The sequence below is a fragment of the Bufo bufo genome, chromosome 8 (genome assembly GCF_905171765.1).
Source record: "Bufo bufo chromosome 8, aBufBuf1.1, whole genome shotgun sequence".
In the NCBI taxonomy this organism is placed as follows: domain Eukaryota; kingdom Metazoa; phylum Chordata; class Amphibia; order Anura; family Bufonidae; genus Bufo; species Bufo bufo.
The window spans coordinates 210,618,831-210,690,919 of record NC_053396.1 but is presented as its reverse complement, the minus strand read 5'-3'; the positions used below and the strand labels follow the sequence as shown (position 1 = coordinate 210,690,919).

The window sequence follows — 72,089 nt, the reverse complement described above, 5'->3', positions numbered from 1 at the left end:
CATACGGTGCTAGGGTGTCTAGCTGGTATATCCAGTATACTTCTCTCTTTTGTAGAGTGTTGAATCTGTTAAAGGGATTTTCTGCTATGAAATCCCTTTAACAGATTCAACACTCTACAAAAGAGAGAAGTATACTGGATATACCAGCTAGACACCCTAGCACCGTATGGGCTCAACGCAATCTCAGAAACCATCCTATAACCAGACACCCTCAAACTCACCCCCCCAAAAAAGGAAAAATATCATCCAAAATAATAATAAAAATAAAAACACATGATGCCTATCTCCATGTCCGCCATCCGACCCCTCAAAAAAATACATCCATCCCAGTTTCCAATCAATAAATATAGAAACATTTTGAAGAAAATGGTGTCATATGGAAACATATGAACAAACATACACCCCGGCCCCCCCCCTTTCCCTTTTTCTTTTCTTTTACAAAACTCTGCGCTAAATAACAAACGACAAACAAAGTGATACTACCTGCGGACGGTGTGACAGCCTCCAGCCTGGAATCCCATCAAACAGCGCATTCTACAAAAATGAAAACTAAAATATTAACAAACAAACAGAATCCATGTACAAACAGTACACACAAACATAACAATTGTAGCGACAGCAATCTCACTCCACATGACAGTACTAGACACCTGGGCCTCTATATATATACAGCCATACCGAAAAGAAAAGAAAATACAATAAAAATAAAAATACAATACAATACAACCCCCAACTAAGAGGTATCACCGTACTCCTTTTTGTTCTACATGATCGAAATGCCAGATAACAACTCCAAATGACATACCTTCCCACCATTAGAGACCAAATACAGGGACCCTGCCGCACGCATATACACAAGATCGCGGCCCTCTACAATGCGCTTCCCTCTGGCAGCCTTCCAGCGAAACATCCCCGTATCCATGGGAACTCTCAACATGAATACAAAAACCATAGCGCCAACATAGTCCGCCACCCTGCAGCACCTTGAAAAGCCATTCGAGACGGAACACTACCGGAACTCTCCCCTTCTCTCATGCTGTCATCACAGCAAACCGTAAGTGCTACCAAAGCCTGACACTTACAGGCACCTGGAACCCTACCAAAGCACTTATCCCCCTTCCTTTACAGTGCCGGTAACAGCCGAAAACACACAAGAACCATCAGATCAGGGTACCGAAATCTGCGGCATACCATTGCAATATAAAAATGAGCAAACCGTAAGTGCTACCAAAGCATGACACTTACAGGCACCTGAAACCCTACCGAGGCACCTATCCCTCTTACTTTACAGTGCCGGTAGCAGCGGAAAACATATAAGAACCATCAGATCAGGGTACCGAAACCTGCGGCATACCATTGCAATATACAAAAACGAGTGGCTAGCAAACAATAAGACTCACAGAGCAATATTAGAGAGAAAAAAAGACACGAAGACCCCCCCCAAAAAACGGCAATCAGGCACACTACATACAAATACATATACACAGAAGACCACCGTACCTTCAGCATCAGCCAGATAGTATAGGACGTCCCCCCAATGACGCCACGAACTACGTCATACACACTAGCTCCCTGCCCAACGAACCACCGGCCTGCGCGCCAAAAATAACCCTTTAAAAGACGATGTTTTAACATGATACAACATATGCTTTTATTGTCCTGACGAAGAGGGCTGTGTGCCCTCGAAACGCGTTGACAAAAGAATAAATAAGCTATCCAATTTTTAAAATATATTTTACGAGAATCTGCCTCCTGTTTTCAGCGCCGAAAATAGGGTTCAAAAACCACTATCTTTTATCTTCTGATGAGACGTCTGGTACAGTTGTCGCTCCTACACAATTTCTTGTTCTGTGGCTCCCTCATACATGATGCGCAGGAAATAGCAGTTAACGCACTAGCTAAGCAGAATTACTCTTTGTTTTCTCAGGTTTGCCCCGAAGCCGATACGTCGAGAACCCCGTCTCCTCATCCGTCCGTGCTCATTCTCAGTTGAACAAATACTTAGCTACGGCCCGTGGGTTGTTTGCCAGGTCGCTCTCGGCTAATACCGCCAGGGCGTATAACACTGGCTGGCGGTTGTACTGCAAATTCCAGCAGGAACACCCTCCAGGCGGCCTTGACCATATTGATTTCATTTTATCATTTATCGGGTACTGTCATGAGCATATGCACCTGTCTCATAGCACCGTCAAAACTTACCTGTCAGGGGTCCAACATCATTTGTCCCGCTCCCATCCAGGAAGAACATCGTTGTTTTCCAGTCACGTGGTCAAGGCCACGCTGAAAGGTCTACAGAACTGTACCCCAGGTGTCAGCCCCCGTAGACAGCCCATTTCCGGCCAAGTATTCAGAGGCATGTCCGATTTGTTAGATCTAAGGCCTTTCGGAGTTCTACAAAGCCTAGTACTCAAAGCTGCCATCTACCTTGCCTTTTACGGATTCATGAGGCCGGGAGAATTCACATCACTGTCACTTAGTGGCCCCTTCCTAGCCCGTCGTCAGCTGGTCCCTAGCCCGGAGGGTTTCATCTTGTCCTTGCCTGTGACCAAGACCTCCCAGTCAGGTCCCCCCATCCAAATCTAATTCTTCCCCACTTCTCACAAATGGTGTCCGGTCCACGTTTTGCAGGAGTTGTCAGGGGCGCTGGCAGATCGTGGCACTGACACCCCCTTGTTACCCTTCGGGACAGCAGCTTTGTCCACCTCCCAATTTATAGTGCACACGCGTATACTCGCGGCCAACCTAGGTTTGGACCCTCTCACGGTGTCAGGGCATTCCTTCAGGATAGGGGCAGCCTCGGCCGCTTCCAGGAATCAGGTGCCAACGCACATCATACGTAAGTTGGGTCGGTGGCGCTCCTCTTGTTACAGCCGATATGTTCCGAACCCCGTTAGCGAGATTTCTTGTGCCTTTCAGAATTTGGTGTTGTGATATGTCAATAAACACGCTTTGTATTCTCATGCTGGGTTTTTGGCCTCTTTCAGGTGTACTCTCGACGGAAGCGGTTATGGCACAACTCAAGCCGCTGGTTCTGTTGGGACGTACCTCAGAGGGATAGGTTCTTTTCACGTATAGCCCCGGCCACAAGTATTAAGGCCGATTCATTGGCCTGCATTTGTGGGAGGGGCGCCCTGCCCTATATCTGGCACGCACCTCTCTCCAGGGGACGGACGGTAGCAGTGTTCCCCTCCCAGCCCGCCCTTTTCCTTTCACTCTCCCATAGGGTATGCCCTCTTTCAGGTGTACTCTCGACGGAAGCGGTTATGGCACAACTCAAGCCGCTGGTTCTGTTGGGACGTACCTCAGAGGGATAGGTTCTTTTCACGTATAGCCCCGGCCACAAATGAAGAATAAACGTTATCAACAACAAATGTAAATGTAAGTCCTGGCAGTAATGTGCAGACACCATTGCATGAGAGTGTATCGAGTCTAGATACAGGCTGTAGCATAAGTGTAACAGAGGAACAGATAGAAAGTCAGCCTTATAGAGCGTGGTCTAGCAGAGGAGCATGTAACAGACAGAGGCCATTACCCTATTACCATTCAAGATGGAAATCTAAAAAGATTTATTATAAGAAATGGTCTATATAGACCTAAAGGGCCATTTCCTCGAGATGAAAAAGACCAAAGGTGTTTCTCAGCAAGTTTCTATGAGAGAGTCACTAAAACAGGCCTTAAAATACCTGTTACTTTGCTATGTTGTTCACCAAAAATTAATGCAGCCTATTGTGAGCCTTGCTGGTTGTTTGGAGATCGCAAGAAACAGGGATTTGAACCAGCATGGGCAAAAGATATTCAAAAGTGGCAAAAAGATACATGAAACCAGTCAATCCCACATAGAAGCCTGTATTATTTATGACCAATGGAAACGTCATAAAACCATAGGTGAGGAAAATGAAAGACAAATAAGAAGAGAGACTACATTTTGGAGACAAGCTTTACACAGAATTGTTAATGTTACATTAACAATGGCTATGGCCAACCTTGCTTTTCGTGGTCACAGGGAAAAACTAGGGGAGGTAAACAATGGCAATTTTCTTAGCATAATTGAATTGCTTGCAGATAGGGATGAGCGAACCCGAACTGTATAGTTCGGGTTCGTACCGAATTTTGGGGTGTTCGTGACACGGACTCGAACCCGAACATTTACGTAAAAGTCTGGGTTCGGGTTCGGTGTTCGGCGCTTTCTTGGCGCTTTTTGAAAGGCTGCAAAGCAGCCAATCAACATGCGTCATACTACTTGCCCCAAGAGGCCATCACAGCCATGCCTACTATTGGCATGGCTGTGATTGGCCAGTGCAGCATGTGACCCAGCCTCTATTTAAGCTGGAGTCACGTAGCGCCGCCCGTCACTCTGCTCTGATCAGTGTAGAGATAGGATGCAGCTGCTGCTGTTAGGGCCAGATTAGGCAGTGATTTACTTACTGAAGTGATCGATCTACAGCTGTGTATCATTCAACTTCTGCTAGTTAATTGCTCACTGTTTTTAGGCTGCCAAGAGTGTTTTTCTGTCACTTTGTTCTGGGGTGATCGGCGGCCATTTTGTGTCTTGTGGTGCGCCAGCACAAGCTGCCACCAAGTCCATTTAACCATCAATAGTGTGTTTTGTTTTTTTGCTATATCCTACATCAGGGGCTTGGTTGTGCTTGCTATTTTATTGAGGGGTGAAATACAATTGCCAAAATAGCAGTACCCTAAATCTGGTGTTTCAGCTGTGGCTAGCCAATTGTAATACTGTCTGCTGTCTGGCAAAGGATTTTTTCTGGATTGAATACAATTCCCAATTTAGCAATTCCCTAAATCAGTGGTTTCTGCTGTATCAGGCCAAGTTTAAATCTATCCATAAATGGGTATATTACATTGAAGTTGCTGATAGGGTCATCCTCAATAACTTCACACGCTACCATGCATCTCCAAGTCTAATTCTGTCCGTAAACGTATACCTGTCATCCAGGGCCTAAATACTAGGCCTACAATTTATATTCAGCTAAATCTGTGGTTACTGGTGTGCCTGTATTAGTGTAATACGGTACCTAAATAGATAGCCAGATAGTGTTAGGTGCCTGTAAAAAAAGGCCTGAATTTGAATTCAATACATTAGGCAAAATAATTTTTTTCTTATTGTGGTGAACGGTAACAATGAGGAAAACATCTAGTGAGGGACGCGGACGTGGACATGGTCGTGGTGCTGTTAGTGGACCCTCTGGTGCTGGGAGAGGACGTGGCCGTTCTGCCACAGCCACACGTCCTAGTATACCAACTACCTCAGGTCCCAGTAGACGCCAGAATTTACAGCGATATTTGGTGGGGCCTAATGCCGTTCTAAGGATGGTAAGGCCTGAGCAGGTACAGGCATTAGTCAATTGGGTGGCCGACAGTGGATCCAGCACGTTCACATTATCTCCCACCCAGTCTTCTGCAGAAAGCGCACAGATGGTGCCTGAAAACCAAGCCCATCAGTCTGTCACATCACCCCCATGCATATCAGGGAAACTGTCTGAACCTCAACTTATGCAGCAGTCTCTTATGCTGTTTGAAGACTCTGCTGGCAGGGTTTCCCAAGGGCATCCACCTAGCCCTTCCCCAGCGGTGGAAGACATAGAATGCACTGACGCACAACCACTTATGTTTCCTGATGATGAGGACATGGGAATACCACATCAGCACGTCTCTGATGATGATGATGAAACACAGGTGCCAACTGCTGCGTCTTTCTGCAGTGTGCAGACTGAACAGGGGGTCAGGGAGGAAGACTGGGTGGAAGACGATGCAGGGGACGATGAGGTCCTAGACCCCCACATGGAATGAAGGTCGTGCCACTGACTTTCAGAGTTCGGAGGAAGAGGCAGTGGTGAGACCGAGCCAACAGCGTAGCAAAAGAGGGAGCAGTGGGCAAAAGCAGAACACCCGCCGCCAAGAGAGTTCGCCTGCTACTGGCCACTGCCACCTGGGACCGAGCACACCAAAGGCAGCTTCAAGGAGTTCCCTGGCGTGGCAGTTCTTCAAACAATGTGCTGACGACAAGACCCGAGTGGTTTGCACGCTGTGCCATCAGAGCCTGAAGCGAGGCATTAACGTTCTGAACCTTAGCACAACCTGCATGACCAGGCATCTGCATGCAAAGCATGAACTGCAGTGGAGTAAACACCTTAAAAACAAGGAAGTCACTCAGGCTCCCCCTGCTACATCTTCTGCTGCTGCCTCGGCCTCTTCCTCCGCCTCTGGAGGAACGTTGGCACCTGCCGCCCAGCAAACAGAGGATGTGCCACCAACACCACCACCTCTGTCACCAAGCATCTCCACCATGTCACACGGCAGTGTTCAGCTCTCCATCTCACAAACATTTGTGAGAAAGCGTAAATTCCCACCTAGCATTTCTAAACTACTGGCCTATGAAATGCTGTCATTCAGGCTGGTGGACACAGACAGCTTCAAACAGCTCATGTCGCTTGCTGTCCCAGAGTATGTTGTTCCCAGCCGGCACTACTTCTCCAAGAGAGCCGTGCCTTCCCTGCACAACCAAGTATCCGATAAAATCAAGTGTGCACTGCGCAACGCCATCTGTGGCAAGGTCCACCTAACCACAGATACGTGGACCAGTAAGCACGGCCAGGGACGCTATATCTCCCTAACTGCACACTGGGTAAATGTAGTGGCAGCTGGACCCCAGGCGGAGAGCTGTTTGGCGCACGTCCTTCCGCCGCCAAGGATCGCAGGGCAACATTCTTTGCCTCCTGTAGCCTCCTCCTCCTACTCAGCTTCCTCCTCCTCTTCTTCCACCTGCTCATCCAGTCAGCCACACACCTTCACCACCAACTTCAGCACAGCACGGGGTAAACGTCAGCAGGCCATTCTGAAACTCATATGTTTGGGGGACAGGCCCCACACTGCGCAGGAGTTGTGGCGGGGTATAGAACAACAGACTGACGAGTGGTTGCTGCCGGTGAGCCTCAAGCCCGGCCTGGTGGTGTGCGATAATGGGCGAAATCTCGTAACAGCTCTGGGACTAGCCGGTTTGACGAGTGATAAAATATTGAGGCACTCAGTCTGAAAGTTTTGCAATTCAAATGTATTTTTTTTATTTTTTCATTTTTTCATTTTTCTGCATCATCCATTTGCCCGTGGTATATAAAGAAATAACAGACTATTTCTGACCAGACGTTTCGGTCACGGTGGACCTTCATCAGTGGTCATGTTATCTGGAACAGTATTAAATGCATATTTAGAGTGTTTTTTATATATAGATGGCAGAACATGAAGTCGCATAAATAATAATATAACATAACAAGACAATAAATAAATTACAACCAAAATTTGATAAAGTTATAGCAGCAGAGTGGATAGGCGTCCAGGGGTTGGTAGAGACATATACGTATAAGTATAAATTCATGGAAAAATGCATATATTCATAATAGTCGAATGTGGTTTTGTCAAACATGATTATTTGGGTATAAACTAGAAGAATTACTATGGAGGGCCAATGATGAAAAAAGGGGGGGGGGGAGAACATGATTCTATGGGAATTTGACAAGAAACATGATTGTACAGATCGTGGTCGTATCGTCTATGCCAATTGCACAAAATGCATCTCATCTGTGTCAAATGTGGCAAAGTTCATGGAGATTTGCTTGCTCAATCTGCGTATATTTAGCTCCAAGCCCATGGATGCTTGTGCAATTTGCATAGACGGTTGATCACATGAACACAGTATTTATATCCAATATGGAGAAGCATGTTGAGACGACGTCCCAAAAAAAAAAAAACATAATGAGAAAACATACTGAAAAAGCAGGCTATAAATCCCATGGGGGATGTCATATAAACATGTGGACATTCACAGGTATAACGTACTGGAAAAACAGGCTGAACGTCCCATGGGGGATGTCATATAAACATGTAGACATTCACAGGTATAACGTACTGGAAAAACAGGTCAATGTAGTTTGAAGATGGAACTTCATAGATGCTACCTGTGGAAAAAGGTTAGAAGCAGTTAGCTACCTGTGTATTGGAAAGAGGTTTGCCTGGGCGCTGGATGCAGGAGTGTTAGTAGTCTAAAACGCTGTTTAAATAGCGTGCTTTCTGGTGATTGCGGTCATCTGACCGGAAGTCATGCGCTGCGTGGAACGCACGTGTGCGTTCCATAGGGTGGAAGTCTAGGCTAATGCTGTGGGGCACGATGATTCTGGTCACATGACCGGATGTAGCATAATGTGGAGCTATTCATGCGTTCCATGCGGTGTCATATGGGCGGAGTTAGTATAGTTATGCGTTCCACTGCGAATAGAGCTAGATCTACATTCATGTAAACGTTATACCCCACTGTATGTGATTTGATCTATATCATGTAGTCTAGTATGGGGTATTTGGTCTTTGGTGAAGTAGTGGAATATAATGGAAGGGGGATGGGATTAGATCTGGAAGGGGAATGACGTTAGTCTGGAATAAAGATTGTTGGGGGAAAAAATAGAGTTTAATCTGAGGGCATTGATATAGAATGAGGATGGATTAATTGGGAGGTCATTAGGGAGGGTGACACTTAGGGAGGGGAGGTAGGGTGGTGGGTGGCCCTGTGGGTGTAGGATTAGGTTACATGTATGGCATATTAATGTCAGAGTATTCTGTTGGTGAGAAAGAACGTACGACTACCTAGACATATAATATGATACGGGGATAAATGTAGGTGAAATCGGCCCTATTGAGATCTATATGACAGTCGGTGGTGTCCTAATGGGCTATGTTATGGCATCCTCTATACGTATGTGTATATATGTGATTATTAGGTCCCAGGGGTATATAGGAGACAACATCTTCGTTAGTCAAAAAGGCATTATATAGTCTAGGTAGGGGAAGGTGAAGAGGGGGGGGAGGAAAGGGGGGAAGGAAAGGAGGGAGGGGTGTCACGGCTGAGGATGGGGGAAATCCTCAGCCGTGTGGAGCCCGGTGATGTTTCGGCTGCTTGGCCATGAAGACAGGATTAGGGAGCAGGTCACCTCCTAAGGCATCCCTAACCTGACCCTAGCTCCTAGCTGCATGGGCCAACCTTGATGGTAGGAGGGCCCATGCTCCGGAACCTAAAAGTCCCTGCTAGCCCTCAAGATGACCCTCACCTAGGAGCTAAGTAAGACAAGCCCACTCCTCCTAGACACGGAGGAGCAGGAGTCTCAACGGCCAAGCTGCAGGAAAAGGGGAGACATAAACAGCTCTATGGATATGGCAGGTGAACAAGGAGTTCCACCTACCTGCCACAGCCTTGCTGACTGGATCCCTGTGTTAGCAGGGTGCAGATCACAAGCGCATCCCTACACAGGGACCCAGATCCATAGCTGCACAAAATCACATATAAAACATCACACGGACATCACACATAACTGGAAATAACTAAAGCACAATATGGTTATGACATAAAGGTTTATGACCACAGGGGTGGCTCTTACTGGCAGGTAACAAATACATGAGGCTGCTCTCAGCTAAGCATGGCTGAAGCAACCTCAAGGCCTGCAAAAGCAGTGAGGCTTTATAGGCCAAGAAGCCACACCCCACAGTCGGACACACCCAGTGATCACACACACTAGGAAGGAGATTAACCCTTCCAACACCAGGGAAGGGAAAACACCACTTAAAGGGAACGTGCACACAATAACATAAAACACAGTGCACACATCCACACATCACACACAAAACCGCATGCGCAGCGTAGCGAGCTGCATGGCACAGCTCAGCCTGCTACGCTGCCACATACAAACTGTTGCCAGCGGCAACCACAGGTGAGGCCAATACCACAGCCCTCACCTGTGATTGAACACCAATGAAAACCGCTGACAACCGCATGCGGTTCAGGAGTCACGGTCATAGCCATGGCCGTGACACTCCCACCCCTCAAAGCCCCCCCACCAAAAAAAGACACGTGAGGGACTCAGACAAGGGGATAGGAGAAGGGGACGTCCACTCTCAGTGCCGGTTCTAAAAAGGGGTCGCTGTCAGCTGCATCCTCTCCCGGCTCACACTAGCCAGTCCGACGAGGACTGCAGCCCGCACCAGCAACAAAGGGGAAAGAACCACTGAGAGATGGACGAAGGGACTCTCCACACACGTCCCCACTCCAGTCGCTGCCAGCAGACACCCCTAACCAGCACGCAGCTGGACTACTTACGGAGTGCTGCCAGCAAACGACCAGAGATGGGAACATGGAGAGGGACGAGGGATCCCCAACACGGACACGGAAGGTAAGGTGGCGGGGAATAAGCCACCAACCGTGCCGTTAACGGAGAACCCCCAGAAACGCTCTCCCTCCGGAGAACGCGCATGCAGGCCACATTGATATGGCACTGCATGCTGCACCCTCTTTCGCAGGTATGCATACCGCATACCAGACACACACCACGTGTAATAAAATCAGGGGGACGCCAAACGAGGCAACGGTGAAGGGATGGCAGGGAAACGCCACTCACCGCGCCGTCAGAGGCGAAACCCCCAGAACGCTCTCCCTCCGAAGAGCGCGCATGAACCCCTTCCACAGACGGCGGTACATGCTTCACCCTCTTTCGAGGGAATGCATACTCCCACCCCTCAAAGCCCCTCCCAACCACAAAAAGGGGAAAGTTGGTGAGGCATAAAAAACAGTGGGAGGGGGGGAGGGGAAAGACAAACAAAAGGGGACACCAACACGGACAACGGTGAGCGAGGAATGGCGGGGAATGCCACTCACCGCGCCGTAGATGGTGAGCCCCATAACGCTCTCCCTCCGGAGAACGCGCATGCACCCCATCCGCAGATAGCGGTGCATGCTTTACCCTCTTTCGAGGGAACGCCACGTAAGAGCGACTGTGGTCATACTGTCACGGCTGAGGATGGGGGAAATCCTCAGCCGTGTGGAGCCCGATGATGTTTCGGCTGCTTGGCCATGAAGACAGGATTAGGGAGCAGGTCACCTCCTAAGGCATCCCTAACCTGACCCTAGCTCCTAGCTGCATGGGCCAACCTTGATGGTAGGAGGGCCCATGCTCCGGAACCTAAAAGTCCCTGCTAGCCCTCAAGATGACCCTCACCTAGGAGCTAAGTAAGACAAGCCCACTCCTCCTAGACACGGAGGAGCAGGAGTCTCAACGGCCAAGCTGCAGGAAAAGGGGAGACATAAACAGCTCTATGGATATGGCAGGTGAACAAGGAGTTCCACCTACCTGCCACAGCCTTGCTGACTGGATCCCTGTGTTAGCAGGGTGCAGATCACAAGCGCATCCCTACACAGGGACCCAGATCCATAGCTGCACAAAATCACATATAAAACATCACACGGACATCACACATAACTGGAAATAACTAAAGCACAATATGGTTATGACATAAAGGTTTATGACCACAGGGGTGGCTCTTACTGGCAGGTAACAAATACATGAGGCTGCTCTCAGCTAAGCATGGCTGAAGCAACCTCAAGGCCTGCAAAAGCAGTGAGGCTTTATAGGCCAAGAAGCCACACCCCACAGTCGGACACACCCAGTGCACACACACACTAGGAAGGAGATTAACCCTTCCAACACCAGGGAAGGGAAAACACCACTTAAAGGGAACGTGCACACAATAACATAAAACACAGTGCACACATCCACACATCACACACAAAACCGCATGCGCAGCGTAGCGAGCTGCATGGCACAGCTCAGCCTGCTACGCTGCCACATACAAACTGTTGCCAGCGGCAACCACAGGTGAGGCCAATACCACAGCCCTCACCTGTGATTGAACACCAATGAAAACCGCTGACAACCGCATGCGGTTCAGGAGTCACGGTCATAGCCATGGCCGTGACAAGGGGGGAAGGGAACATGGGGAACAGAGGCCAATACATCACCCTCACCCGCTGTGGACAATTCAGTGCGTCTGTAGAAAAAATGAGAGACACATATGTTAATATATATCAATACTGTCACAAGTTTATAAAGAAATCACATTCGCGATTTAAGCCGTGTGGTGTTAATGTCCCCAGTTTATGGATCCAGAAAGCCTCTCTTTATCTTAGGAGGAGCGTCCGGTTTCCTCCTCTCCTTGGTTGGTCGATTTGCTACAAGATTTGAAAGCGCAATTGAGAAATCTGATGTTTTTTTTCAATAAAGTGTTGAGATATAGGTAGGAAGGTATGGCCTAGTCTGATTGTGGATTTATGTTTGCTTATCCGGTCCCTGATATGTTGTGTTGTCTCGCCGACGTATCCGAGGCCACATGGACATTTTATTAAGTAAACCACGAAGCTTGATTCGCAAGTGTAGAATCCTTTAATTGCCATAGCCTTTCCGGTGCGTGGATGTGTAGCGTATTCGCCTTTAATGACGCTGGAGCAATGGGCACAGTGTAAGCACGGATATGTCCCTTGTCTTTTACTGCGTAGGAAAGTTTGTTTTGGAGGTCTTGTAACGCTACCTACGTCCCCTTTAATCAGTTTGTCCTTAATGTTGGGTGGTCTTTTATAGCAAGTCAGTGGGTATTGTTGAAACTCTTTGATGTCCGGATAAGCTTTAGAAAGTAGTGACCAATTCTTTTTAAGGGCCTGCTGTATTTTAGGCATAAGGGGATGATATGTGGTTACACATGCTATCCTACTAGAATTGTCCTTTTTGATTCCAGAGGGGAAGCAAACCAGGCTGGTGCAGTGAGCTGCATTTATATTTATATAAGGAGATATATAACGCGAGTTTGACCGCGGCGCGTGGTTGATTAAGTGTGGTTGTGTAAGTGTGTGATTTAAGATTAAGTGACTTTAGATTCAGGGACTTCAGTGGGGGACTGCAATTAGCCTGTATCTTATTACTACATTGTATTGTATTTTTTGCTTTTGTGGTGTAATCCCCATTTAGTATGTGTTGCACAATTGACAGCGCAGTCCAGTGCACATCTTGCATGATGTATGCAGTCCTGGAACAGCCGTTCGAGGGTGTATATCTTTGTTCAAGATGTGAGCAAATTACCCGTTTGGAATCGCTAATCGAGTCTCTAAATGGGCAAGTTGCAACACTGAGAGGCATTGACAATTTGCAAAAAAGTTTGCTTCTCACCGAGCAAGCACTCTTTGGGGTAGATGAGGGGGAGGGTGACAGAGAGGAGGCTGAGGAAAGTGAGGTAGCTAGCTGGGTAACAGTTAGAAAGCGGGGTAGAGGGAAGAGTGCCAGGGAGGCTAGCCCTGATCTGACACACCCCAACAAGTTTGCACGGTTGGCAGATGAGGGGGATGTCAGTCCAGGGATGGTACTGCCGCAGCCGGACACTTCCTCTGCCAGTCAGGGGAATGTCAGCTCCGGTAAGCAGGGGACCAGGAGAGCAGGGCAGGCCAGACAGGTGCTGGTAGTGGGAGACTCAATTATTAGGGGAACAGATAGGGAAATCTGTCACAAAGACCGTGATCGCCGAACAGTGTGCTGTCTTCCTGGCGCTAGAGTTCGACATATCGCGGATCGGGTTGACAGATTACTGGGAGGGGCTGGAGAAGATCCAGCGGTCATGGTCCATATCGGAACCAATGACAAAGTTAGGGGTAGGTGGAGAGTCCTTAAAAATGATTTCAGGGATTTAGGTCAAAAGCTTAGGGCAAGGACCTCAAAGGTAGTATTTTCCGAAATACTACCTGTACCACGGGCCACACAAGAAAGGCAGCGGGAGATTAGGGAAATTAACAAGTGGCTCAAGAACTGGTGTAGGATGGAGGGGTTTGGGTTCCTGGAGAACTGGGCCGACTTCTCTGTCGGCTACAGGCTCTATCGTAGGGACGGGCTGCACCTCAATGGGGAAGGGGCAGCTGTGTTGGGGAAGAAGATGGCTAGAAGGTTGGAGGAGTGTTTAAACTAGGGACTGGGGGGGAGGGTAATTACACTATAGAAGGGGAAGATAGTGCAGATAGAGACCGGGGGCAAGGTAGTGGGACTGATGGAGGAATGGAAGGAGGGACTAGAACAGTTCAGAAGGAAAGGTGTAGGGTAAAAAATATACATAAACCTCTCAAATGTATGTATTCTAATGCCAGAAGCCTGACTAATAAAACTGGTGAACTGGAATTAGTGATGTGTGAGGAGGACTATGACATAGTGGGAATAACTGAGACATGGCTGGATGATAGCTATGACTGGGCGGTTAATGTACAAGGTTACAGGCTGTTTAGAAAGGATCGTCAAAACCGGAGAGGTGGAGGGGTCTGCCTTTATGTAAAGTATTGTCTAAAGCCCACACTCCGTGAAGATATAAGTGAGGGACATGAACATGTGGAGTCACTGTGGGTAGAGATACATGGAGCTAAAAACAACAATAAATTACTAATAGGAGTCTACTATAAACCACCTAATATACCAGAGTCCACAGAAAATCTACTACTAAACGAGATAGACAAGGCGGCAAATCATAATGAGGTGGTTATTATGGGGGACTTCAACTACCCAGATATAAACTGGGAAACTGAAACTTGTATATCTCATAAAGGAAACAGATTCTTGGCAATAACCAAAGACAATTATCTCTCCCAACTGGTTCAGGACCCGACTAGAGGGACGGCCATACTGGACTTAGTATTAACCAATAGACCTGACAGAACAACAGACGTGCAGGTTGGGGGACACCTGGGAAATAGTGACCATAAAGTAATAACCTTCCAATTATCATTCAAAAGAGCGTTTCTACAGGGAGGAACAAAAATACCAAACTTCAAAAAAGCTAAATTTAGCCAACTAAGAGAGGCCATAGGCCTAACTAACTGGGACAAAGTCCTCAAAAATAAAAATACAGCCAAAAAATGGGATATCTTTAAAAACATCCTAAAATCTCATTGTGAGAGGTACATACCGTATGGGAATAAAAGGTTAAGGAACAAAAAGAAACCAATGTGGATAAACATAACTGTAAAGAAAGCAATAAATGACAAAAAGAAAGCATATAAAACACTAAAACAGGAGGGTAGCGCGGAAGCACTGAAAAACTATAAGGAAAAAAACAGAACATGTAAAAAACAAATAAAAGCGGCCAAACTAGAGACCGAGAGATTAATTGCCAAAGAGAGTAAAACTAACCCTAAAATGTTCTTCAATTATATAAATGTTAAAAAGTATAAATCTGAAGGTGGCGGCCCTTTAAAGAGTAATGAGGGGGGGAGTCGCAGAGAGCGACGAGGAGAAAGCAAAGCTGTTAAATATTTTTTTCTCCAATGTATTCACTGAGGAAAATAAACTGTCAGATGAAATGCTGAATGTTGAAATAAATTCGCCATTAAAAGTGTCCTGTCTGACCCAGGAAGAAGTACAACAGCGACTTAAAAAGATCAAAATAGACAAATCGCCAGGACGGATGGCATACACCCCCGTATCCTAAGGGAATTAAGTAATGTCATAGCCAGACCCTTATTTCTGATATTTGCGGACTCTGTACTGACAGGGAATGTCCCACAGGATTGGCGCATGGCAAATGTGGTGCCAATATTCAAAAAGGGTCCAAAAACAGAGCCTGGAAACTATAGGCCGGTAAGTTTAACATCTGTTGTGGGTAAACTGTTTGAAGGTTTTCTGAGAGATGCTATGTTAGAGCATCTTAACGGAAATAAGCAAATAACGCCATATCAGCATGGCTTCGTGAGGGATCGGTCATGTCAAACTAATTTAATCAGTTTCTATGAGGAGGTAAGTTCTAGACTTCACCGCGGCGAATCAATGGATGTCGTATATCTGGACTTCTCCAAAGCATTTGACACTGCACCACATAAAAGGTTAGTATATAAAATGAGAATGCTCGGACTGGAGAAAACGTCTGTAAGTGGGTAAGTAACTGGCTCAATGATAGAAAACAGAGGGTGGTTATTAACGGTACATACTCAGATTGGGTCACTGTCACTAGTGGAGTACCTCAGGGGTCAGTATTGGGCCCTATTCTCTTCAATATATTTATTAATGATCTTGTAGAAGGCTTGCATAGTAAAATATCAATTTTCGCAGATGACACTAAACTGTGTAAAGTAATTAACACTGAAGAGGACAGTATACTGTATATATACTACAGAGGACAGTATACTATATATATACACTACAGAGGACAGTATACTACTACAGAGGGATCTGGATAGATTGGAGGCTTGGGCAGATAAGTGGCAGATGAGGTTTAACACTGACAAATGTAAAGTTATGCACATGGGAAGAAATAATGCAAGTCACCAGTACATACTAAATGGTAAAACACTCGGTAAGGCTACTTTCACACCTGCGTTAGGTGCGGATCCGTCTGGTATCTGCACAGACGGATCCGCACCTATAATGCAAACGTTTAGATCCGTTCAGAACGGATCCGTTTGCATTAGCATGAACAAAAAAAAAAAAATTATTTTTTAATTTTTTATTTTTTTGTTCATGATAATGCAAACGGATCCGTTTTGACTTTACATTGAAAGTCAATGGGGGACGGATCCGTTTGAAAATTGAGCCATATAGTGTCAACTTCAAACGGATCCGTCCCCATTGACTTACATTGTAAGTCTGGACGGATCCGTTTGCCTCCGCACGGCCAGGCGGACACCCGAACGCTGCAAGCTGCGTTCAGGTGTCCGCCTGCTGAGCGGAACGGAGGACAAACGGTGCCAGACTGATGCATTCTGAGCGGATCCGCATCCACTCAGAATGCATTAGGGCTGGACGGATCCGTTCGGGGCCGCTTGTGAGAGCCTTCAAACGGAACTCACAAGCGGACACCCGAACGCTAGTGTGAAAGTAGCCTAACACTGACATGGAAAAGGATCTAGGAATTTTAATAAACAGCAAACTAAGCTGCAAAAACCAGTGTCAGGCAGCTGCTGCCAAGGCCAATAAGATAATGGGTTGCATCAAAAGGGGCATAGATGCCCGTGATGAGAACATATTCCTACTACTTTACAAATCACTGGTCAGACCACACATGGAGTACTGTGTACAGTTCTGGGCTCCTGTGAACAAGGTAGACATAGCAGAGCTGGAGAGGGTCCAGAGGAGGGCAACTAAAGTAATAACTGGAATGGGGCAACTACAGTACCCTGAAAGATTATCAAAATTAGGGTTATTCACGTTAGAAAAAAGATGACTGAGGGGAGATCTAATTACTATGTATAAATATATCAGGGGGCAGTACAGAGATCTATCCCATCATCTATTTATCCCCAGGACTGTGACTGTGACGAGGGGACATCCTCTGCGTTTGGAGGAAAGAAGGTTTGTACACAAACATAGAAAAGGGTTCTTTACGGTAAGAGCAGTGAGACTATGGAGCTCTCTGCCTGAGGAGGTGGTGATGGGGAGTACAATAAAGGAATTCAAGAGGGGCCTGGATGTATTTCTGGAGTGTAATAATATTACAGGCTATAGCTACTAGAGAGGGGTCGTTGATCCAGGGAGTTATTCTGATTGCCTGATTGGAGTCGGGAAGGAATTTTTTATTCCCCTAAAGTGAGGAAAATTGGCTTCTACCTCACAGGGTTTTTTTGCCTTCCTCTGGATCAACTTGCAGGATAACAGGTCGAACTGGATGGACAAATGTCTTTTTTCGGCCTTATGTACTATGTTACTATGTTACTATGTTACTATGTCCTGTTTAGTTTGCGGTAACGTGGGTGGGTTTTTGAGATCCAGGAGAGTTTTATCTAGGATGGCCTTCGGGTAACCTCTTTGTATAAACCTGTCGGTCATTTTATCAAATCTGGTGTTTTTAGTGGCGGTATCTGTGACGATCCGATTGACCCGTGTATATTGGGACCGCGGTAATGATTTTTTAGTGGCTCTAGGGTGACAACTGTTATAGAGGAGAAGACTATTGCGGTCCGTTGGTTTATGGTATAGATCTATGTTGAGCGATTCTGGTTGGTCAATTTTGATCAGGTTATCAAGGAAACTGATTTCCTTTTGGCTGATGTGTGAGGTAAATCCCAGCTCGCTATAGATATGGTTGAGGTCCTTGATAAAACTATCTATGGTCGAAGTTGGGCCCTTCCAGATGCAGAAGATATCGTCTATAAAACAAAGCCATATGTGGGCGTGTTGTTGGAACAGGGGATGTGTGTAGACGTGGTCTTCCTCAAAGCTAATCATAAATGCATTTGCATAGGGCGGGGCCACATTAGACCCCATGGCGGTACCCCTCTTTTGGCCATAGTAAGTGTCCCCAAATAGAAAAAAATAAATTGTCAGTAGAATTTCAAGTAATTTCAGGCAACATTCCTGTTGTAGGTTGCTCAAGGTGGAGTGTTTGTTGAGGAGTTTCGCTGTAGCCTGTATGCCTTTCTCATGTGTGACGGATGCGTAAAGGCTGTTGACATCCAGTGTCAGCAAGTTACAATCTGTTGGGACGTCCGCATTTTGTATTTTTTGCAAGAAATCGGAGGTGTCTAGTATGAATGATTTTGATGTTTTGATTAAAGGGGTCAGAATTTTTTCTAGGTAAATCGCTAAGGAAGAGAAGATGGATTCGGTAGAGGCAACGATAGGGCGCCCTGGTGGTTTGGTAAGGTCTTTATGAATTTTTGGTAGTGTGTAAAATACCGGAGTGATGGGGTCCTGCTTGGTTAAAAAACTGGCAGTTTTAGGGTCTAAGATGCCTAGTACCGAATATGAACTAATAATATGGGAAATTAATTCTCGTATCCGTGGCGTGGGGTCTCTTGGCAATGTTTCGTATGTTTCGGTGTCCGATAGTTGTCTGTTGATTTCTGTAAGGTAATCCCTCTTGTCCATGATAACAAGAGCCCCACCTTTGTCCGCGGGTTTGATGATTATGTCTTTATTTAATTGTAATGAGTTTAGTGCCATTTTCTCTTCCTGGGACAAATTATTGGAGTGTTTAAAGTGGCCCTTAGTGTTTGCCATGAGGATGTCGCCTACTAATTTCTGGGAGAGAGAAATGTATGTCTCAATGGGATGCTTGTTTTTAGGGGGCTTAAAGGAACTTTTGTTCCTGAGTCCCAGGTTTCTGATGGAAAGGGGTCCTGGTGTAGTAGTAAGGCTCGGTTGTTCCGGTGTTAGTTCCTGGAAATGGCCTTTTAGCCTTACAGTTCGATAAAACTTTTGTAGTTCCTGTTCTAATGAGAACGTGTTGAATGTTGGTGTGGGACAAAAGGATAGACCTTTCTGTAAAACTGTGATTTGTGTCGGTGATAGGTTAGAGGATGAAATGTTGATGACTAAGTTGTCCTCCTTACCTGGGAACGTGTCTGGATGCGTCCTTCTTGATTTCCTCCCGCCCCTCCTGGTCCTCCTCTTCTTGATCTGCCCCTTCTTGGGGCGTTGCCTAAAAAACGTGGTTCGTAGTGTCCGGATCTGTCGCTGTCCGAGGAACCGGAGTAGTGTTGATGTCTGTATCCTCGATAGAACTGTTGCTGCTGGTTTCCCTTCCAACGGTAGACCCTGTCTAGTCTGTAGTCTTCGGCGGCCTGTATACATTTCTGTCGTTTTTTCTACAGACGCACTGAATTGTCCACAGCGGGTGAGGGTGATGTATTGGCCTCTGTTCCCCATGTTCCCTTCCCCCCTCCCTCCTTTCCTTCCCCCCTTTCCTCCCCCCCCCTCTTCACCTTCCCCTACCTAGACTATATAATGCCTTTTTGACTAACGAAGATGTTGTCTCCTATATACCCCTGGGACCTAATAATCACATATATACACATACGTATAGAGGATGCCATAACATAGCCCATTAGGACACCACCGACTGTCATATAGATCTCAATAGGGCCGATTTCACCTACATTTATCCCCGTATCATATTATATGTCTAGGTAGTCGTACGTTCTCTCTCACCAACAGAATACTCTGACATTAATATGCCATACATGTAACCTAATCCTACACCCACAGGGCCACCCACCACCCTACCTCCCCTCCCTAAGTGTCAACCTCCCTAATGACCTCCCAATTAATCCATCCTCATTCTATATCAATGCCCTCAGATTAAACTCTATTTTTTCCCCCAACAATCTTTATTCCAGACTAACGTCATTCCCCTTCCAGATCTAATCCCATCCCCCTTCCATTATATTCCACTACTTCACCAAAGACCAAATACCCCATACTAGACTACATGATATAGATCAAATCACATACAGTGGGGTATAACGTTTACATGGATGTAGATCTAGCTCTATTCGCAGTGGAACGCATAACTATACTAACTCCGCCCATATGACACCGCATGGAACGCATGAATAGCTCCACATTATGCTACATCCGGTCATGTGACCAGAATCATCGTGCCCCACAGCATTAGCCTAGACTTCCGCCCTATGGAACGCACACGTGCGTTCCACGCAGCGCATGACTTCCGGTCAGATGACCGCAATCACCAGAAAGCACGCTATTTAAACAGCGTTTTAGACTACTAACACTCCTGCATCCAGCGCCCAGGCAAACCTCTTTCCAATACACAGGTAGCTAACTGCTTCTAACCTTTTTCCACAGGTAGCATCTATGAAGTTCCATCTTCAAACTACATTGACCTGTTTTTCCAGTACGTTATACCTGTGAATGTCCACATGTTTATATGACATCCCCCATGGGACGTTCAGCCTGTTTTTCCAGTACGTTATACCTGTGAATGTCCACATGTCTATGACATCCCCCATGGGATTTATAGCCTGCTTTTTCAGTATGTTTTCTCATTATGTTTTGGGGTTTTTTGGGACGTCGTCTCAACATGCTTCTCCATATTGGATATAAATACTGTGTTCATGTGATCAACAGTCTATGCAAATTGCACAAGCATCCATGGGCTTGGAGCTAAATATACGCAGATTGAGCAAGCAAATCTCCATGAACTTTGCCACATTTGACACAGATGAGATGCATTTTGTGCAATTGGCATAGACGATACGACCACGATCTGTACAATCATGTTTCTTGTCAAATTCCCATAGAATCATGTTCTCCCCCCCCCCCTTTTTTCATCATTTGCCCTCCATAGTAATTCTTCTAGTTTATACCCAAATAATCATGTTTGACAAAACCACATTCGACTATTATGAATATATGAATTTTTCCATGAATTTATACTTATACGTATATGTCTCTACCAACCCCTGGACGCCTATCCAATTTTGCTTGTAATTTATTTATTGTCTTGTTATGTTATATTATTATTTATGTGACTTCATGTTCTGCCATCTATCTATAAAAAACACTCTAAATATGCATTTAATACTGTTCCAGATAACATGACCACTGATGAAGGTCCACCGTGACCGAAACGTCTGGTCAGAAATAGTCTGTTATTTCTTTATATACCACAGGCAAATGGATGATGCAGAAAAATGAAAAAATGAAAAAATAAAAAAATACATTTGAATTGCAAAACTTTCCGACTGAGTGCCTCAATATTTTATCACTTGGATACGGCCTAATAAGCCCTTGATCGGCACCGGTGATACTAGCCGGTTTGACGCACACCCCTTGCCTGGCGCATGTGCTGAATTTGGTGGTGCAGAAGTTCATTTACAACAACCCCGACATGTCAGAGCTGCTGCATAAAGTGCGGGCCGTCTGTTCGCGCTTCCGGCGTTCACATCCTGCCGCTGCTCGCCTGTCTGCGCTACAGCGTAACTTCGGCCTTCCCACTCACCGCCTCATATGCGACGTGCCCACCAGGTGGAACTCCACCTTGCACATGCTGGACAGACTGTGCGAGCAGCAGCAGGCCATAGTGGAGTTTCAGCTGCAGCACGCACGGGTCAGTCGCACTGCGGAACAGCACCACTTCACCACCAATGACTGGGCCTCCATGCGAGACCTGTGTGCCCTGTTGCGCTGTTTCGAGTACTCCACCAACAAGGCCAGTGGCGATGACGCCATTATCAGCGTTACAATACCACTTCTATGTCTCCTTGAGAAAACACTTAGGGCGATGATGGAAGAGGAGGTGGCCCAGGAGGAAGAGGAGGAAGAGGGGTCATTTTTAGCACTTTCAGGCCAGTCTCTTCGAAGTGACTCAGAGGGAGGTTTTTTGCAACAACAGAGGCCAGGTACAAATGTGGCCAGACAGGGCCCACTACTGGAGGACGAGGAGGATGAGGATGAGGAGGAGGTGGAGGAGGATGAGGATGAAGCATGTTCACAGCGGGGTGGCACCCAACGCAGCTCGGGCCCATCGCTGGTGCGTGGCTGGGGGGAAACGGAGGACGATGACGATACGCCTCCCACAGAGGACAGCTTGTCCTTACCTCTGGGCAGTGTGGCACACATGAGCGACTACATGCTGCAGTGCCTGCGCAACGACAGCAGAGTTGCCCACATTTTAACGTGTGCGGACTACTGGGTGGCCACCCTGCTGGATCCCCGGTACAAAGACAATGTGCCCACCTTACTTCCTGCACTGGAGCGTGATAGGAAGATGTGCGAGTACAAGCGCACGTTGGTAGACGTGCTACTGAGAGCATTCCCAAATGTCACAGGGGAACCAGTGGAAGCCCAAGGCGAAGGCAGAGGAGGAGCAAGAGGTCGCCAACGCAGCTGTGTCACGGCCAGCTCCTCTGAGGGCAGGGTTAGCATGGCAGAGATGTGGAAAAGTTTTGTCACCACGCCACGCCACAGCTAACTGCACCACCACCTGATGCGGAACGTATTAGCAGGAGGCAACATTTCACTAACATGGTGGAACAGTACCTGTGCACACCCCTCCACATACTGACTGATGGTTCGGCCCCATTCAACTTCTGGGTCTCCAAATTGTCCACGTGGCCAGAGCTAGCCTTTTATGCCTTGGAGGTGCTGGCCTGCCCGGTGGCCAGCGTTTTGTCTGAACGTGTATTCAGCACGGCAAGGGGCGTCATTACAGACAAACGCAGCCGCCTGTCTACAGCCAATGTGGACAAGCTGACGTTCATAAAAATGAACCAGGCATGGATCCCACAGGACCTGTCCATCCCTTGTGCAGATTAGACATTAACTACCTCCCCTTAACAATATATTATTGTACTCCAGGGCACTTCCTCATTCAATCCTCTTTTTTTAATTTTACCATTATATTGCGGGGCAACCCAAAGTTGAATGAACCTCTCCTCTGTCTGGGTGCCGGGGCCTAAAAATATCTGACAGTGCCATGTTCCAGGGCGTGGGTGACATGAAGCCTGATTCTCTGCTATGGGACCTCTCTCCTCTGTCTGGGTGCCGGGGCCTAAAAATATCTGACAGTGGCCTGTTCCAGTGGTGGGTGACATGAAGCCTGATTCTCTGCTATGGGACCTCTCTCCTCTGTCTGGGTGCCGGGGCCTAAAAATATCTGACAGTGGCCTGTTCCAGTGGTGGGTGACATGAAGCCTGATTCTCTGCTATGGGACCTCTCTCCTCTGTCTGGGTTCCGGGGCCTAAAAATATCTGAACAGTGGCCTGTTCCAGTGGTGGGGGACATGAAATCTGATTCTCTGCTATGGGACCTCTCTCCTCTGTCTGGGTGCCGGGGCCTAAATATCTCACAGAGGCCTGTTCCAGTGGTGGGTGACATGAAGCCTGATTCTCTGCTATGACATGAAGCCTGATTCTCTGCTATGGGACCTCTCTCCAATTGATATTGGTTAAAATTTATATATTTTTTTAAATTAATTTCCCTATCCACATTTGTTTGCAGGGGGTTTACCTACATTTTGCTGCCTTTTGCAGCCCTCTAGCCCTTTCCTGGGCTATTTTACAGCCTTTTTAGTGCCAAAAAGTTCGGGTCCCCATTGACTTCAATGGGGTTCGGGTTCGGGGCGAAGTTCGGGTCGAGTTCGAATACCGAACCCGAACATTTTCGGGAAGTTCGGTCGAACTTCTCGAACCCGAACATCCAGGTGTTCGCTCAACTCTAGTTATGAATCATTCTTTTGTGAAATACCTGCCACTTTCCACAGCCCTGACAGCTATTGTTATGATCTCATTTACTAATGTGTCAAATACATTCCATACCAGCAAGTTCACATCCATTGTGAAAAAACAGGAACAGTTCTGTTTGATGTTTATTATGGTTTATGCAAATGTAACATTATTTCATTCTGTTAAAAGTGTAGTTTCACAAAGACACTCCTTTTACATACTTCATAGTACTGCACATGGACATAAAGATGATAAATATGTAGCAAAACTCCCACAAGCTGGATTCTGTTGTGAATTTTGACTTCCGCATTGAACACAGTATAAAAATCTGCAACAAATTAGCGACTTGCCCACAACATAAACTGATGTTCTGTGGATTTAAAGATCCCTCTGCAGTTGAATTTCTGCGTGGAAAATTTCCACAATGTGTGGTTTCGATTTGTTCAAAACATTGTTAGGTTACTAAATTTACAGGAAAAAATGTAATAAAATATGAAACGAGACTTTACAGTTTGCACCTCTGACATGGTAATAATCTTATATGTTACATACATAAATATTATATTTTGTAGTCTTTTTGTATAATATTATTTAGGTTCTTCCGCTAAATTTTTATCTTATCTTTACTGGTGTCCTTGCTGGGTTAACCCTCAGTCTGAGACCAGTTTGTCATTAGTACCTCTACAGACTTATCTAGCTGAGCCTTCCTGGATCTTACCGGAAAATAACCGAACTCTCTCATAGCTCCCTTGCACATAAGTTGAATTTGGTGAACAAAATTGAAATCGGCAGCGGTTCTCCATTTCTCGATAACCTTTGAGGACACTCTTGAGAAGGTCAAGAAATCACTCCCCTCCCGAACCTCTACATGGGTGATTTTATAAATCCATTTTTTCATGTGTTCTGTTAGTTCAAGCTCAGCAAAATCAAACATTTTTCTTGCACTTTCAACTGGGTTTTTTGCCAGATCTTCATGACGGATGACCATATAGCGACCATTCAAGGATTTAGATGTTCTGGCCAGTCTAGTAATGTCAACCTGAGCTTTACAAGTCTTGGCCATGACATTGCTTATTGTATAATTTTTGTCCTTGGAAATACCTTCGTTCTTAAGTAAAATATGGTCGTCGGTGATAAGTGGAAATCCCTTCCTTGATAAGGCAACTGCTCGGGGGTCCCTCACCAAATGGATAATTCGTAAATTGAGATAAGGGTCCTCTAAAAGAGGAAAAATGGTGGAAAGATCCAGGATTCTTACTGTTTTCATCACCACATGAGAATACATCTGACAGGCTTCTTCTGCTCTATCCATAGAATTGTTTACACAGCGGTGAAGACATGTTTTCCTATCATAGCCCTCAGATGGTATAAAAGATGAGCAAGCTGGGGGGATACAAAGAGCTTGACTTTCCGCAAAAAACCTCATATCATTAATGTACTTTCCTTCCTTTGGAAGGTAATGGCGGAAGGGTGTCACATCACAGTTAAAGAGAGAATGCAGGACATCCCTCAGTGGATAGTGTAGAAGTTCAGAACTCTCTCCCTGCAACTTCATCCATACGGCATGACCAGGCTCATAAATGTAGAAGACATCCTTGTGGTGATTGAAGATCTGTCCAAGGAATGAAGAGCCAGATCTCCAAGAAGACAGAAGGAGGACATGGACACGTCTTGCTTTAAAAGTGGAGGTGTAACAAGAAGGGGATTTGCTGGACAGAAAATGAAAAACATACAACAGGGAAAAAGACATAAAGAATAAGAAGAAGATGAACGGCAATCGTAAAGACATTGTCTAGAAGCTTCTAGGGGTTGCGGAAAGCAAAGAAAAGACGATGAGATAAACAAGGCACGAGAATAAGTTAAATCAAGAACATGTTGAGAAAACCATGAACACAAGAAAACATTAAAGAAGAAAAAAATCACTAAAGAAATAGATAAGAGGGCAAAGGAGGTGAAAATTCAGGGTGGGGAAAAAAAACACAAAAACAAAGATTTATTAAACTGAAGAGACCAGAATATCAACCAAAATTTGCACACACAAAAAACAGCAATAAGTAACTTTCTATGAAATGCTTGGCCGTCTCCACCACAACAGCTGCAGCTCTGTGTATTATAGAGACCATAAATGTGGACTCCAGTTTTTCATTAACATTTGAAGGCAATAAATAAAACCGGGTCAGATATTGCTCTGTTATGTAACAGAATGAACTTGCTAATCCTGTGTTCTATGGGCAACGTTCTTTATATTTATAGTTGTTGGTGAGAGGAAATGGATTTCTAGATGGGTTATGTTTATCACAGGATAAAGTTACACATGCGACTGCGACGTGCCTACCATCCGCAGCTGCAGTAGACATTTGATTATAGGTGGATTGGCCTGATTATCGAGGATGAACATTCATATGAACGCTCGTTCCCGATAATCTACCCCTGGAAAGATGCTGCAGATCACCTGATGAATAGTGTTGAGTGCGAATATTCGAATTACAAACATTTATCGCGAATATCGCAACTTCAAGAATTTGCGAATATTTTGACTATAGTGCAATATTATCGTTATATCGAATATTCGTAATTTTTTTCCATCTAAAAACCTGATTCCTCCCTGCTTCTTGCTTGTGGGCCAATGAGTCATTGGCCCACAAGCAACTTAAGCAGGGAGAAATCACAACTTCAGATGGAAAAAAAAATGCAGAATATTCTAAAAACGAATATATAGCACTATATTCTATAATGCTATATATTCGTTTTTGACCCACTTTGCATTATGCAATTTTTACATTGCAGATTTTTTGTAATCACGAAAATAATTTTACGCAATTTTTATATTGCAGATTTAATTTCGAATACGAATATTCGTGAACATATGACGAATATTCTACCACATATTCGCGAAAAATCGCAAATTCGAATATTGCCCCTCCCGCTCATCACTACTGATGAATGAGCGAAACAAATCTTTCTTGCGGGCACCTAAGTCGTCATTTCTGGGCAGCGGATTGTAACCAGAAACAATGAATCTGTATGGGAATGAGCGATGATAGTAGTCATCACATACAGTAGAGGGGGTCGCTGCATGTGCATTTGGTGCTTCATCTTCACAGACGAGTAGGCAGTTGTGAGGATGAAATGCTTCCTTCCCGATAATCGCCTGCTCTATCAGGCCGTGTAAACCCACCTTTAGTCCTGCAATGTGTTCTAAGGATGTAGGCAAATGAACACATAAATCCTAGGATGGCAGCATGAGGCAGGTTAGTCCTACTTCCCAACCCTCCCAGATCCAGCATGACAGTCCTGGATTTCAGTTGCTGTCCCGCAGTCCCGATACGGGGGGGGGGATGTCCTTCTCTCTGGCAGCTGTCCCTGCTTCCTGTAATGATGAAGCAAGAGCCGTCCATTGGCTTCCTGCTCCATCATTCCTTCCCCCTGTCTGGGCTCTACACTGCAGGTCTGGGCAGGGGGAGGGGCCGGCCAGGAGCTCTGTGTATCCTGCTGCTGTTGCTGCTGCGGAGTGAGGTGAGTATGTGGAGTTTGTTCATTTTTTTACTACCTGTGAAGGGGTCACAGCCCTGGCCATAGTACTGTGAGGGGTGAAAAACTGGGCATATTACTGTCAGGGGCACAGCTGGGCATATTACTGTGAGGGGGATAAATTGGGGATATTACTGTAAGGGTGAACTTTACTGGGCATATATCTGTCAGGGGCACAGCTGGGCACATTACTGTATTCCTCTTCCTTCTTTTCTAAAGTGGGGAGGTATGGGTTAGGTCCACCAGGTAAGGAGAGCGGTAACACCCCCCTTTATTGTCGGCACACTGGCTGTTTTATCTAAGCATACAAAATGGCACTTTACAGAATAGTCACCATTTTCAAACTGTTCAATCTATTGCTTAAAGGCTATGTATACCATTGGGGGCAATTTTTTTAAAATATTGCATTGTACTTATTTTGAGCTAAAAATATTTTTTTCTATTGGTCTTTATTAACAATATGGAATCCTTTCTATGTACAGAGCTTACATGCTCTACTAGCTGCCTGTGGATTTTTTGTCTTTTCCATCACCTGAGGAGCAGACGGACTCCTTATCTCTTATAAAAGTATATTTTGCGTATTGGATTACGTGCTGGTATCAGCTGCAGTCCCTTTGTGGAAGTAGGTCCCAACTTCCCTTCAGTCCAAAAACTTATAAAAAAGGGGGTTAGGGTCTACGCTACAATAAAAGGAAAACTTAGGGATAACACAGAAATCACTAGTTCTTTTTATGCTGCTTCCTCCAATCTCCTCCTTATTCTTCCTCCTTCGCAGCTTCTTAGTCTCTGAACCAACGAGCAGTAGTGGATATGTTTTCTCAAACCTTCATAAACAGTATCGACACAGCAGAGACCCGCATGTAAAATGGTTCATACTACTTTGTTATACTTACAAGATCGTAATCTTGAACATCACATAAAACATATGATAAAGCCCGGGTTTCGCTGCTGCTTCGTCTGGGGCGTTTCAGTTTCCCTTTCGGGTATGGGCGGTATTTATCACCACGTCATATCCTCTCATTTTTTATATACCTCATTACTAAAAATTTAGTTACAACATGTAGATCGCACTGAGAACACGTGTAGTCTCTCTGTGTAGAGAATAGAACGGAGTACGCAATCTCGCCACATTGATAGGAATGACGACCCTAAACCCGCTTTTTATACGTTTTGGACTCCTTATCTCTGCTCTCTGACATTATAAACACTCATTATTGCTCACTTCTCACCTTACGGTTAAGAATGCGTCTTAAATAAATGTTTATGACATCTTAGTAGTTTAGAGATAAGGTTTATTAGATGACGGCACAAAGTGAAAGTACCGGTCACACAGTTAGAAAAACAGTTAACCCTTTGTAACTGAACAACTCAATATTTTTTAATATAGTTCAATTGAAAATATGATTTTTAGACAATAAGTTAAATGCAATCATAAAAAAAAATGACTCCAAAGGTCTACATAGCCTTTAAATAGATATAATAGATAGACAGAAAGATAGACATAGTGCCTTGCAAAAGTATTCCCCCCCCCCCCCCCCCCCCCGACTTTTTTCATGTTTTGATGCCTCATGTTTTTTTTATTGTCAAGCAAACAACAAATAGGATAAAATAAAAGTCAATGTGCATAACTCTTCACCCCCCTAAAGTCAATACTTTGTAGAGCCACCTTTTGCGGCAATCACAGCTCCAAGTGGCTTTGGATAAGTTTCTATGACAGGGATCAGCAGCCTTCCACACTCCAGCTGTTCAGAAACTACTACTCCCAGAATGCTTCATTCACTTCCATGGGAGTTAGAAGAGCAGCCGAGCATGTTTGCATGCTGGGAGTTGTAGTTTCACAGCAGCTGGAGTGCCGAAGGTCGCTGATCCCTGCTCTATGAGCTTGCCACATCTCACATTTTTGCCCATTCCTCCTTGCAAAACTGCTCCAGCTCCTTCAGGTTGGATGTTTGTGCTTGTGAACAGCAATCTTTAGGTCTGACCACAGATCTTCTATTGGATTGAGATCTGGGCTGTGACTCGGCCATTCCAACACATTTACATGTTTCCCCTTAAACCCCTCAAGTGTTGCTTTAGCCGTGTGTTTGGGGTCATTGTCGTGCTGGAAGGTGAACCTCCGTCCGAGCCTCAAATCACGCACAGAGTGGGACAGGTTCTGCTGAAGAATATCCCTGTATTTAGCACCATCCATCTTTCCCACAACTCTGACCAGTTTCCCAGTCCCATCCCCCCAGCATGATGCTGCCACCACCATGTCTCACTGTGGGGATGGTGTACTTTGGGTGATGTGATGTGTTGGGTTTGCGCCAGACATAGCGTTTTCTTTGATGGCTGAAAAGTCCAACTTTAGTCTCCTCAGACCAGAGCACCTTCCTCCATACATTTTGGGAGTCTCCCACAGGCCTTTTCACAAACTCACAACGTGCCTTTGTGTTTTTAGCTGAAAGTAATGGCTTTCTTCTGGCCACTCTGCCATAAAGCCCAACTCTATGGAGCGTACGGCTTATTGTTGTCCTATGTACAGATACTCCAGTCTCTTAGGTCTCTGTGCTCCATCTCGGATTAATGCCCTCCTTGCCCGGTCCGTGAGTTTTGGTGGGCGGCCGTCTCTTGGCAGGTTTGCTGTTGTGCCATGTTCTTTCCATTTGGTTATGATAGATGTGATGGTGCTCCTGGGGATCATCAAAGATTGGGATATTTTTTTATAACCTAACCCTGACTTGTACTTCTCAACAACATTGTCCCTTACTTGTTTGGAGAGTTCCTTGGTCTTCATGGCAGTGTTTGGTTAGTGATGCCTCTTGCTTAGGTGTTGCAGCCTCAGGTGTGTATATGTAATGACAGATCATGTGACACTTAGATTGCACACAGGTGACATCACTTCACTAATTATGTGACTTCTGAAGGTAATTGGTTGCACCAGAGCTTTTTATGGGCTTCCTAACAAAGGGGGTGAATACATACGCACAGGCCAATTTTCTGTTTTCTATTTTTAAAGAGTAGTTTTATTTATATATTTTTCTCATTTCACTTCACCGACTTAGACTATTGTGTTCTGATCCATCACATAAAATTCTGATTAACAAAACATTAAACCTAAGGCTGTAATGTAACAAAACACGAAAAAAGTCAAGGGGGTGAATACTTTTTCAAGGCACTGTAGATAGATAGATATAGTGAGATAGTTATATAAAGGACAAATACTCTAGATAGATATTCTACCGAGGAAGGAGACTATGGGGTTCCCAAAACACATCTGGAGAATTACAGTGGTTAAAGGGGTTATCTCACGTCAGCAAATACAAGGCACTTACTAATGTATTGTGATCCTCCATTTTTCCTACTTTGCTGGTTTCATTCTTTTTCCCATCCCATTATACACTGTTCTTTTTCACGGTTGTGATTGCACATTTTTGGAAAAAGTTCTGATCTCTTGAGTGGCCGGGATCGTGGGAGCGTGCATAGTCACGCATGCGCTGCAGAGGTGGCTGTAATCCCTGCAATCCATCAGTGGTGGCCTATGTACACTTCCATGGTCCCGGCCACCATTGAGGCTGGCACTTTTCCAATAGTGTGCAAGCATGGCCACTGCTGCTGGATTGCAGGGTGGTCGTAATCATGGAAACGAGCAGTGTATAATGGGATGGAAAAATGAATCCAGCCAGCAAAGGAGGCAATATGGACAATCACAATAAATTAGTAAGTGCCTTGTATTAACTTCCTCTACATTATAAATGCTATTTACTGAAGTGAGACGACCCCTTTAAGTTTATTTTACTCTGTGCTACAAGACATATTATATGATTCAGTAAACTGGAATATGAGTGTGGATATTAGTAAATACAGTTACGTATCATCACAAGTTCTGCAAGTTTTCATCAGATACAGGGTGTCTATTGATAACATTGCTGTTATTTGGAAGCATACATAGGAAGTGTTACCAATATATAGGCTGTTCTAGCTACTGCTGAGGCCCAGAGCTCAGCTAAATATCGGTGTTCCTGATCGTCCTTGTCCCTAAAGGGTTAAGTCCCCTAGGTACAACCAAGATAGAGACACATTAGAAAGCAATAAACATTAATTAACACCAATCAGAAGGCTATATAGGGTAACACATGACACCAGAGCCTTGTATTTTTTATTTCTCTAGGTATCAGATGGACATATTGGTCTCGGCAATATCGGGCAGGTGCGTGCGCAGAGGGCTGTGGGGAGCTTGTAGTGCGTACGCGCCGCCTGAGGGAACGCAGACCGGAAGTTAAACTACTTAACTTCAGTGCCGACGGGACCCCGGCGCGCTCAGCCAGACCGCTTCACCCGCTGATTACTGAGGTAAGTATAGTGGTTCCTGGGGATCCGGGGTCAAACTGTTTGGACTTCCATGTTCAGTCTTTTACTGACTGATATGTATGATATATATATATATATATATATATATATATATATATATATATATTCAAAGAATGAAGAGGCAGCACTTCCAGTTGTTAGGTGATAGGGTGACGACCCCAAACTTTATTCCAGCTACGTTTCTGCCTTCTCAATGAGGCCTTTGTCAAGCTTGACAAAGGCCTCATTGAGAAGGCAGAAACGTAGCTGGAATAAAGTTTGGGGTCGTCACCCTATCACCTAACAACTGGAAGTGCTGCCTCTTCATTCTTTGAATATATATCTTGGAGGACAAGCCAGCCTCTGTGAGGACTTCTTGCACCCAGAGCTCCACATCTGACTGTGCTGCTGCATTATTTGTGGTATTATATATATATATATATATATATATATATTTATATTTATATATATTTGGTGCATGTAATTTTATGCTAAGCGGTCTATTTCCAAAACACCTGACTTTGCAGTTTTTTTTTTTTTCCTTCCCTAGTCAGCAGCATTGTGTCTGATATGCTTGCGCATTGGGGGTCAGCTGTTTTGTGTCTCAATGCACTCTTTCTGGTGATATTAGATTGTACTTCTGAGAGGAAGTGGTCTTTCCCTCTTATATTTCACAACCTAGGGGATGCTGGGACTGTCATACACATAGCGGTGTACGAGGACAGTTAATATATATACATCTTCAGCTCTGACATCTCTGTTTGTGTTTAGCTAGGAGATGTCTGCCTCTCAAGAGGAATCCAATAAGAGGAAAAGAAAATCAATGTCAAAAATGTCAGCAACCCCTGCCTGAGGAATTATCTACCATTGTCTACACTGATTGCTTGTCTCCTACTACGTCTACTCAGTCTGGAAATATGAACTTTTTATTATGGTTTAGAGAACAACTCACTTCTGTGTTTGAGGAATTCAAATCAGCAAACAAAGGGCCAAGGCTTTCAGACAAACTCCTCCACCACAGCGGATCTCCTCCTCTCTGATCTCCTCCTCTTCTGAGGGTGAAGTGTGTTCTGACTCCTCCTAGGAGTGTGATCCAAATAGACATTTTATTTTTCCTAAAGATAAATTTCCTGATCTGCTTAAAGCAGTAAAACGTATATTAGAGACTGGGATGAGGAGTTGCAGAGGTGGCGCTCAGTGGGTGCTATATGTAAGGAGCAGCGGTATCGCGGCGGAACCACACAAATCCGCCGCAGAGGGAAGACAAGGTAATATATTAAGATACTGCGCTGAAGGACAATTTTATGCTGATGAATATTGCTATACAGGTATTGCAACTGAACACAGACTGGCATGCGAAGATATATCACTATACAGGTGTTGAGCCGGTTCAGAAACCGCTTACCTGTAGTGAGGGCTTCAGTTTGCGTGCTTCTGTCTGTGTCCCTGTAGTTTTGGTAAGGCGATTTTTTTCTTCTTTTTTCTTCTTTTTTCTTCCTTTCTTTCTTTTTTACTTTGGTTGTCAGTTCGTTTTTTCTTTCTTCTTTATGCTTTGAATCAGATGAGATAATCCAGCTGCAGGATAGGTCGGCGTGCTGCCTCGTGCCCCGGCCGGTTGCGCGCTGCTGCCGCAAGTGGAGGTGTGTGAGGGGGAGTGGTTGGTTGGAGTTAGTTCGTGACGTCACTACAGCGGTCATACAATGACCAACAGGTACCAGGTATCTCTCCAACGCGTTTCGAACAGACGCTGTTCTTCCTCAGGGAGTGTAGCCTGACTGTTCATGCACCTTTTTATAGGCGCTTCTCCAGAGCTTTAACCTCTTCCCTGCCAATCGAGCATGAAATCATTACCATTCATCTAATCAAAGGTGAATAATTCTAGCTCCGCATTTAGTCCATTTGGTATTAGGCTGTCCATATTAAATATCCATTTTGTTTCCTTTTTGGACATCTCTTTAATGTAGTCCCCCCCCCCTTTTGTTTGGTGGTATGACTTCAACCCCGCAAAATTGAGACCCAGCAAAGTTTCCCCCATGCTTTATACTGTAGTGACGTGATAACGGATGTCCTTCATATTTTCTGGTTATGTTGTATACATGTTCTCCTATTCTTTTCTTTAGGGTTCTTTTAGTGCGGCCTACATAAATTTTATTGCAGGGGCATGTTAAAGTATATATGACCCCCTTGCTGTTGCAGGTGATAAAGTGTTTTATGATGTGTTTATAGGATCCCTCCGTATTGGTGATTTCTGTTATGGTTTTTTTTATTTTTTGATAATTTGCATCCTCTGCAGGTTCTGCACGGATGGAAACCTCCTAGTCCCCCTTCCTTTTGTTTCTGATTTTTTTCCTTTATGTCGGTTCCTGTACATCTGCCGGTTGATGCAATTATGTTGCCTATATTTTGTGCCTTTCTAAACACAAATTTTAGGTCTTTGGGAATAAGTTCTCCTATTATTTTGTCCTCCTTGAGAATGTCCCAGTGTTTTTTTACTATTCTTTTGAATGTTGATACCTGGTCACTATATGGTGTGATGATGGGTGGTATTTTTGTATTGGTTTCAATCTCAGGGGTACTTATATTTTTATTTTTCTTGTTTGCTGTTAGTAACGTCTGTCTGTTTAGTTGATTTATTTCAATTTTTTGCTCTGACAGTTTTGTTACATTATATCCCTTATGTTCCAGTTTTTTCTGTAGAATATCTGCCTCCCTTTTATATTCCTCTATTTCTGTGCAGTTTCGTCTTAGCCTCATGAACTGACTCCGCGGGATGTTTTCCAGCCATTTGGGAAGGTGGCAACTATTCATTGATATAAAGCTGTTTCCATCCGTTGGTTTGCTGTAGGTTTTGGTAAGTAGTTTGTCTCCCTCTATGTAGATAGTTAAGTCCAAAAAATTAATTTCTTTCCTGCTGTATGCTGCACTGAATTCCAAGTAAAAATCATTTTTATTGATATCATTTAAAAATTCCAGCAGTTTTGTTTCTCCCCCATCCCATATAAAAACAATGTCGTCTATAAAACGTCGCCAGAGGACGAGACCCGCACGGGGGACGCCACCAGGGTGGATGGTCAGCTCCTCCCACCACCCGACATATAGGTTAGCGAACCCCGGTGCGAATCTCGTCCCCATCGCGGTACCCCACGTCTGTAGGTAAAAATTTTCATTGTATAAAAAATAATTTTTAGTTAAAATAAACATGATGCATTCTCCCAGGAAATTAATTTGCGCTTCAGGCATGTGCCCTTTTTTTGTTAAAAAATGTTGAAAGGCGTCTGTTCCTTTTTTGTTTTCTATCACGGTGTATAATGATTTTACGTCCAGTGTGCCAATTATGTAGTTATTTTTCCATTCTATGTTATTAAGAATTTGTAGAGTGTGTTGAGTGTCTTTGAGGTAGGTTGGAAGTACTTGTACATAAGGTTGTAATTGCTGATCAATATATCTGGACAGTGAGCTAGTGAGGCAGTCTATACCTGACACAATGGGTCTCCCTGGTGGGTTTTCCATATTTGTATGTATTTTGGGGTTGTGGTATAGTACAGCAATTTTTGGATGAATGTTATTTATGAAAATTGCTTCTTTTTTGTTTAAAATGCCTGCGTCTCTCCCCTTTTGGACTAGCTCTTTTAGTTGTTTTTTAAAAAGTTCAGTGGGGTCACTTTTTAATTTTTTGTATGTCCTTGCATCACTTAAAATATTTTCAGTTTCCCTTTTATAGTCCTCGGTATTCAGTAGGACTATGCCCCCCCCCTTGTCAGCTGGGCGTATTATAATATTATGGTCTTTTTGCATGCTGGAGATGGCTTTCTTTTCTTCCTCCGAGATGTTGCGCATATATTGAGGGTTTTTTGGATATTTGATTTTTCTTATGTCCCTTGTTACTTGGTTCATGAAGCTGTTTAGGGCTGAGGAATATTCCTGTATGGGGTTATATTTTGATTTGGGCTTTAAGTTAGTGTGTTTGAAAATGTCTGTTGGCTCCTCCTCAGTTTTTTTTGCATATTTCCTTGTGTTGGTTTTTTTGGAGCATTGGGTTATTTATAGATTTTTTTATAGAAGAAAAAAGAAAGAAAAAAGAAGAAAAAAATCGCCTTACCAAAACTACAGGGACACAGACAGAAGCACGCAAACTGAAGCCCTCACTACAGGTAAGCGGTTTCTGAACCGGCTCAACACCTGTATAGTGATATATCTTCGCATGCCAGTCTGTGTTCAGTTGCAATACCTGTATAGCAATATTCATCAGCATAAAATTGTGCTTCAACGCAGTATCTTAATATATTACCGTATATTAGAGACTGATAAAGATACCTCTAGAAAAACTAAATCAGACAAGCTCTTTTATTTTCCAAAAACTAAAGGGAATTTTTTTTCCTGGGCATCCAGTCCTAAATGAATGGATTAAACAGGACTGGGATAGGCCTGATAAAAAAAATCTGGTCCAGGATCCAGGTTGAAATCTCGCTTATATAAAAAAAGCTATTCCCTTCGGATGAAGCATCCCTTATTAAAGATCCCATGGATAGGAAAATTTAAACTTTGTTGAAAAAAGACTATGCCTCTACATCAGCCGTTTGTGTCGCCGCCATGTCTTCGGCACCTATATCCAGGCCTTTAAGAATCTAGAAGAAGGAGTTGCCAGAGATGAAATTTTCACCCCTTAAGGACTCGGCCCAATTTCACCTTCTGGACTTGGCCATTTTTTGCAAATCTGACCAGTGTCACTTTAAGTGCTGATAACTTTAAAATGCTTTGACTTACCCAGGCCATTCTGAGATTGTTTTATCGTCACATATTGTACTTCATGACACTGGTAAAATGAAGTAAAAAAAATCATTTTTATTTATAAAAAAATACCAAATTTACCCAAATTTTTTTAAAAATTGCAAATTTCCAAGTTTCAATTTCTCTACCTCTATAATACATGCCATCGGGTTCCCCCTACAGCCACATGGGGACCCGATGGCACCGCCGCCCACCCCTGCCGCACCAGGTAAAAGCCGCAAACATGGGGGGGTCACGGGACCCCCCCCCCCGGCGTTGTGAGAGGATGCCCGCGGACATCCTGTTCCGATTAACCCACGCCGCAATCGCGTTTTAAAGTTAGGACGTACCGGTACGCCCTAAGTCCCTAAGGGGTTAAAAAGCCTTCCTCTGATGAAAGCCGCTTCTGATTTTTTGTGTGATGCCCCTCTTGATATGAAATTTTCTGCAAACTCCTTGGCACTCTCTAATGCTGCATGGAGAGTGCTTTGGATCAAAGAATGGCCTGGAGATGTTTTATCTAAAAAGCACTTCTTTAATCTTCTGTTTTAACCCACCTCATTGTTTGGCCCTCAGCTAGAAAAGATTCTTGAGACTCTGAATGAGGGAAAAGGAGCAGTTTTTCCAGAATCAAAGAAGCTATTTTTAAGGTCCTACCATCCACAGAGGAGAAGATCTCCTAGATTTAGAAATAGGCTGCAATTTTCTAGGCAAAGGAGATTTTGTGGCAATCAAACAAAACCTGAGCTCAAGATAAGATCTAATCAAAAGTCCTCGGAGCAATGACGCCAGGCTTCAGCTGAAAGTTGGCGCCAGACTAAAACTATTCTCTTCAGCCTGGTCTCTCACATCCACAGATAATTGGGTTACCTCCACAGGAAAAAATGGCTATGTCCTAGAATTCGCATGCTTTCCTCCAGATCGTTTTCTTCTAAATCATGCAAAAGATCGAGTCGTTGCTCTTCTCATTCAAGATTTTATACGCAATGGTGCCCTAGAGACGGTGCCCACAGGAGAAGAATTCAAAGGCATATACCGGTATTCCAAAATATTTCCTGTACCCAAACCAGGAGACAAATGGAGACTGATAATCGATTTTAACCTTTCTGAACAAATTTTTAGTAAAGAAAAAGTTCAAAATGGAATCAATAAAGTCTATCGTTATGGCCCTGAAGAAGGGAGATCACATGGCATCAATAGATCTAGTGGATGCATACCTACATATTCCGATTCGCCCCCGTCACAGGAGATTTCTGAGAATATCGGTCCAGATGATGAAAAGCATTGTACATCTCCACTTTACCTGCCTTCTGTTCGGAATAACGTCAGCCCCGAGAGTTTTTACGAAAGTCTAAGTAGTCCTTGCAGCTGCTCTAAGACTGAGGGGCATCGCCTATTTTTTCCTATCTTGACGATTGGTTGTTGATAGCAGCCTCAGCCCAACAACTGAAATTACAACTACAGACCGTAATTCAAGTACTCGAATCTCACGGTTTTCTAATAAACATGGAAAGGTCTTCCTTGGTGCCGTCACAACAAATAAAATTCCTGGGTTATATGCTGGACACTCAGTGCATGACACTGAAATTATCCCAGCAAAGAATATCTTCTATTCAAAGAGGGGTCCATCAACTCCTGTCAAACCCCAGGGTTTCCCTCCGTCAGGCAATGAGAGTATTCGGTCTTCTAACGTTATCCATAGAATCTGTTCCTTGGGCCAAAGCCCACCTCAGATGTCTACAGTCCAATATTCTGTCCAGCTGGGACAGGGGTTACAAATCGTTGGAGAGAAAGATCATCATTAACTCGCCAGGACCTAAAATGGTGGATGACATCACCTCACATGAGACAAGGCAGAGATCTGAATCCCTATTGTCAGAAGATCCTCACATCAGATGCCTCCTCTTGTGGCTGGGGGGCCCATGTAGATGGTCTATGGGTACAAAAAAGATGGACAAAAGAAGAGGCAGTGATGTCCTCCAACTAGAGAGAATTGACAGCAGTAAGACTAGCTCTTCTCCATTTTCAATCCCATCTTTCAGGATTCAAAATAATGATACAGTCGGACAATCTACCCTCAGTTTACTATGTCAACAAACAAGGAGGTATGAGGAGCCACAGTCTGTCCAAAGAGTGTGCTCTCCTGATGGAGTGGGCAGAGACAAAGGGCATCTCAGCAGTCCACATAAGGGGAACTCAGAATCAATTAGCAGATCTACTCAGCCGAACTCCACTACACCCGGGAGAATGGAGTTTAAATCCGTCAGTATTCAGCGACATTGTGACCTGCATGGGGAGACCTTCTTTAGACGCCATGGCAACAGAACAGAACATGGAGTCCAATCATTTTTGTTCAATTCAACAGTCCAGCCGGGCTCAGGCAATGGAGGGTTTATCAGTCAGCTGGAGAAGGGGTCTGATATATGTGTTTCATCCAATTCCACTCATTCCGAGAGTCGTAAAAAAAGTGCCAGAGGATCAAGCAGAAGTAATAGCGATACTTCCCTTCTGGCCTCGGAGAACATGGTTTTCACAAGCCATAATATCCCTTTACAAGGGGAGAATTTGGAAAATTCCCCCTCGTCCAGATCTGCTTCTCCAGAAGGGGTTTACTCATCACAACCCCAATAGCCTACAACTAGTGGCCTGGAGGCTGAGCGGCAATCCCTAGCATCTTTGGGTCTATCTACAGATCTCATGAACACCATATTAGCTGCCTGAAAACCGACCACTATTAAAATATATAACAAAGTGTGGTAAAAATTTTAAACTTGGTGTCAAGAAAATTCTTCAAGGCCTGTAGATTTTAAATCAGTTCTGCAATTCCTTCATGAGGGCTTCAGTAAAGGGTTAAAAACGAGCACTTTGAAAGTACAGCTTACTGCAATAAATGAGCAATTACAGGGAAAGTTTTCCAACAATCAAGTAATGCGTACCTTTTTCAAGGCCCTGAAAAGCCTGAGACCACCTATCAGTACTCCAGTCCCTTCCTGGGACTTGTCTTTAGTTTTGTCAGCTATGTCAAAAGAACCAATTGAGCCTCTTGAATCATCCTCTCTGAAGTATATCTTCATGAAAGCCTTATTTTTAGTGGTCATCACATCAAGCCAGGCGTGTGAGCGAGTTACAGGCTCTGTCGTGCGAAGAACCATATTTCTGAGATTTGGGGGGCTGTATTATTCCATGTACTATGCCAGGTTTTCTTCAAAAGGTGGTATCAGTGGCAAATATCAATCAGGAAATTTCTCTTCCAGTACTTCATTCAGATCCACAAGAACAGGTTGACTGGAGTCTCTTGGATGTTAAAAGAGCATTGTTGGCTTATCTCCATGCTACTTCCTCATTTAGGAAATCAGAAGGTTTGTTTTTGCAGATCCAAGGCCCCAACAAGGGTAAAAGAGCTAGTAAAGCAACTCTAGCAAGATGGATAAAGAGAACAATTGAAGAATCTTATTCTGTTTCGGGACTCAATTGTCCCATTCACCTAAAAGGAAACTCTACAAGCAGAATTGGCACAAATTTCTCATGGTGAAATCTGTAAGGCAGCTACCTGGTTGTCTGTTTCTACATTTATGAGGCACTACAGATTAGACATCCATGCAGCTGAAGGGTCTTTTTTTGGCAAAAGAGTGCTTCAAGTGGCGTTCTGTGCTCCCACCCAATGAGAGCTGCTTATAAAGTCCCTTTAGTCATGTGCTGCCAAGGACGATCAGGAAAATGAAAATTTATTCACCAAAATGTTTGTTTCCTGGAGTCCGTAGGCAGCACAACTTACCCTCCCTTATAAATTTATATTATTGCCTTATACAAATACAAGTCTCTGGTGTCATGTGTTACCCTATATAGCCTGCTGATTGGTGTTAATCAATTTTTATTGCTTTCTAATGTGTCTCTATCTTGGTTGTACCTAGGGGACTTAACCCTTTAGTCATGTGCTGCCTATGGACTCCAGGAAACAAAAATTTCAGTGAGTAAATTTTCATTTTCCTGGCATAACGTTGATTTTATGGTTTATTGTAACATGGTTTCTATAATATTTTTTTAATTCATGGTTTTGGTTTATATTTTATATTTTTATTGCATTTATATTATACTGCATATGGATTAAATATTTACCACAGGGCATAGAGAATCGATCTCTTAGTGTTATCGATAAAAATTAGATAGACATGCATATAGATAGATTGATTGATTGATAGATAGATAGATAGATAGATAATAGATAGATAAATAGATGATAGATAGATAAAAAACTAAAATATTCCACGGCACTCCAGAAGAAGTAAAATTAATATGACTTTAATTCACCAACGCAACGTTTCGGTTTGGTGAATTAAAGTCACATTCATTTTACTTCTTCTGGAGTGCTGTGGAATATTTTTGGGAGATTGGATCGCTCCAACATCTGCTGGCACCCCATTTTACTTTGGACCTGCGGTGCTGCTTATATTACTCAACTTTGCTGATAGATAGATAGATAGATAGATAGATAGATAGATAGATAGATAGATAGATAGATAGATAGATAGATAGATAGATAGATAGATAATAGATAGATGTGAGATAGATAGATATGAGATAGATATTAGTGTTGATCGAGCACCAAAGTGTTCGGGTGCTCGAGTAGAACACTTTGGGATGCTCGGGTGCTCTACTGAGCACAATGGAAGTCAATGGGAGAACCCGAACATTAAACCAGACACCCCCTGCTCTGAAGAGGGGAGAGTGTCTGGTTCATAGGAAAAGGTCATAAATTGATGGAAACACCACTGAAATGGTTCAGGAACAGCATCGGGAGGATGTCTGGATCAGTGGCGGATTACAATAGGGACGTTCGGGTCGGCAGCCCCGGGCCCAGCACCGCTGGGGGGCCCAATGCCGACCCGAACGCCCACATACTGCGGCGGGGCACGGGAGCGCATAGCTGAGGCCTATGCGGTAGTGAAATCCCCGCACAGGAGTGCGTGATGATGTCATCGCGCGCCTGTGCTGGGACTGCCTCATCCCGCCTTCCTCTGCGAGCCTGGCCCTGGACATAGCCTAGGTGAGTATTTAGCTTTTCATTTTTTTTCATTATTTTTTATTTTATTTCATGTGCCTACTTTGGGGACATGTGGGGGGTGGGGGACAAACAGTAGGACATATTAAGAGACATCAAGTACATGGGGAGGGGGAGAATGTGGGGACTGTGGGGCCAAATTATTATGGGAGGGAATACTATGTGGGGACAAATTACTGTGTGGGGCCAAATTATTATGGGAGGGACTACTATGTGGGGAAAAATTACTATATGGGGCAGTGTGGGGGCAAATTATTATGGGAGGGACTACTATGTGGGGGCAAATAACTATATGGGGCAGTGTGGAGGCAAATTACTATATGGGGCAGTGTGGGGGCAAATTACTATGTGGGGGCAGTGTGGGGGTACTATTGTGTGGGGTAATTTCTATGTGGGGACAGTGTGGGGTAATTTCTATGTGGGGACAGTGTGGGGAAATTGCTATGTGGGGACAGTGTGGGGAAATTGCTATGTGTGGACAGTGTGGGGAAATTGCTATGTGTGGACAGTGTGGGGAAATTTCTATGTGGGGACAGTGTGGGGGTACTATTGTGTGGGGTAATTTCTATGGGGGGGACAGTGTGGGGTAATTTCTATGTGGGGACAGTGTGGGAAAATTGCTATGTGGGGACAGTGTGGGGAAATTGCTATGTGGGGACAGTGTGGGGAAATTGCTATGTGGGGACAGTGTGGGGAAATTGCTATGTGGGGACAGTGTGGGGAAATTGCTATGTGGGGACAGTGTGGGGACAGATTACTATGTAGGGGCAAATTAGTATGTGGGGGAAACTATTGTGTGGGGGGAGTGTGGGGAGAACTATCGTGTGGGGACAGTGTGGGGAAATTGCTATGTGGGGGCAAATTACTATGTGGGAGCAGTGTGGTGGAAATTACTATGTGTGGGCAGTGTTGTGGAAATTACTATGTGGGGGCAGTGTGGTGGAAATTACTATGTGGGGGCAGTGTGGTGGAAATTACTATGTGGGGGAAATTACTGTGTGGGGGCAAACTACTATATGGGGGCAGTTTGGGGGAAATTACTGTGTGGGGGCAAATTACTATGGGGGGATTACTATATGGGGCAGTGTGGTGGAAATTACTATATGGGGGTGTTGCTATTGGGGAGGCACTGTAGGGGCAATTCTATTATTTTTGGGGACACTATACAGGGATTATTGCCTGGAGCACAATAGAGGGTGGTATTATTACTGGGGGCACTCTAGGGGACATTATAGCTGCTGTGGACACTATAGGAACATTTGGGGTAATTTATCAAACTGGTGTAAAGCAGAACTGGCTTAGTTGCCCATAGCAGCCAATCAGATCTCACCTTTCATATTTGACAGCTCTTTTGGAAATCCAGTTCTACTTTACACCAGTTTGATAAATGACTCTAATTATGTCTATTAGGGTCACAATTTTTTGGACATTGGGGAGCAAAACGGGCACAGTATTGGGGATGGCAGCAGGATGACACTGTGGGGACACCAGGATGAGGAGGTTGATGGAAAAATTTTGAAATCTAACGTGTCTGTGTTACAAACTGTAGAGACGAGATGCGGCTGAAAGAATTTGCCATGGTGGTCTGGGTCAAATGGAGGAGAAAAGGAAAGAGAAGGTTTACATGACAGGAGATGTCACTGGATGTAAGAGGTATGTGGTGCTGTATTCTCCTCCATGTCTTTTTTATTATAATTACAGTACAGACCAAAAGTTTGGACACACCTTCTCATTCAAAGAGTTTTCTTTATTTTCATGACTATGAAGGCATCAAAACTATGAATTAACACATGTGGAATTATATACATAACAAACAAGTGTGAAACAACTGAAAATATGTCATATTCTAGGTTCTTCAAAGTAGCCACCTTTTGCTTTGATTACTGCTTTGCACACTCTTGGCATTCTCTTGATGAGCTTCAAGGGGTTCAGGTCCGGTGACTGTGGAGGCCAGGTCATCTGGCGCAGCACCCCATCACTCTCCTTCATGGTCAAATAGCGCTTACTTTCAAAGTTTTCCCAATTTTTCGGCTGACTAACTGACCTTCATTTCTTAAAGTAATGATGGCCACTCGTTTTTCTTTACTTAGCTGCTTTTTTCTGGCCATAATACAAATTCTAACAGTCTATTCAGTAGGACTATCAGCTGTGTATCCACCTGACTTCTCCTCAACGCCACTGATGGTCCCAACCCCATTTATAAGGCAAGAAATCCCACTTATTAAACCTGACAGGGCACACCTGTGAAGTGAAAACCATTTCAGGGGACTGTATAATTCCACATGTGTTAATTCATAGTTTTGATGCCTTCAGTGTGAATCTACAATTTTCATAGTCATGAAAATAAAGAAAACTCTTCGAATGAGAAGGTGTGTCCAAACTTTTGGTCTGTACTGTGTATGTATTTTAAATTTGGCGACCAAATTTTTTAGTTTAGGACCCAATTTGGGGTACTTTTTTTTGTCTGAAGATGTCATATGGCCTAGGAATAGACTGTGGCGCTCATGAAGCACCGCAGCCTCTTCATACAAAAAAATAAATAAACTAAAATAGAGGGAGGGGCCCAAGTTGGGTAGACAGCCCCGGGCCTATCATGCACTTAATCCGCCCCTGGTCTGGATGCATCTTGGACTCCCAGGTTGCTGCTGAGAACGATGTTGTCCGAGTAGTATGCCACTTTTACAGACTGACAATAATACGCACAAAACCGAAGATAAAATCGATTTTAGAGGAAAAATTGTTCCTGTATATTTACTTGTATATAAAGTGCAAGTGCTGCCAAAAATTACAAGGAGGAGGCACTCCGATACAACCTGTATATCACATAAAGGAGGGCCTCATTCACATTGTGGTACGATTGTACAGGTAGTGGGACTCCTACACTCATAAAGCCTATGCACTAAGTGAAAGGGCTGCCAAAAATTACAAGGAACCAGCACTCCAATACATCCTTTATTACACATAAATGAGGGCATCATACACACCCTTGAAAAATTATGATTGATGGCCTGCTGGTGACCCTCAAATCATTAGGAGCAAGAGCCATCTGGCACCAGGAGAGAGATAGTGTGTGGACTCTCATTGCAGTCCTTGGTGACCTTTTGGCGCCAGGGGTGGTGTGGAGTGGGCCCGGCATGCATGCTGGAAACTGCTTTCCGTGGATATAATGGAGGCCATTTTGGCACCAAAAATGACAGAAATTCAGGCGGATCCAGCATGCATGTGGAACCTGCACTTTCTGAATTATATGATAGCCGTCATGGCACATAACAGGTAAAATTTAGTGTTAGGAACCCGTCTAACTAGAGATCGCCTTGACGTGCGGCAGACGGACTCAAATAATTTTGTACAAAACAATTTGCCAAGCATCTCTAACTTATTAGTATAGCATTTGCAATTATGATGCAATTTTGTACTTTATTTGGTTTGCAGTGAGCTGTTGCATTGCATGTTTTGTTTAACAGTCTTGTTCTCAGCCATAGCAACGTGCCCCTGCGCTTTGGGATGTGCTGACTGACCCCCTTTTTCTTTGCAGCAGGGCAGTCCAGCACCTCCAAGGCGTAGAGCGCCAGTTCGTGCCACCTGTCCAGCTTGGACACTCAATAGTTGTAAGGCACAGAGGGATCATTGAGGACGCTAACACGGTCTGCTATGTACTCCTTCACCATCTTCCAAAATGTTTCCCTCCTTGTGACAGTAGGCTGCGCAACAGGGGGATGGGGGCTGGCGGGGTCTTATGAAACTGTCCCAGGCCTTGGAGAGTGTTGCCCTGCCCCTGTTGGAACTGCTGTGTGTTCCCCTCGTCTCCCCTCCTCGGTTGCCCAAGGAACTACGTACTCTGCCGCCAGTGTTGTTAGCTGGAAATTTTTGGAGCAATTTTTCCACAAGGACCTTCTGGTATTGCACCATTATGCTAGTCCTTTCCACCACAGGAATGAGAGATGAGAAGTTCTCTTTGTAGCAGGGGTCGAGAAGGGTAAGCTACCAGTAATCTGTGTTGGCCAAAATGCGTACAACGCGAGGGTCACGGGAAAGGCAGCGAGCGTTTCAGTAGACACAGAAGTGGGATGGTTACACTGATAATGGCGACATCGCCGCTCAACATCTGTGTTGATTCCTCAAAGTTGCGTAAAACCTCCCAGAGGTCAGACATCCGTGCCCACTCGTTGCTTGTGAAGAGCGGAAGCTGACTGAAAAGGCGACGACCATGTTGCAGCTGGTATTCCACTACTGCCCTCTGCTGCTTACAAAGCCTGGCCAACATTTGGACCGCGGAGTTCCAGCGCATGCTCACATCGCACAACAGTCGGTGAGCTGGCAATTGCAAGCGCTGCTGCAGCGTTGCCAGACCGGCAGCAGCTGTAGATGACTTTTGGAAATGGGCAAACACGCAGTGCACATTCACCAGTAGCTCAGGAAAATTCGGGTAGGTTTTGAGAAACCGCTGAACCACTGTTTAAAACTTGGGCTAGGCATGGTATGTGTGTGAGCTTGCCGATCTCCAAAGCCTCCACCAAGTTACGGCCATTATCAAACACAACCATGCCTGGTTGTAGGTTAAATGGCGAGAGCCACAGCTCAGGCTGGTCCCTTATACCTTGCCACAGCTCTGCGGCGGTGTGCTGTTTGTCACCGAAACAAATAAGTTTCAATACGGCCTGTTGCTGCTTCCCCACTGCCGCACTGCTTCCAGCTACTGACTGATGGCTGACTGGTGCTGCAAGATGAGAATTCAGAGGTGGAAGTGGAGGAGGAGGTGGTGGAGGAGAAGGTGGGGTTGCAGCCACTAATGTAGGTGGTGGCTGAAGTCCTGATGGAAGTAGGGCCCGCAATCCTTGGCGTCGGTAGCATCTGTGCCATCCCAGGGTACGATTTTCTCCAGGCCTCTACAACGTTCACCCAGTGTGCCGTCAGGGAAATGTAGCGTCCCTGGCCACAAGAACTTGTCCATGTGTCAGTCGTAAAGTGGACCTTCCCAATAACTGCATTGGTCAGGGCACAGGTGACGTTACGGGACACATGCTGGTGTAAGGCAGGGACGGCACACCAGGCAAAATAGTGGCGGCTGGGGACTGAGTAACGAGGGATGGACACCTCCATCAGGCTGCAGAAAGCCTCAGTGTTCACAAGCCTAAATGGCAACATTTCCAGGGCCAGCTATTTGGAAAGGTGTGCATTTAGTGCTATGGCCTGTGGGTGGCTGGGTATTTGTGCTTTCGTTCAAAGGCCTGGGGTATGGACATCTTTACACTGCGCTGGGACACAGAAGTAGATGTGCTAGCTGATGGTGCTTGCAAAGGTCCAGGTACAGGGCGGCAGGCATCCGGACCTTCGTCTTGGACAGGGGATTGGCCAGCACGTAACACAGGGGAAGAGGAGGTAGTGGTGTGACCCGCAGACACTGATTGTGGACCCAGGCTTTTGACCCACCTATTAGGGTGCTTTGATGCCATGTGGTGGATCATGCTGGTGGTGGTGAGGTTGCTAGTGTTCACGCCCCTGCTCATTTTGGTACGGCACAGGTTGCAAATGACAACTCTTTTATCACTTTCCTCAAAATAGCGCCAGACTGCGGAAAACCTAGCCCTTGGCAATGGAGATTGCCACAATGGTGTGCTCCGGGGAACAGTTGCGGGCCTGTTTGGTGTGGCCCGCCTTCTCTCTTTTGCCACCCTACTGCCTCTTCCAGCCTGTTGCGGTGCTGTGGATCCCTCCCTCTGTACTGCTGTCCTCGTTCGGCTTGCTACCTTCCCAGGTTGGGTCAGTGACCTCATCGTCCACCACCTCCTCTTCCACTTCCTCACTCTGGTCATCCTCCTGACTTGTTGACCTAACAAGAACCTCACTTATTGACTGTGTCTCATCCTCATATTGAACGTCACTGATATTTCAGATGCGCTAACGTTATACTAGAGATGTAGCGCAGGTAATGGATTGTGGAAATCCCCCTGCGCTACCGTTGTATAAGTGCGTCGACCTACCTAAAGGGAAGGTCCGCTGCTCGGTATTCTATTTAGGTCCTGTTGTCCCCCTTAATTGGAATGATATATACTACAAATGTATATCGCCCGTATGGGTGATATGAGATACCGGCGCTGGTTGATGGACTTAATAGCGCTCCCAATATAGAGCTTTAAGGTTCTTTACTAGTTCTCCCTTTTCGTTGTAGGGCCTGTAGTCTGAAGGGTATACTAAAATTGCCCTGTCAGTGTCCGATATAAAAAATAGGAGTATTCTCAGATACTTGTAGGAGTACTGCGATAAACATAAAAGTAAAAGTGTACACTGATGTTGCTCTGTGCGGTCAATTGCCTGCTTGAGGTCTTCAGTGGACTTACTAGTTGCCGTCCTTATCTCCTGCTACTTGGTATTCCTCTCTGTTGGGATGCTGCAGAGAGCGTCCTCTTCATTCACCTCCTGACACCAGCGCTGCTCCGGTCAAGAATTCGGCATGGAGGGGTGGGGGGGGGGCGTTTAAATTTTTGCCTCAGGTAGCAGGAAGGCAATGTGCTTCCCTGCCCCTGGCCACAAAGCACTGAGAGAAGGGGGGCCCGAGCTGAACTCTTGCACCAGGGCCAATGAGCCTTTAGCTACGCCCCTGATTCACATATTTCCTGCTCACACAGCAGCAAGATGCTACCAGATGATTGAATATGGGGGTCCCTGCAGGAACTTTGAGACTGTCGGTCCTGGGGAGAAGAGGACACTGGTGGCTTTCCTCTATACCTAGAAGTCATCTCAGCTCTGATCGTGTCTATAATAATAAACTGGGGAGTTTCTTTAACCACCTCAGGACCGTCGTACGCAGGATTGCGTCCTGGCGGCAGCCCTGTTATTCCTCCTGGACGCGCCAATGCGTCCTCTCGCGAGACGCTATATTTCCTGTGAACGCGCGCACACAGGAGCGCGCGTTCACAGGAACCGGAGGTAAACGAGTGGATCTACAGCCTGCCAGCGGCCCGGATTATTCGCTGGCAGGCTGTAGATGCGATTTTTTTTTTAACCCCAAAAAGGTATATTAGACGCTGTTTTGTTAACAGCGTCTAATATACCTGCTACATGGTCCTCTGGTGGTCCCTTTTGCTTGGATCGACCACCAGAGGACACAGGCAGCTCTGTAAAGTAGCACCAAACACCACTACGCTACACCCCCCCCCTCTGTCACTTATTAACCACTTATTAACCCCTGATCCCCCCATATAGACTCCCTGATCACCCTCCTGTCATTGATCACCCCCCTGTAAGGCTCCATTCAGACGTCCGTATGTGTTTTGCGGATCCACGGATCCGCAAAACACATACGGACGTCTGAATGGAGCCTTACAGGGGGGTGATCACCCCATATAGACTCCCTGATCACCCCCCTGTAAGGCTCCATTCAGACGTCCGTATGTGTTTTGCGGATCCGCGGATTCACGGATCCGCAAAACACATACGGACATCTAAATGGAGCCTTACAGGGGGGTGATCAATGACAGGGGGGTGATCACCCCATATAGACTCCCTGATCAGCCCCTGTCATTGATCACCCCCCTGTAAGGCTCCATTCAGACGTCTGTATGTGTTTTGCGGATCTACGGATCCGCAAAACACATACGGACGTCTGAATGGAGCCTTTCAGGGGGGTGATCAATGACAGGAGGGTGATCACCCCATATAGACTCCCTGATCACCCCCCTGTCATTTATCACCCCCCTGTAAGGCTCCATTCAGACGTCTGTATGTGTTTTGCGGATCCGCGGATCCACGGATCCGCAAAACACATACGGACGTCTGAATGGAGCCTTACAGGGGGGTGATCAATGACAGGGGGGTGATCACCCCATATAGACTCCCTGATCAGCCCCTGTCATTTATCTCCCCCTTGTAAGGCTCCATTCAGACGTCCGTATGTGTTTTGCGGATCCGCGGATCCACGGATCCGCAAAACACATACGGACGTCTGAATGGAGCCTTACAGGGGGGTGATCACCCCATATAGACTCCCTGATCACCCCCTGTCATTAATCACCCCCCTGTAAGGCTCCATTCAGACGTCCGTATGTGTTTTGCGAATCCGCGGATCCACGGATCCGCAAAACACATTCGGACGTCTGAATGGAGCCTTACAGGGGGGTGATCACCCCATATAGACTCCCTGATCACCCCCCTGTCATTGATCACCCCCCTGTAAGGCTCCATTCAGATGTCCGTATGTGTTTTGCAGATCCGCGGATCCACGGATCCGCAAAACACATACGGACGTCTGAATGGAGCCTTACAGGGGGGTGATCAATGACAGGGGGGGTGATCACCCCATATAGACTCCCTGATCAGCCCCTGTCATTGATCACCCCCCTGTAAGGCTCCATTCAGACGTCCGTATGTGTTTTGCGGATCCACGGATCCGCAAAACACATACGGACGTCTGAATGGAGCCTTACAGGGGGGTGATCAATGACAGGAGGGTGATCACCCCATATAGACTCCCTGATCACCCCCCTGTCATTGATCACCCCCCTGTAAGGCTCCATTCAGACGTCCGTATGTGTTTTGCGGATCCATAAAACACATACGGACGTCTGAATGGAGCCTTACAGGGGGGTGATCACCCCATATAGACTCCCTGATCACCCCCCTGTCATTGATCACCCCCCTGTAAGGCTACATTCAGACGTCCGTATGTGTTTTGCGGATCCGCAAAACATGGACACCGCAGATCCGCAAAACACTGACACCGGCAATGTGCTTTCCGCATTTTGCGGATCCGCACATTGCCAGAACTATATAGAAAATGCCTTTTCTTGTCCGCAATTGCGGACAATAATAGGACATGTTCTATAGGCTCTACAAAAAACGCAGTGTTCGCCCGATCAGGCCTGATCTTGTGCGCACACTTGCGTTCAGTCCGCCCCACCGCAGTGACAGAATTATTTTTTTCTGATCACTGCAAAAACACTGTAAAATCGCTGCGGCGCTATAAAAAGATCACTTTTGAGGGGCATGGCGAGTTCATAGAAGATTTTTTTTTTTTCTCAAGTTAGCGCAAATTGTTTTTTTTTCTTACAAAGTTTCATATTCCACTAACTTGTGACAAAAAATAAAATCTCACATGAACTCACCATACCCCTTATGGAATCCAAATGCGTAAAAATTTTTAGACATTTATATTCCAGACTTCTTCTCACGCTTTAGGGCCCCTAAAATGCCAGGGCAGTATAAATACCCCACATGTGACCCCATTTTGGAAAGAAGACACCCCAAGGTATTTCGTGAGGGGCATGGCGAGTTCATGTAAAATTTTATTTTTGGTCACAAGTTAGTGGAATATGAGACTTTGTAAGAGGAAAAAAAAATAAATCATTTTCCGCTAACTTGTGCCAAAAAAAAAAATTCTAGGAAATCACCATGCCCCTCACGTAATACCTTGGGGTATTATTTCCAAAATGGGGTCACTTGTGGGGTATTTATACTGCCCTGGTATTTTAGGGGCCCTAAAGCGTGAGAAGAAGTTTGGAATCCAAATGCGTAAAAAATGCCCTGTGAAATCGTAAAGATTCTCTTTGGAATTTGGGCCCCTTTGCGCACCTAGGCTGCAAAAAAGTGTCACACATGTGGTATCGCCGTACTCAGGAGAAGTAGGGCAATGTGTTTTGGGGTGTATTTTTACATATACTCATGCTGGGTGAGAGAAATATCTCTGTAAATGACAACTTTTTAAAAAAAATGTATACAAAGTTTTCAATTTACTGAGATATTCCTCTCACCCAGCATGGGTATATGTAAAAATACACCCCAAAACACATTGCCCTACTTCTACTGAGTACGGCGATACCACATGTGTGACACTTTTTTGCAGCCTAGGTGCGTAAAGGGGCCGAAAGTCCAACGAGTACCTTTAGGCTTTACAGGGTTGCTCACAATTTAGCCCCGCCCAAAATGGCAGAACAGTAAACACACCCCACAAATGACCCGAATTCGGAAAGTAGACACCCCAAGGTATTCGCTGACGGGCATATTGAGTCCATGAAAGATTGAACTTTTTGTCACAAGTTAGCGGAAAGGGAGACTTTGTGAGAAAAAATAAAATAAAATCAATTTCCGCTGACTTGTGCCAAAAAAAAAAACTTCTATGAACTCGCCATGAGCCTCACGGAATACCTTGGGGTGTCTTCTTTCCAAAATGGGGTCACATGTGGGATATTTATACTGCCCAGGCATTTTAGGGCCCTAAAGCGTGAGAAGAAGTCTGGAATCCAAATGCCCTCCTAAAAGATTCTCATTGGAATTTGGGCCCCTTTGCGCACCTGGGCTGCAAAAAGGTGTCACACATGTGGTATCGCCGTACTCAGGAGAAGTTGGGAAATGTGTTTTGGGGTGTCTTTTTACATATACCCATGCTGAGTGAGAGAAATATCTCTCTAAAATGACAACTTTGTATAAAAAAATGGGAAAAGTTGTCTTTTAGAGAGATATTTCTCTCACCCAGCATGGGTATATGTAAAAATACACCCCAAAACACATTGCCCTACTTCTTCTGAGTACGTCGATACCACATGTGTGACACTTTTTTGCAGCCTAGGTGCCCAAAGGGGCCAAATTCTAAAGAGCACCTTTCACAGGGCATTTTTAGGCATTTGGATTCCAGACTTCTTCTCACGCTTTAGGTCCCCTAAAATGCCAGAGCACTATAAGTACCCCACAAGTGACCCCATTTTGCAAAGAAGACACCCCAAGGTATTTCGTGATGGGCATAGTGAGTTCATGGAAGTTTTTATTTTTTGTCACAAGTTAGTGGAATATGAGACTTTCTAAGAAAATAAATTAAAAAAAATCATCATTTTCCGCTAACTTGTGACAAAAAAAAAACTTCTATGAACTCACTATGCCCATCAGCGAATACCTTAGCTTTCCGAAATTACCTTACCTACTTTCCAAAATGGGGTCATTTGTGGGGTGTTTCTACTGTCTGGGCATTGTAGAACCTCAGGAAACATGACAGGTGCTCAGAAAGTCAGAGCTGCTTCAAAATGCGGAAATTCACATTTTTGAACCATAGTTTGTAAACGCTATAACTTTTGCGCAAACCAATATACACTTATTGCATTTTTTTTTAATCAAAGATATGTAGAACAATAAATTTAGAGAAAAATTAATATAGAAATGTAGTTTTATTTGAAAAATTTTATAACTGAAAGTGAAAAATTACATTTTTTTGCAAAAATTTCGGTCAATTTCGATTAATAACAAAAAAAGTAAAAATGTCAGCAGCAATGAAATACCACCAAATGAAAGCTCTATTAGTGAGAAGAAAAGGAGGTAAAATTAATTTGGGTGGTAAGTTGTATGACAGTATGACTTTGTATGAAAGTAGTGTAGTGCAGAATTGTAAAAAGTGGTCTGGTCATTAAGGGGGTTTAAGCTAGGGTAGCTGAGGTGGTTAAAGGATAACTGTCATATATATATATATTTTTTTTTGCTAAAGTGTAGGGCAAGTGATAGGTAACAATTTTGCAATAGACTTTATTTAGCCAAAGCGTTTATTTTTGGTAGAAAACTGGGGCTGAAATGGCCCTTAGCAGCACTCTTCAAAAGAGCGTTGCTAAGGGCCATCCGTCCATTAGAAAAGACGGGCTGTGCAGACGCTGTGCTTCTGACTTGTGCTTCCCTGGGAGACAGAAGGCTGGGCACAGGAGTCTTAGGAGTTAAAATTACATTTATATTCCCCCTTTCTATGCAATCTAATGCTCCGTTACAATCCCTGTGATAATAATTCATGTAGCAGCCGCCGGAAGTAGAAGCACTGTACGCAGTGAGCTGGCTGCTACAGGAATTATTATCACAGGGATCACAGGTCAGTGAATGTTACGGAGCATTAGATTGCATAGAAAGGGGGAATATAAATGTAATTTTAACTCTTAAGACTCCTGTGCCCAGCCTTCTGTCTCCCAGGGAAGTCTGGCTGCACAGCCCGTCTTTTCTAATGGACGGATGGCCCTTAGCAACGCTCTTTTGAAGAGTGCTGCTAAGGGCCATTTCAGCCCCAGTTTTTTACCAAAAATAAATGTTTTGGCTAAATAAAGTCTTTTGCAAAATTGTTACCTATCACTTGCCCTACACTTTAGCAAAAATAAATAATAATATGACAGTTATCCTTTAATAATCTATCACTTTTTATATGAACATAGGCTGGTTGAGGTGCTGTACACTGAATATATGTATGTAGTGCAGTAAGTCTACTGTGTTATGTGCCACTTGTCCAGGGGGTGGTAGACTAGGGGCCCACCTAGCTCAGGGGCCCACCGGGGGATTCACCTGTACCTCTTTGGGCCAGTCCGAGCCTGTACATAGATATAAATAGATAGATACGAAGATAGATAGATAGATAGATAGATAGATAGTAAAACATACTTACATAGGCATCTATACTAATAAAAGCCCTGTGTACGTGCTCAGGGCTGTTGTCCGTGCGTGTGTGCCGATTAGTGAAGTGCGCATGTGAGGCGCACAAACCAATCAGCACACACTCCACACACACAGCAGGGACGGCCCAAAGCACCGCGCCACCGGCCAATAAAAACACGTCCATCCGTTCAGTGCGGATCCGTCTGCATAACAGCTTTTTCAGATCTGAGTTTTCACTATCGTGAAAACTCAGATCCGACAGTATATTCTAACACAGAGGCGTTCCCATGGTAATAGAGACGCTTCAAGTTAGAATATACTAAGAACTGTGTACATAACTGCCCCCTGCTGCCTGGCAGCACCCGATCTCTTACAGGGGGCTGTGATCCGCTCAATTAACCCCTCAGGTGCCGCACCAATGCTTTTAATACTGTGTACGAAACAGTCATGTAATGTCTCTAAGTTTCATTATCCTGGTAAACTGTATTACAATTTAATGTAAAATGCCTGCAGTATTCGTTTGGTCAATAGATGGCAGCATAGGACCAATTTGCATTGGAGTTTACCATAGAGAAAGTGTATTATTGTGATAATAGTTCTTTAAGGCAGCAGCTAAGTGTTGAAGTGACATGCCCCTTATGATGTCACCCTGCCTCAGTGTGAGCAGGAAGAAGGAGGAAGAGAGACTTGAACTACAACTGCCGCCATATTGGCAAAATAGAAAACAAATTCTGTGTTGTGTAAGATGTGTGTGGAGATACTAAAGGACTTCCCTGTGTGGCCAAGCTGTGTGAACTTCGGTCTAGAGACGGATGGAGTACAAAGAAACAGTGCATTAGTGAAGCCAAGTTAAAAAGGACAGTGTGCAGCAACTAACCTGTGTAGCCGACATTGGGCTGTGTGGATTGTCCCAAACAGTAAAGAGACTCACAGTGCTGTCGAGGTACCGGACAGTAACTGTAATAATCCTGGATTATATTCAACTGGTTTTCCGGCCTGCTGAGGAGGACTTCTTTGTTGCGGATCCTGCGCTGGTTAAAGGAAAAGGACGACATCGGGCCCCACCGTGCACTTCCACAAACTGTAAGCGGTCCATTTGGACCACTGGGATAAGGGGGGTGCGCACCCGCTTGAAAGTTGGGGTCAGTTAGGGACAGTTTCTGGGACTATTATTGCTTAGTGTCTGCACTGCAAATACAGACACAGCAAAGGTGAAAATTGTTGCAGCGTTTAACTAGTATTGTTTATACTGTTTTGAAGATTTTGCTTGTCTTTACCTCTGTAACTTCACTGTTAGGCTACTTTCACACTTGCGGCAGAGAGATCCGGCAAGCAGTTCCGTCGCCGGAACTGCCTGCCGGATCTGCCTGCCGGATCAGGCAAAACGTACGCCAACTGATGGCATTAGTAAGACTGATCAGGATCCTGATCAGTCTTAAAAATGCCTGATCAGTCGAAAAAATGCATTGAAATGCCGGATCCGTCTTTCCGGTGTCATCCGGCAAAAACTGATCCGTCATTTATTTTTTTCACCTTTTTTTCACCCCTCGCATGCGCAGACCGGAAGGACGGATCCGGCATTCCTGTATTCTGAATGGCACTAATACATTCCTATGGGAAAAAATGCCGGATCCGGCATTCAGGCAAGTCTTCAATTTTTTTCGCCGGAGATAAAACCGTAGCATGCTGCGGTTTTCTCTTTTGCCTGATCAGTCAAAACGACTGAACTGAAGACATCCTGATGCAAACTGAACGGATTACTCTCCATTCAGAATGTATGGGGATATGCCTGATCAGTTCTTTTCCGGTATAGAGCCCCTGTGACGGAACTCTATGCTGGAAAAGAAAAACGCAAGTGTGAAAGTACCCTGAACCTGCTTTTATTAATTTATAGTAAATGCAATTTTCTTAATCTTGACTTCTGCGTACGCACTCTTTTCTGGTGGGAACGCCTCTGTGTTAGAATATACTGTCTGATCTGAGTTTTCACGATCTAACTCAAATCCGATGGTATATTCTAACATAGAGGCGTTCCCATGGTGATGGGCACGCTTCAAGTTAAAATATACCATCGGATTGGAGAAAACTCCGATCCGATGGTATATTAATAGGGACTCCTGACTTTACATTGAAAGTCAATGGGGGACGGATCCGTTTACAATTGCACCAATATTGTGTCAATGTAAACGGATCCGTCCCCATTGACTTACATTGTAAGTCAGGACGGATTCGCTTGGCTCCGCACTGCCAGGCGGACACCAAAACGCTGCAAGCAGAGCGGAATGGAGGCGGAACGGAGCCAAACTGATGCATTCCGAATGGATCCGCATCCATTCAGAATGCATTGGGGCTAAACTGGAGCCTTGAAACGGATCTCACAGGCGGACCCTGAAACGCCAGTGTGAAAGTAGCCTTAGTGAAGTGCGCATGCACACGGCGCACAAACCAATCAGCACACACTCCACACACACACAGCAGGGACCGCCCAAAGCACCGCGCCGCCGGCCAATAAAAACACGGCGCATCACATGCAGACCGCCCGGACCGCCTACAATTGCGCCAGCCAATAAACACATGGCGCACCACACTCTGTAGGACCGCCCACTGCATGGAGCCGTCCAATCACACCATCCCCACAACTGCGCTGCTGGCCAATAACCGCCTCTTATGGTGTGTGGTGTCAGTTGAAGCAGAGTGCATAAGAAGCCGAGTGCATAAGAAGCGCCGCCATTACATGCACAGTGCCCGCCGTATTAGCACCACCAATCAGTGCCAGCTGTATCAGCCACCAGTCACAGTGCCAGTGTATAGTGTACGGGGACTGTAATACCCGTCACTACCAAAGTGTCACTTGGTGTGCTGTCGTCCCTCCTTAGTTATGGAGAAGTTGGTATATGTCAGTTTTATAAAATGTCATGTAATGCAATGCTATGTATTTCCCTGTTACTATGACACTTGCATGTACAGGCCTGCTAGGGGTGTCATTCCAGCTTCTAGTCACTAGAGGGAGCTAGGGAGCCCTAGTCTATATAAGGCCCAGTCAGGGAAGGGAAAGGGAGACGGAGTCTAGTGTCTGTAATCTACAGTTGGAGATTAGACAATGTCAGAGACAAGTCCAGGCCTGAAGCCTGCTGTCCAGGAGAAGATTCCCTCCTGAATTCCCATATGCAGAAACAGGAATATCTTAGCTAAAGAGCCTGAGGAAGCAGCTGAGAGAGACAGAGGCAAAGTGCAGAGAAGCAAGAGGTACTAAAAATAACAGAGGAGGTACTTTCTAAAGCTATAGCCAAGGATATAAAGCCAGAACTAGGTTATTGGGCCTTGGTGAAGAATTGCTATATTCCAGGATCAGACAGAAATAGAGTGCAAGCTCCTGTGCTGCAAGTCCTGTGTTCAACACTCTGTAATCACCTTGCTGTAACTGTATTGCCTGCATCAACCGTATTGCAAAATCGACTGTATGCCAAGGAACTGCGATTCCAATATTGTCTCTGCAGGAAAACTACTAAAGTTGGAGTTCTGTTTTAATACCACGTGTTCCTCAATTTATTCCTGCTATCCGCAAACGGCGTGCCACCGTTTAATTGGCACTGGCGTCACGAACAATCTCTACCATCACCTGCCTATGCAGAGAGTCAGCCGTCTCAGGTTAGTGTCATTGCACTACTACACCCAGAAACTCTATTACACACAACTTGAGTACGCTGCAAGTGGTCTCAGCACCACCAGTCACTGCCAGTCGTCTCAGCCACCAGTCAGCGCCAGCTGTTTCAGCCATCAGCTGCAGTCTCAGCACCACCAGTCAGTGCCAGCAGTTCGTGCCAGCCATCTCAGGCACCAGTCACAGTGCCCACAGTCTCAGCACCACCAGTCAGTCCTAGCAGTCAGTGCCAGCTGTATCAGCCAACAGTCACAGTGACAGCAGTCTCAGCACCACCAGTCAGTGCCAAGTGTATTAGCCACCAGTCATAGTGACAGTGGTTTCAGCACCACCAGTTAGTGCCAGCTCTATCAGCCACCAGTCACAGTGACAGTGGTTTCAGCACCACGTGGCACTGCCAGTCGTCTCAGCCACCAGTAAGTGCCAGCTGTTTCAGTCATCAGCTGCAGTCTCAGCACCACCAGTCCGTGCCAGCCATCTCAGGCACCAGTCACAGTGCCCACAGTCTCAGCACCACCAGTCAGTGCCAGCAATCAGTGCCAGCAGTATCAGCCACCAGTCACAGTGCCAGTGCTCTCAGCACCACCAGTCAGTGACAGCTGTATCAGCCACCAGTCACAGTGCCAGTGCTCTCAGCACCACCAGTCAGTGCCAGCCGTATCAGCCACCAGTCACAGTGCCAGTGGTCTCAGCCAAAAGTCAGTGCCAGTGACGCATATTACAGCTACATATAAGTCAGTATTACAGTAAGAGAAAATATTATAAAATTATAAAAGTACAAGCCTATATTACTTGGACTTTTTACTAGCAACATGCCACCCAAAAAAAAGGACACATCAAGTAGGACAAAAGACACAGACAATGAAACCCTACATAACCAAATTCTCCTGGAGAAACAGTCAAGTCAGCAAGTAAAAATCAAAAAAAAGAAAGGCTGAAAAACAAAGAAAAAAACGAGCAAATAGATCAATTCAAGAAATACAATGTGGTTAAATTATCTTACTATTTAATATAGACTGTTTCTACTAATGTTTATACACTACTGTTCTAGCGCCCGTTATTATAACAGACTTAATGTCTAGTACATATATATTTACCTTGTGTTATGGGGGGTCTATGAGGGGCTCATTAGATGCAGCAGTTGGTTGCAGCTCTTGCAGTGATATCAAGTCGGTAACGTGGTCCAGCTAAAAGACGGATTCATAAACCTCCCAGACAAATTTTGCGTGTTGTGGTATTGGAGCAGTTTTACAGCTACTCACACAATAATATATTTACTAGTGATGTCGCGAACATAAAATTTTCAGTTCGCGAACAGCGAACGAGAACTTCCGCAAATGTTCGCGAACTGGCGAACCGGGCGAACCGCCATAGACTTCAATAGACAGGCGAATTTTAAAACCCACAGGGACTCTTTCTGGCCACAATAGTGATGAGAAAGTTGTTTCAAGGGGTCTAACACCTGGACTGTGGCATGCCGGAGGGGGATCTATGGCAAAACTCCCATGGAAAATTACGTAGTGGACGCAGAGTCGGGTTTTAATCCATAAAGGGCATAAATCAACTAACATTCCTAAATTGTTTGGAATAACGTGCTTTAAAACATCCAGTGTGTGTATACGATCAGGTATGATGTTGTATCGATCAGGTAGTGTAAGGGTTACGCCCGCATCACAGACATTGACAGACCAAACTCCCCTTTTAATGCACCGCAAACAGTTCATTTGCACAACCGCAAACTCCCCATTTGCACAAGGTTGGATACCAAGCTAGCCACGTCCCGGTGATGTCATTGAAGGTTTCTTCCTCCACCCAGCCACGTACAACACCAAGGGTCCCCGAAAGGTCAATTGAATTGATTTTTCGAACGGGGAGATGGTTAAAAAAACGCTGGCTCCCTCCCCTTTGTTTTTATCCACGGTCACTGCGTCTGCGCCGTGCAATTTACTGTCACACCCGATATGAGTGGTATTTTCTGTAGTACTATTCTCATCAGTTTAATCCCTCTAACGTCCCCAATCTGGGTGCCATTTATTGAATAGATTTTTCGAACGGGGAGATGGTATCAGTGGTTGGCACTGGCAGTGGGCACACTACAGTCAGTAGAAGCGGGCCTGACACACACTGGCAGCAGGCAAGCAACTGAAATTACACTAAAGTGTAAAAATTAAATGCCTTATTTATCGGCAAGCTACTGTGCCACCCGGTATGAGTGGTTGGCACTGGCAGTGGGCACACTACAGTCAGTGGAAGAGGGCCTGACACACACTGGCAGCAGGCAAGCAACTGAATTTAGACTACTGTCTAAAAATTAAATGCCTTATTTATCGGCAAGCTACTGTGCCACCCGGTATCAGTGGTTGGCACTGGCAGTGGGCACACTACAGTCAGTGGAAGCGGGCCTGACACACACTGGCAGCAGGCAAGCAACTGAAATTACACTAAAGTGTAAAAATTAAATGCCTTATTTATCGGCAAGCTACTGTGCCACCCGGTATGAGTGGTTGGCACTGGCAGTGGGCACACTACAGTCAGTGGAAGAGGGCCTGACACACTGACTGGCAGCAGGCAAGCAACTGAATTTAGACTACTGTCTAAAAATTAAATGCCTTATTTATCGGCAAGCTACTGTGCCACCCGGTATCAGTGGTTGGCACTGGCAGTGGGCACACTACAGTCAGTTGAAGTCGGCCTGACACACACTAGCAGCAGGCAAGCAGCTGAAATTACACTAAAGTGTAAAAATTAAATGCCTTTTTTAAGCAAAGTCCTGTGCCACTCGGGATGACAGGGGTGGGCACTGGCAGTGGGCACACTACAGTCAGTTGAAGTCGGCCTGACACACACTGGCAGGCAACTAACCTTAGATTAAAGTGTAAAAATGAAGTGCCTTTTTTTTAAGCAAAGTCCTGTGCCACTCGGTATGACAGGGGTGGGCACTGGCAGTGGGCACACTACAGTCAGTTGAAGTCGGCCTGACACACACTAGCAGCAGGCAAGCAGCTGAAATTACACTAAAGTGTAAAAATTAAATGCCTTTTTTATGCAAAGTCCTGTGCCAGCCGGTATGAGTGGTGGGCACTGGCAGTGGGCACACTACAGTCAGTGGAAGTCAGCCTGACACACACTGGCAGGCAACTAACCTTAGATTAAAGTGTAAAAATTAAGTGCCTTTTTTTAAGCAAAGTCCTGTGCCACACGGAATGACAGGGGTGAGCACTGGCAGTGGGCACACTACAGTCTGTGGGCCTGCAGCTCCTCACACACAGGCAGGCCAGGCAACTGCAATATGTATATAAAGGAAAAAAAAAAAGCAGACTAATGTTGCAGCCCTAAAAAGGGCTTTTTGGGGTGCTGTCAGGACGCTGTCCTTACAGCAGAGATCAGATGAGTCTTTCAGGACTGGAGTGGACACTGAATTCACTAGCCTAGCTATCGATTTCCCAATTAAATCAGCAGCAGTTACAGTCTCCCTCCTCTCACTAAGACTGCAGCTTCAGAATGAATCTAAAATGGATGCTGTGCAGGAGGTGGGAGGGTCTGGGAGGGAGGGTATGCTGCTGATTGGCTGGAATGTGTCTGCTGACTGTGAGGTACAGGGTCAAAGTTTGCTCAATGATGATGTATAGGGGGCGGACCGAACATCGCATGTGTTCGCCCGGCAGAGGCGAACGCGAACAAGCTATGTTCGCCGGGAACTGTTCGCCGTCGGATAGTTCGGGCCATCTCTAATATTTACCCTTTTGGAATCCGGGCTACTGATTAGCCAAGAGCGGGGATATAGAGAGACTAGGAAACTACTTTCGAAAGTCTGGGCTTTTACTAGAACATGGCTGAAGGTACAGGGTTCACTTACATTCACGCCTCTTTGGCATAATGAACACTTACAGATGTTAGATGGTATAGCAGCCGACACATTTTGGCAAAAGAATAGGATTTTTTATATTTCACAAGTGGTGAAGGATAGAGAGATTAAGTCATACACGGAGTTATCACAAAATGTAGAAAACCTCTCTTGGTTCAGGTACTTCCAGCTCCGTTCAGCATTATCTAGCTTGGATGACAAACTAATGCTGGATATAGATAGTTCATCCTTCTTAAATGACTGGATAGGAAGGTTTTGAAAAAACAAAAATAGGGGTGGGGAGGAGGTATAGGAAAGGCGCCAAACCGAGCAAAAATGCACAATTTTTTTTTATCATGGTGCTAAAGTGCTAGCATATTATACATATAGGTCAAAAGCTTCTATATATAAAAAACTTTTCATATAAAAAAACCTTTATATAAATAAAAAAACTATTTTTTAAAAGAAAAAAAAAGTTGAAATAAAATAGTTGAAATAAAATAGTTGAAATAAAATGAGGTCCCTGCTGTGGTAAACACAGAGGGTTGAAGGTGGAGGTTAAAAACCAAGGTTAAAAGCAAGGAATAAAATGGATGAATAAACATCCAGTGAGGCACTTACTTCACTGGGGGGTCGTCAGCAGGATAAGCATAAAACACCTGTGACGATTCCCCCTGGCCAGGATCGTGTGTAGAGTCTCAGTGAATGATGGCAGCAAGGCGGTGTGCTTCTGATCAAATCACCTTTATTAGCAGATAAGTGGCTCAACGCGTTTCGGGGATCAATATTTCCCCTTCATCAGGAGCAAGTGGCTATAGTTATACATGTAGCAGGTTAGATCTATATATACACAGTTCAATTAGTGGTTTAATTTGTAAAATGGCGCCAAAGATGCCGAAAACGGAAGTGGTATGGTGTCACTTCCGGTCAGTGGAACACAAATTGCGTTCCAAAGGGCGGAAGTGGCCGGTAGGATTGTGAAAGTAATAAAGAAAATAGTGATCATCATAATAAACAAACAAGAAGACTATGGGGAGGTGGTGCTAAAGTCTAATGTATTGTGTATTAGGCGGCCGGGGGCTAGTAGGGGAGTGGAGCGTTATGGGGCGATCAGGACAAGCGTTCCCAGCGGTGGAACGCTTGGTGGAACGCATGGGTAAGGGGGCGGAGTGGATGAGGAGGGGGAGGAGTTGTAGGAACGTCACAGGGTGACGTGTTAGCTCAGTGAAGGCGGCTGAGGCTGGGCGAACGTGACTGGGGGAGGAGTTACTAATGGCAGGGACGCATTGGCGTCATGTGGACCGCATGGTGGAGCGCACGTCCAGGGGGCGGGTTTATCAGTTGAACATCGCTATGTGCTAAGAGTAGCTGGATCGGCAGTGCAGAAGGGTGTTGTGTGTGTGGTCGCATGTGTTGCTGGAAGGAGGGAGAATGTATTAATAAAGGATAAAATAGGGGGCATGGGCAATAAATTGGGGAATAGGTTGAGGGACAGTGAGGCTGATGTGGGATCATAGCGTAAGGGGGGCAAAGGGTATAGATATAAATGTAGATATAAGTATAGATATAAAACCGTATATATAAGAGCATAAAAATATAAGAGCATAAAAATATATTAAAAATATATGAAAAACGTATGACATGACAAGTAGACATGGTGGGTGGTCATTTAACCTCCATAGGACATATATACAGTGCAATGGATACATATTTTAGAAGAATAGATATAGATAGAATATTTCAAGAAATGTGTGTGGATTTACGCCGATGAAGACAAGAACAAAAAAATGAATTACATAATAAATATTAAATGGATATAAAAATGCTGATAATTCAACGATATATGGATGAATGAATAAACGTGAAAATAAACGTGAAAATAAACGTGAAAGTAAACTACCGGAAAACGACAAACAAAATAAACGTATATGTACGTTACAATACACAATACATTAGACTTTAGCACCACCTCCCCATAGTCTTCTTGTTTGTTTATTATGATGATCACTATTTTCTTTATTACTTTCACAATCCTACCGGCCACTTCCGCCCTTTGGAACGCAATTTGTGTTCCACTGACCAGAAGTGACACCATACCACTTCCGTTTTCGGCATCTTTGGCGCCATTTTACCAATTAAACCACTAATTGAACTCTGTATATATAGATCTAACCTGCTACATGTATAACTATAGCCACTTGCTCCTGATGAAGGGGAAATATTGATCCCCGAAACGCGTTGAGCCACTTATCTGCTAATAAAGGTGATTTGATCAGAAGCACACCGCCTTGCTGCCATCATTCACTGAGACTCTACACACGATCCTGGCCAGGGGGGAATCGTCACAGGTGTTTTATGCTTATCCTGCTGACGACCCCCCAGTGAAGTAAGTGCCTCACTGGATGTTTATTCATCCATTTTATTCCTTGCTTTTAACCTTGGTTTTTAACCTCCACCTTCAACCCTCTGTGTTTACCACAGCAGGGACCTCATTTTATTTCAACTATTTTATTTCAACTATTTTATTTTAACTTTTTTTTTTTTTAAGTTTTTTTTTTTTCTTTTAAAAAATCGTTTTTTTATTTATATAAAGGGTTTTTTATATGAAAAGTTTTTTTATATATAGAAGCTTTTGACCTATATGTATAATATGCTAGCACTTTAGCACCATGATAAAAAAAAATGAGTGCATTTTTGCTCGGTTTGGCGCCTTTCCTATACCTCCTCCCCACCCCTATTTATTTTTTTTTCAAAATCTACATTGAGTGCCCTGCTTGGACATTTTTCGGCTGCCACCCTTGCGCTACTTAGACTCCAGTCACCACCACTGTCGGCGCCTACTGTCAGACACAAGGGGGTTTTCCTCTCTAGATCCTTTAGTGTCCGAATAAACTTCCTCCTTTTTTTCCTTCTTCTTCCCATTTGGATAGGGAGGACAACTCTAAGAATGATTTCAAGAATATATAAACTTTTACTTAAGGCACGGTTTTGTGACATACAGTCGCCAGGACAAAGAGCCTGGGAGCTGGACTGTCCGAATATACAACTAGAAGGGTGGGGGAATATCTTTGCGAACACAGGCTCACTATCCCAGAACTTTAACCATGTTCTGGTACATTTTAATATCTGCCATAGACTATATGTTACCCCTATATGGCTAAATAAATGTGGGCTAAGAGACACATCCAAGTGCCCTAGTTGTGATATTCTAGGTGCGGATTACCTCCACATGATCTGGACCTGCTCAGAACTTAGAAAATATTGGAATAGCATCAACAACTTTCTTATCCATAAACTCAAAATACGAATCCCCTTTGAAACTCAAGTGTTTTTGCTCAATGAGCTTTCCATAATAAGTAGTCGTAAGTATCAAAAGATCCTTCTAGGGAGGATACTGCTGTTAGCTAGAATTTTGGTTAGCCAGACCTGGTTTGCTCGGCATAACCCAGAATTAAACACCTGGATAAATCTAGTTAACAAGATAAAAAAAACTATGAACAGATTCTGTATAGGCAGAGAGATGTGGATGAGAAGTGGATTAGGATATGGGCCGGTTGGAAGATGGGGGAGGGTGGACGCACCACAGGGTTGGGGGGTGGGGTGGAGGGTGGGGGAATAGGGATAAGGGATAAGGGGAGAGAAAGAGATTATTAAATATATGGAGTGTTCATTAAATTTCTTGTCCACTGTAATTTGCTTTTGATACACTAATAAAGAGATTAAATAAAAAAAGTAGGACAAAAGACACAGACAATGAAACCCTACATAACCAAATTCTCCTGGAGAAACAGTCAAGTCAGCAAGTAAAAATAAAAACAAAGGCTGAAAAACAAAGAAAAAAACGAGCAAATAGATCAATTCAAGAAATACAATGTGGTTAAATTATCTTACTATTTAATATAGACTGTTTCTACTAATGTTTATACACTACTGTTCTAGCGCCCGTTATTATAACAGACTTAATGTCTAGTACATATATATTTACCTTGTGTTATGGGGGGTCTATGAGGGGCTCATTAGATGCAGCAGTTGGTTGCAGCTCTTGCAGTGATATCAAGTCGGTAACGTGGTCCAGCTAAAAGACTGATTCATAAACCTCCCAGACAAATGTCGCGTGATGTGGTATGGGAGCAGTTTTACAGCGTTGCTGCGTAGTATTGACTGGGCATCTTCTTTATGGCCACCTTATCAATCATTTACCTCCTGTTATCTTACGTCAGTCACTCACCAAGAATCTCATAAATATCATATCTACCTTTCTCTCCTTTCCTTTTGTTTCTGGGAAAGTTGGGTGGTAAGGGCAGAGTCACGTCCAGAATTATTGACACTCCGTCTGCCGCCGTATGGAGATTAAAAAATATATATTCTAGTCCACTTTTTGGGGAGGTTTAATGTCTTGCCATTCACTCTGCAGTGAAAATGACATGTTACCTCTATTCTGTGGGTCTATACATTTAGCGAGATACCAAATTTGTATAGTTTTTTATATTTTACTATGTTTAAAAAGTCTAAAAAATTTAAAATGCTTTCTTTCTCTATATGTCTCTAGCTTTTTTACTGGGTGAGATGTAGTTTTCAGTGGTAACATTCAGATTAGAGATGAGCGAACCAGTCGAGACTTGTTTTGAGTCCGCACCAAACTTCGTAAAAAGTTCCCACCAGCCCAGGAGCCAATTTGCATATGATGGGGCACAGGAACTCCCCATCGCAGTGCCCATGAGCTGGTGGTAAAAGGTATTATTGAACAGAAAGTAGTTTCTTGTGAGGGTATGCTGAAGAATATCCAGAACAAACCTATTATGATCTCGAAACTGGCAACTTCTAGTTTCCAGAAAAATAATTAACTGCCACCATACCTTTGTTGGGCTGTATGGATGAGTATAAAGCCTCTACATCTATGGGTGCTAGCCAGGCATTTTCATGCCTTCAAGTTGGCAAAGTAAGTCACTAGTGTCACTAGGGTTGGTGGGGGGATCAGGGATTGGTTAGGTTGACCTTCCTGGGGATTGTTATCGACACGCAAAAAATGGAATGTAGGCTGCCGCGGGACAAGTTGGACGATTTGAAAGGAGAAGTGGGGAGGGAGGCTCAGTTGCAAAAAATTAAGTTGCAGGAATTGCAGTCCCTTTTGGGGAAGCTCAGCTTTGCATGCCGCATCATGCCTATGGGGAGGGTGTTTAGCAGATGGTTAGCTGGGGCAATGGCGGGCATGACTTCACCACATCATTACATTTGTTCTGGGAGGGAGTTGCGAGCGGACTTGCAGGTTTGGAGTTCATTTTTGGAGCGGTACAACGGTCGCTCGCTGTTTATGGATGATGTGGTGAATGCATTTGATTGTGAATTGTTTACGGATGCTGCGGGGAGTGGGGGATTCGGGGCTTATTGGGGAGGCCAGTTTTGTGCAGGGAGTTGACCGACAGGTTGGGCCGAGAAAGGTTGGTTGCGGAACCTGGCTTTGCTAGAACTTTTTCCCATTGTCCTGGCTGTTGGCTGATGCTCTTTCTCGTTCACAGTGGGATAGTTTCCGGCAGCTGGCCCCGCAAGCAGAAGAGGTAGGGAAGTAGTGTCCGAGTGGGTTGTGGGAGGTTCTGGAGGAACGATAGCAAGGCTCGTACAGGCTTCCTTGGCGCCCAGTACGGGGGCAACATATCTGGCAGCATGGAAATGTTGGAAGGAGTGGTGTAGTAGTTTGTAAGGCGGGATTGAGGATGGGGAAGTGTCGTTGTTGTCATTTTTAGGGCATTGCAAGGATGAAGGCTGGTCGGTGGCGAAGATTAACCGTTACATGGCAGGGCTGGCATTTGGTTTGAAGTTGCAGAAGATGGTGGACGTTACCAAATCTTTTTTAGTCACCAGAGCTTTGAAGGGCTGGCAGCAGTTGGGGGCGCGGGTGGATGGTAGGCGTCCGGTGTCTTTTGAGTTGCTGTTAAAGCTAGGGGAACAGTTACGGGGGGTTTGTAGTTAAGAAGGGGAGAGGCGGTTGTTTAAGTTGGCCTTCTCGTTGGCGTTTTTTGGGGCATTGAGGTTGGGGGAATTGGTTTGTCCGACGACCCGGCGGGTGGGAGGTGTGCTTAGATCGGACGTAGAGCTGTGTCAAGATCGGCTGGAATTTGTTATACGGCGATGTGGAACAGATGTGGAAGGGAGAGGAAAGAGAGTAGTGTTGTTCAGTGTACCGGGCTGCTCAATGTGCCCGGTTCATTGTATGCGGGTTTATGGGTCAGTTGAGTTAGGGGTTCGTCCATTATTAGTGCATGCGGATGGCTCCTTTTTGTCACGGTTCCAATTTACTGCTGTTTTTGACAGATGTCTGGTTAGGTTGGGTTTAAAAGGGGTGGGGTATTCTAGCCACTCATTTCAGATAGGAGCGGCCACCGAGGCGGCTCGGTGGGGTTTAGGGGACGAGGTAATAAAAAGGATAGGTCGCTGTCACTGTGATTTCGTAGTAAAGAGGTCACAGAGAGGCACGGAGCATTATCAATCATGTTAATGCTCCGTGCTTCTGCAGTCTGCATCGGGTCTTGGCTGTCATTCACGGAGCGGATGTCACGCACGGCATCCGCTCGTGTGAACCCAGCCTTAGGGGGAGGCCGACATGACGGGGGGTCGGGTTCAGGAAGACCCCTCGTTTCGGTTGCCATCTCTCCCCCCCTCCCTCCTCTTCCTTTCTCCTCGGCTGGGAGTTGGTGGGGGTGAAGCTGGAGTTGGTGGGGGGATTAGGGATTGGTTAGGTAAAATGTGGGGGGTGGGGTTAAGGGGTTTAATAGATAGCGCTGGGGAGAGAAAAGGGCCATTTTGGTGAAATCGGGAAAGTGTCCCGCCCACCGGCCCGTTATTGGTACAAGGCAAGTTTCTCTTTATTATGGTCATGGGTGCAGTCGGGTGAGGTGGGTGGTAAAGTACGGGGTTAAGTTGGCTCGAGGGTACAATTGTCATGGCGGCTGCTGCAGGGGGAGGTCCTTGAAGTTGGTGTTGTTCTATGGTAATGAGGATGGGAGGGCTCCGCGGTGGGGCTGGACTCCCAGTTTGGGACGAAGTGTTGGGGGGCCATTCAGGGGGGCCATTCTGGTGCTTCTGAGCTGGAGGGAACGGCTGGGAGCAAGGTGACACCCCAGCGGGGAAATTTGGGGAATTTTGGGGCTTCAAGGACATCCCCTTTGCAAGGAATCGGTTATATATATTGTTATATATATTGTTATATACTGTTATATTTATCTTACATGTTGTATTGTTTAATAAACGGCTGCTGTGGCCAATCAATTCCAGCCTGGTGTCTGTGTGGTTCTTAGGCCTCATGCACACGACCGTTGTTTTATTCCGTGTCCATTGCACCGTTTTTCGTGATTTTCTGCGGACCCATTTATTTTCAATGGGTCCGTTGAAAACTCGGCAAATGCACCATTTGCCATCCGCGTCCGTGATCCGTGGTTCCAGTCCATCAAAAAAATATAACCTGTCCTATTATTTCTGCGGAAAATGGTTCGCGGACCCATTCAACTCAATGGGACCGCTAAAAAACGTGGAGGCACACAAGATTGTCATCTGCGTCCGCACGTTCGTGTCTGTTTTTTTCCTATCATTTGCATGGAAAACCTGTCTTAGACTTTTTTTTACATTCCTTTATGTCTGGTGGTCCTCCGAAAATAAAGGAAGACACACGGAAAGAAAAACGGAAACGGATCACGGAACAACGGAACCCCATTTTGCGGAACGGAACACAACAACGGTCGTGTGCATAAGGCCTTTAGGAGAAAGTCGGGAAGGGAAGGGTGGGGGTAAGTTATGGTTTAGCGTGGGAAATTTGGGTCGGGGGGATGGGGGTTCGAGCAGGAGGTAACCCGCACCCCCGTCATGTACAGGCCTTAGGATTAGGCCCAGGTGAGAGATGAAAGCATTCCAGAATCACATAAGTCCCACAAAGGATTGGACTTCCTTTTTGCTTGTAGGCAAATTGATATTCTGTATGGTCTCAATGCCTTTTTGTGGTACTTTCTTCTCAGGGCCCACCCACATCACACCCAAGAATTGTATCTGAGGGAATGGGCCTTGGAACATGTTTTGGTTCACTGCTCATCTTTGGCTTTGCATGTGGTCAATCAGCACTAGTAGGGCCTAAGTCCCTTGTTTTTTTGTTCCTGTAATCATCTCATATAGTGAAAAAGACCACACTTGTTCAAACGTGATTTTATCAGATCTAAGTCTCTGGCCACGAGGCCGTGTCATAAAGTAGAACTGTGAAGAGATCCATGTGGCAAATACTGGACTTGTCTATCCAGGTGTAGGTAAATTGGCCTTGAGATTCTGGAGCAATGGGAATACTGAAGAAAGCATTAGCCAACTCGATGACAGCATTATATTCTCAGGAACAGTCCTTATGTCAGGTATGGCAGCGGACAATGGTGACACCATCTTTTTAAAGAAGCTATAGGCCACAGTCATTCTCCACGACCCATCAGCCTTGAGAATGGGCCAGACCGGACTGTTGAAAGGACTTACCATAGGTCGAATAATGCCCAACCGCAATATTTCCTTAACCGTCTCACTGATTTCTATTTGTTCAGCAGGTAATCTGTATTGTTTGAGACTAACTGGTGTAGATGGTGGTAGTATGTATGGAGGAGTCCGTTTTGCTTCCCCTCTTGCAACAGCTTTGACTGCGTCTGCATGAATCATGAGAGGCCCGGACACCAATTGAGAATATACCCCATTCAGTATCAATGGCTTTCCCTAACAGTATGCCAATATCCAGTATGTTTTCAGACATGTCACAAACTAGAACTGCTGCTTTGAATGGTGCACACTTACCTATGGCTAACTTCAATGGTCTTGCTTTTGCCATGGTTTGAACCCCACCATACCTATTCACTGATATATTTGGTCCCAGATAAACAGAAGGATTACTGTGTATAAGTGTCACTTCAGCCTCAGTGTCCACTAAGGCTAACACTCTGTGAGGTTGGGGGCCATTACCTCAATAAATTGACAGTGGGATACATGGGCATCCGGCCCTGGCTACAACAGATCTAATGTGTGTCCCACCCCCAAAGAAACTGCATTCATCTCAATGTATTGGTTGTGGTACCCTCCACCGACCCTTGGTATCTGAACCTGGCTTAGTTGGTGTCGTCTTGTCAGTGGGTCGTGCACTAGGTATAGTATTATGAATTTTCTTTCGTTTTTTTGTGTTGCATCAGCACCCTCATCCCACATTCTGACGATCCATTTAAATAACAATTCTCCGACCTTCTGTCTATATTGTTTGTTCAGCTCAATATATTCATTCTATGTAAAGTCATGTACTGTCAAAGTTGTCATAGGGTTATGCCCCACAGGTCCCTTGCCTTTTGCTTGCACAACATGCCTTGCGTTAATGGTACATTTGTCAGTCATAGGTTTGAATAAATCGAAATCATCATTGTCGTACAAATTTCCTCGTCTGTCTAAGTTATCCCACTCTTCAACAGAGTCAGACATTTTTCCTTTTCATTCCAAAGGATTCTATCCTTTCTCTCACAACAGCATGAACTTTACCACAGGTTTAAACTTTTTGTAGAGGAGCATGGGAGCGTTTGACCTGTGACACTAAGCTCCTCCTTTCCCCTCGCTAACCGCTGTGGAGTCTCGGAGGGAGAAGCTGAGATTCCGGGAGCGGTGAGGAAGCTACGGGAGTGAGGCGGGATAGGCTGCCCAGCCCCGCTTGACAAGTTCAGCCCAGCTGAATTTCGTCTGGTGCAGCGCATCTGGAGGCAATACTGCAGGAAGCCGGACCCACTGGGGGCAGTGAAGGAGGCGGTAGGACATAGTTGCGGGCGGTGAGCGGCTCTGTGTGGCTGGTGCAGCGGTGGATGTGCTCATTTTGGAAGGAGGAGGAAAGGAGAAGAGGTTTTGTTGGAGGAAGCGGTTGGAGGATGGAGGGGTCTCCTCCATTAATGATTGAGGTAAAGGGTGTTTGGGACTGCGTCTCCCTTTATTAACTGCTTGCGCCCCCCTCACAAGTACGCTAAGCTCTTACTCATAAACTAAGGCTTGGTAATAGCCTTCTAATCTATAACCTCTAATCTATTAACTTGGGACATTTATTTTAAAACTTGCCACATTCAGAGCTTTGCTGATAATTGTGACTTTTTATTGGCTCCTTATCGTTTATATTCTGGGATATATTCCTCCGTCTATCTCTTTGCAATGCCTGGAAAAAAAAAGTAGGATCAGCAGGGGCCTAGTACTAATAGAAGGTCTGGAGCTGGAGTTGGGCTGGAAACTAGGCAGAAACCAAATGTTTTACGCAAGTATCCTAAGACCCCCCCCCACCACCACCACCACCACCACCATTGAGGTCTGCTGATTCCAGGAAAGATGAGAAAATACTGTATGTACTCCGCACACCTTGAATCCAGTGTGGGTGCCTGTGAGAGTAGTAGAACAAGTATAGGGTTAATGGAAAACCCCAAGAAGTGACCCCATTTAGGAAATATCACCCCCGTATGAACATTTTAAGTTGTGGAAAGGGTACTTTTTAGCAAACAGGTGTCTCACAGAAGGTAGAATTATTTGAGAGAAGCATTTCAAGGCACACATTTGTAAAAATGAAAAATGACTAGCAGACCCCAATTTTTCACTTTCACAAGGAGTTAAAGGAGAAAATGCACCCCGGTATATGTTTCCCATTTTCTCCTCATTTTGCGAACACCCCATATGTGCTCG

General features: G+C 45.0%; 1 protein-coding gene across 2 annotated transcripts; it reads right to left on the bottom strand.

Annotated features, from left to right (window-relative positions):
* Nucleotides 1-23,967: 23,967 nt before the first annotated feature.
* Nucleotides 23,968-58,750, bottom strand: LOC120977714 (carbohydrate sulfotransferase 6-like). Of its 2 annotated transcripts, none has more exons than XM_040405784.1 (2): nt 58,639-58,750; nt 23,968-25,612 (listed from the first exon to the last, which is right to left on the bottom strand). In XM_040405784.1, the coding sequence occupies exon 2, from the start codon at nt 25,597-25,599 to the stop codon at nt 24,454-24,456; it is 1,146 nt and encodes a 381-aa protein (XP_040261718.1). In that variant the 5' UTR covers nt 25,600-25,612; nt 58,639-58,750; the 3' UTR covers nt 23,968-24,453. The 2 variants fall into 2 exon arrangements, with proteins under 2 accessions (XP_040261718.1, XP_040261717.1); XM_040405783.1 differs by lacking the exon at nt 58,639-58,750 and adding an exon at nt 28,235-28,287.
* Between the last annotated feature and the right edge of the window lie 13,339 nt (nt 58,751-72,089).

What these genes read in the sequence shown, in the direction of transcription:
- LOC120977714 (XM_040405784.1), bottom strand. Translation starts at nt 25,599, where the DNA reads ATGTCTTTACGATTGCCGTTCATCTTCTTCTTATTCTTTATGTCTTTT.